This window comes from Oncorhynchus kisutch, linkage group LG30 (genome assembly GCF_002021735.2).
Source record: "Oncorhynchus kisutch isolate 150728-3 linkage group LG30, Okis_V2, whole genome shotgun sequence".
Lineage (NCBI taxonomy): Eukaryota > Metazoa > Chordata > Actinopteri > Salmoniformes > Salmonidae > Oncorhynchus > Oncorhynchus kisutch.
This window is the reverse complement of record NC_034203.2, coordinates 22,595,406-22,656,353: the sequence shown is the minus strand read 5'-3', so window position 1 is coordinate 22,656,353 and position 60,948 is coordinate 22,595,406. Positions and strand designations below refer to the sequence as shown.

The 60,948-nt window shown below is 40.8% G+C and overlaps 2 protein-coding genes across 2 annotated transcripts; one reads left to right on the top strand and one right to left on the bottom strand.

Annotated features, from left to right (window-relative positions):
• Positions 1–3,742: 3,742 nt before the first annotated feature.
• LOC109874702 (transient receptor potential cation channel subfamily A member 1) lies at positions 3,743–26,852 on the top strand. Its single transcript, XM_031809691.1, has 27 exons — positions 3,743–3,841; positions 5,859–6,009; positions 6,203–6,378; positions 10,032–10,139; positions 10,293–10,401; positions 10,498–10,643; positions 11,159–11,295; positions 11,395–11,443; positions 11,530–11,629; positions 11,720–11,820; positions 12,244–12,413; positions 12,832–12,996; positions 14,526–14,640; positions 16,537–16,703; positions 16,854–16,944; positions 17,069–17,128; positions 17,258–17,356; positions 19,853–19,923; positions 21,476–21,644; positions 21,753–21,842; positions 22,115–22,284; positions 22,432–22,561; positions 25,399–25,590; positions 25,690–25,758; positions 25,882–25,986; positions 26,326–26,435; positions 26,637–26,852. The coding sequence occupies exons 1-27, from the start codon at positions 3,743–3,745 to the stop codon at positions 26,827–26,829; spliced, it is 3,342 nt and encodes a 1,113-aa protein (XP_031665551.1). The 3' UTR covers positions 26,830–26,852.
• On the bottom strand, positions 26,121–35,604 carry LOC109875056 (dnaJ homolog subfamily B member 6). The gene is made up of 10 exons (XM_020467203.2): positions 35,445–35,604; positions 34,439–34,527; positions 34,190–34,299; positions 33,700–33,765; positions 33,434–33,544; positions 32,285–32,428; positions 30,640–30,871; positions 30,363–30,433; positions 27,659–27,841; positions 26,121–27,299 (listed from the first exon to the last, which is right to left on the bottom strand). The coding sequence occupies exons 2-10, from the start codon at positions 34,501–34,503 to the stop codon at positions 27,199–27,201; spliced, it is 1,083 nt and encodes a 360-aa protein (XP_020322792.1). The 5' UTR covers positions 34,504–34,527; positions 35,445–35,604; the 3' UTR covers positions 26,121–27,198.
• Positions 35,605–60,948: the final 25,344 nt, after the last annotated feature.

The following is a 60,948-nucleotide window of genomic DNA, read 5'->3' as shown; positions in this document are numbered from 1 at the left end:
TCCAGACGTGAAGCTTTGCATTCAGGCCAAAGAGTAGTTCAATCTTGGTTTCATCAGACAAGAGAATCTTGTTTCTCATGGTCTGAGAGTTCTTTAAGTGCCTTTTGGCAAACTCCAAATGCGCTGCATTGTGCCTTTTACTGAGGAGTGGCTTCCGTCTGGCAAATTCTACAATAAAGGTCTGATTGGTGGAGTGCTGCAGAGATGGTTGTCCTTCTGGAAGGTTCTCCCATCTCCACAGAGGAACTCTGGAGCTCTGTCAGAGTGACCATTGAGTTCTTAGTCACCTCCCTGATAAGGACCCGTCTCCCCTGATTGCTCAGTTTGGCCTGGCAGCCAGCTCTAGGAAGAGTCTTGGTGGTTCAAATCTTCTTCCATTTAAGAAATGATGGAGGCCACTGTGTTCTTGTGGACCTTCAATGCTGCAGAAATGTTTTGGTACCCTTCCCCAGATCTGTGCCTCGACACAATCCTGGTCTCGGAGCTCTACAGACAATTCCTTCGATCTCGTGGCTTGGTTTTTGCTCTGACATGCACTGTCAACAACACCTTACAGGTGTGTGCCTTTCCAAATCATGTCCAATCATTTGAATTTACCACAGGCGGACTCCAATCAAGTTGTAGAAACATCTCAAGGATGATCAATGGAAACAAGATGCACCTGAGCTCAATTTCTAGTCTCATAGCAAAGGGTCTGAATACTTATGTAAATAAGTTCTTTCTGTTTTTTATTTTTAATACATTTGCCAATAAAACCTTTTTTTGCTTTGTCATTATGTGGTATTGTTTGTAGATTGATGAGGAAAATTGTTTATTTAATCCATTGTAGAATAAGGCTGTAACGTAACAAAATGTGGAAAAAGTCAAGGTGTCTGAATACTTTCCGAATGCACTGTATATTGGAAATCAATCAAACATATTAACATACAGGGCCTTCAGAAGGTATTCACACCACTTTCATTTTCTCACATTTTGTTGTGTTACAGCCTTAATAAAAAGACAGCGTTACATTGAGATTTAGTGTCTACACACAGTACCCCATAATGTCCATGTGGAATTTGGTTTGTAAACCATTTTTGTTCATTAATAAAAAATGTAAAAGCTGAAATAAGTCCATAAGTATTCAACCCCTTTGTAAAGACAAGCCTAAATAAGTTCAGGAGTAAAAATGTGCGTAACAAAAATCAAATGATAATTTGCATGGACTCATTCCGTGTTCAATAATAGTGGTTAACAAGATTTTTCAATGACTACCCCATCTTTGTACCCCATAAGTATAATTATCTGTAAGGTCCCTCAATCTAGAAGGGAATTTCAACCACAGAGACCAGGGAGGTTTTTTAATGCCTCGCAAAGAAGGGCACCGATTTGTAAAAATACAAAAATCAGACACTGAATATCCCTTTGAGCATGGTGAAGTTATTAATTACATTTTAGATGGTGTATCAACACACCCAGTCACTTCAAAGACACAGTCTTCCTTCCTAACTCAGTTGCTGGAGAGGAAGGAAACCGCTCAGGGATTTCATCATGATTTTAAAACAGTTGCAGAGTTTAATGGTTGTAATATGAGAAAGCTGAGGATGGACCAACAACATTGTAGTTACAGTTATTGTAGTTACATTGTAGTTACTTCCCCAATACTAACCCAAATGACAGTGAAAGAAGGAAGCCTATACAGAGTATAAATATTCCAAAACATGCAGCCTGTTTGCAACAATACAACAAGACATTTATGTAATACTGCAAAAAATTTCACAAAGAAATACACTTTTTGTCCTGAATACAAAACCTGCAAATCCAACACAACACATCACTGAGTACCACTCTTCATATTTTCAAGCATGGTGATGGCTGCATGATGTTATGGGTATGCTTGTCATCGGCAAGGACTAGGGAATTTTTTTATGATAAAAAGAAACGGAATACAGCTATAAGCACAGGCAAAATCCTAGTGGAAAACCTGGTTCAGTCTGCTTTCAAACCGACACTGGGAGACTAATTCTCCTTTTAGCAGGACAATAACCCAAAACTCTGGAGTTTCTTACCAAGATGACATTGAATGCTCCTGAGTGGCCAAGTTACAGTTTTTACTTAAATCGGGCTTAAAAATCTATGGCAAAACTTGAAAATAGCTGCCTAGCAATGATCAACAATCAACTTGACAGAGCTTGAAGAATTGTATAAAACAAAAATGATGGGCAAATATTGTTCAATCCCGATGTAAAGTGCTTAGAGACTTACCCAAAAAGACTCACAGCTGTAATCACTGCCAAAGGTGCTTTTACAAAGTATTGACTCAGGGGTGTGACTACTTATGTAAATTATATATTCTGTATTTAATTTTCAATAAATTAGCAGAACATTCTAAAAACATGTTTTTACTTTGTTGTTATGGGGCTTTGTGTGTAGACGGGTGAGAAAATAAATCTATGTAATCCATGTTTTATTCAGGCTGTAGCACAACGAAATGTGTAATAAGTCAAGGGGTATGAACACTATACTTTAATTCAAAATACAACAATAAACCAGATGCTTATCAGATGATGGCAAGGGAGCATTATGAAATATAACACCATGTTTGCCCCTCTAATGCTAACCAAACAAATATTGGCTCTGGTTCAACTCAACAATGGAGGTCCCTATCTTTATTGAAAATATTCTTGAACATATAAATGGTTCATTGCTCAGGCTCCTACAGAGCATTGTTATCAACAGAAAACCTGAATGCCTTGTGAAAGTCGACTCATAAAATAATAGAATAAAAGGGCTGAACGCTTTAGTCAATAAATGACAAAAGATTTGTGCATAAAGGAGGTGTATTTTTTTAACAGAGGAGAGTGAGCATTGTGAATGTGGTATTTTCCTCTAAATGTAAAGTTTTGGAACAACTACGATCACAGAGTTTAATTGGCAAATTTAAGACAAAGCATGTAAATTGAATATCAGCCATGACAGAAATAATGTCATTTCCTGGTTTTAATAATTGTTTATTGTAATGGGATGTTTTATAAGATGATTGGAAATGATCCTCAGCTGTATGTTACATAAGTGAATAGGTCCATTCCGTTGTGGTCATTACATAATTCAGAACAAAGAGAGAATTATTGATTTTAGTTTACTACTGGAAAATCATAGAACCATAGTGCAGTAATGAGCCTGTGAATCTCATAGGTTTACTCTAAACCACAAAGTTACCCCTCAGTTTCAGCTAATGTTGTTTTTCAGGAAGGACTGTTTGTCCAATTAACTTTTCTGGTCTTTGGCAATGGACCCGATGCATTTACATTAGGATATTAAGCCTCTCCACTGTCAGTCCAAAGTCTGACCAACCAAGATGCAATGTAATTCGATCTGTTTGGCAAATGGCAAATCTCTATATAACCCCCCTCTCTCGCTAACACCAGAAGACACTAGAAAGCTCATCTCACACCCAACAACATTAAGGTAAGATGATGTATTACATCTTACTAGTTAGACTCATTGGTTGACATTATAATATTTTACAGCCGGTTATGCAGCCTACTGGATGTCTTTGTTTTCAATACTGTATGTTTTTTATGTACACTTAGTGATTATACATTGACAGCTGTTTAATATAGATATTAATGTATGTTGAAATGTAACTTCTCTGCTCTTACCTATTGTAGAACATACTACTAATCTACACATTCGGTCACAAACCAAACCACATGAAACTTTTAAGTCCTTGTGGAAATGTCGACATGAACAGAAAAGCCTGATGACCTCTTCAAAGACCGACCTGATGCAGAACAAGACATACCACCTGTCTATGATTCATGGAGATAATGCTACAGAGATTTCAGCCAAAATATTTGAGGTAAGTCATGTGGAAAACAGATCTTGCAGATATTCAATTCCTTTTTTAATGTTATTATTGCATATACAGTTTTTTACTTCTCAATCCTTACTTATTATTAGCAAATATGATAAACTATTTTAATATGATTTTGTGATTAGTAAAAAATACATTGGTCACAAGCGCCGAATACAACCGTGAAATTCTTGCTCACGAGTCCTTCCCAATGATGGAGAGTTGAAAAATAATAATGCAAGTAAAAATAGCAACACAAGAGGAATAAAATCAAATACACAAAAATGGAGCTACAGTGCCTTCAGAAAGTATTCATACCCCTTGACTTATTCCTCAATTGTTGTGTTACAGCCTGAATTCAAAATGGTTCAAATATAAAAAAATGTATGTCTTGTCTTATCATCAGGTGAATGATAATAACAAGTAGAAGTAATCAACATTTGAAAATGAATAGATTTTGTAGACAGTTTTATTATATTGACCTCCCCAGAGTTCATTGGAAGAGGAAATCTTAACTCTAACATAGTCTATTAGCTAGAAAGATATCTTGGCAGCGTATAGAAAATGTTGCTGTTGTAAAGCAAATTTTCTTAAATTCTACTTATTTTTCCATTGAGTTGAGAGAATTTTGCAGTTTTGAAGCCAATTTCCAGCAATTGTACATGTTTTGTCATGGAGCTGAGAGACAATTTGGCAGTATTAAAGCTAATTTCCTGCAATTCTATTAATTTTGCCATGGCTAATGTTGTCTTCCTCTGCTCAAACATTAAAATGAAATGAATGGGCATGTGCCCTGGATGCCCATACATTGTTTTAGTTTTTTATGTAACTGTAACTAGGCCACTCAGGACCAGTCACTGTCTTCTTGGTAAGCAACTCCAGTGTAGATTTGGCCTTGTGTTTTTGGTTATTGTCCTGCTCAAAGGTGAATTAATCTCCCAGTGTCTGGTGGAAAGCAGACTGAACCAGGTTTTCCTCTAGGATTTTGCCTATGCTTAGCTTCATCCCGTTTCTTTTCATCTTGAAAAACTCCCCAGTCCTTAACAATTAGAAGCATACACATAACATGATGCAGCCACCACTACGCTTGAAAATCTAGAGAGTGGTACTCAATAATGTGTTTGCATGTTTTGCATTTGCACCAAACATAACACTGTATTCAGGACAAAAAGTAAATTGCTTTGACACATTATTTGCAGTATTACTTTAGTGCCTTGTTGCAAACAGGATTCATGTTTGGCAAATTTCTACTAATGAACTTATTTAGGCTTGCCATAACAGAGTGGTTGAATACATTTCAGCTTTTCATTTTGAATTCATTTGTAAAAAATTTGGAGAACATAAGTCCGCTTTGACATTATGGGGTATTGTGTGTGGGCCAGTGACAACAAAACAATCTCAATGAAGGCAGGTAAAGTGACTAGGCATCAGAATAGATAATAATAAGTCAAATAAAGAACTGAGTATCAGCAGCAAATGATGAGTGTAAAAGTGTGTGTGTATGTGTGCTTGTGTGTGTAATGGGTATGTATGTGTGTTTGTGTGGTGTCGATATCCGTGTGTGTGTTATGTGTGTGTGTGCCTATGTAGTGTATGTGAATGTGTGAGCGTTATGTGTTGGAGTGTCAATGTAGGGTGTGTATGGTGTGTATACATGTATATAGTCTAGTGAGGGTGCGTAGGGTCCGTGCAAATAGTTTGAGTACCATTCATTTACTATTTAGCAGTCTGGCTATTTAACAGTCTTATGGCTTGGGGGTAGAAGCTGTCTCGGAGCCTGTTGGTCCGAGAGCCGATGCTCCGGTAGCGTTTGCCGGACGGTAGCAGAGTGAACAGTCTATGGCTTGGGTGGTTGGAGTCTTTACCAATTATTTCTCTGGTTTTAGTTAAGATGTTTTACTTAACTGTCAACTGAACAGTAACAGAATCCAGTATGTATAATAATAGTATTTTGAACAGATGTGTTACTGTAAACCAGAACATAATGCAGGATTGATATGGTCTTTCCACACTGTGATAATAGTGGGCTCTGCAAGGTGACTCTGTAGCGTTGGGAGAGCACTCAGCCCTGCTGGGAGTCCGTGACCAAGCCAATGCCAGCCCTCTGCATTACGCCACCTCACACGGGCACATCAGCACCATACAGCTCATTGTGCAGTTGACTGGTCCAGATGGTAAGACGTATTTACTTAGGTATTTATTTACTGTATACTGTGGTATATATCTTCCTTGAAACATCGTTATTGTTTGCCATTTTATATTGTCGCCAAAATCATATTTTTGTTTGTTTTATCAGTCATGTGATATTGATGTATATATTTAAATGTATTGAGAAAACAAAAATCTCTATCTGTGACCTTTGTGAAGAACTGAATGTCCGTGATGAGGAGGGCAACACTCCATTGCACTGGGCTGTGCAGAGGACCCAGAGAGAGAGCTGTGCTTGCCTGCTGGACCTGGGGGCAGACTCGAACATCCTCAACCTCCGCCTCATGTCTCCCCTACACCTGGCTGTCAGCCTCGGACACAACCCTCTCGTTGAGGTCCGTCCCCTACCTGACCCCCCATTCAGCTCTACTCTAGTACAGGGGTTTTCACATGTTTCTTGCCCAAGGACCCCTGCCCCATCATAGGTTAACAAACAAAAAAGTAATGTCTTGTCTTATCATCAGGTGAATGATAATAGCAAGTACAAGTAATCAACATTTGAAATGGACAGTTTAATTATATAGACCTCCCAACAGTTCATTGAAAGAGGAAGTGTACACTGTAACATAGTCAATTAGCTAGAAAGGTATATTGGTGTCATAGAGAAAATGTTGCTGTTGTAAAGCAAATATTCTGCCATTTTGAGCTGAGAGAATTCTAAAATTTTGAAGCTAATTTCCAGCAATTGTACATATTTTGGCACAGAGCTGAGAGACAATTTTGAAGTTTTCAAGCTAATTTCCTGCATTTCTATGCATTTTGCAGAGGTAATGCTCTGTTTCTCTGCTCAAACATTTTAATAATATCAATGGGCATGTGCCCTGAATGTCCATATTCTAGAATTTACCACAATAATTTTCTATACAGAAAGAAACTGTAATTAGCTCCAATGACTTGAATTTCCTCTACCTAAATTGAGACATTTTAGCAATGAAGCTATGTATCTACTTTCCCAGAGTCTGATGAACAGGAACAGCTAGCATGGTAATTGTTCTTGTAGACTTCGAGTCATTGTACTAACGCCAGCGAGCTTTGGCTCGTGAAACTACCTCTAACTTCATACTGGATGCAGACATAAAAATGGTATCCATGATGGTATTCTGTTGCAACTAGAGGTTTTCACTGATCTTGTAGACTGGCAGGGCCTTAAGTCCTATGGGGCTCCGCTCCACTCATTGAAGTTACAACTCTGGTAACTATATCGTGGAGCTCCGCCCCATAGGGGAGCTCCTAGTGGTTTAAGGCAGAGCCTAACACATCCCACTTAATGAAAAGGCCAGGCTCAGCCATGGCTGCGACCAAATCCTGCAGTACTGTAACACACTGTGTCACAGTATACTAGGTCCTCGGTCCAATCCACCCTACTCAGTCTAGAGGCATCGCCAATGACTATTGGGCAGATAAAACAGAATATGAGCCATACTAATCTGTACAACCAGATAGATTATACTTCAATATTCTGTCAATATTAAAAGATTAGTCTGATAGTACTGTAATACCAGTTACAGAAGCTATTTCCCTCATCCTTCCACCCAAACACAGTCATAGACTTGTGGGCAGGTTAGAATACATGACTCTAATGTATTCTAATGTACCCTCATGCCATATAGTCATTCTAATAGGAAAAAGCGGACCTGATGGGACCCCGTCCATTGGTCCTGCATTTTTCCCCTTAGTTCTAGTCCTCCCCCGGGGGGGGGGGGGGGGGGGTTCAACCCCAGTCTATGGAGTGGATCGTTGCGGAGAAAAAATCACAAACTTCCCAATATCCTCGTCTTCACTAGAGGTGGCATCATTATATGACGCCTCAGAACCTTGAGGCTTGCACAGACATGGCGTCTGCTAGAGGGATCTCCTCCCTGAAAAATGCCCACCGCTGCTTCCTCGCCTTTAATGACAGGAGGGCGCAGCTAGGTCATTCCGGGGATCTGTGAGGCCTCCCCTAGTGTGCTGTGATCCTAAGCACACGAAACATAGGTTATGTGAGTCCACGCCATGGTGGAGCAGCGACACTGAGCTCTTAAAAGAGCTTTTGGATTGGGTGGAAAAAACGTGCTCATTTTATAAGGACAACGTCGAGACTTGGAGATCGACAGCGGGTTCGTCCTGAGACTTATCTTCTCTCTTCTCTACTTGTCCAGTCCAGTCACTGAAGATAATGGGAGACTGATTTAGGGGAAGAATCCCCTTCTTTAGGGACACCTGTACTCCCATTGGCTGCAGGTGTGTGCATATTTTTCTCTCAGGCTATTCGCTGCCTAGGTAGCGGGGTAAACCACTAGGAGCAGAGCTCCATGATAAAGAACCTAGCTATGGCAGCTATTAGTTTGCTATAGTGCGAGATGGTTTGGTTGGTTGCGGTCTCTCGTCTCTCTCTCGCAAAACATGCACCCAGGACTAAGTTTGAGAAACCCTGGTCTAATACACCTATATTATACTTCTACACTTCTAGCTAGTGCACCTCCATGTACTATTATTCATTCAGTCTAATAACATAAACTCCGCAAAAAAAGAAACGTCCTCTCACTGTCAACTCCGTTTATTTTCAGTAAACTTATTAACATGCGTAAATATTTGTATGAACATAAGATTCAACAACTGAGACATAAACTGAACAAGTTCCAAATGCATGTGACTAACAGAAATGGAATAATGTGTCCCTGAACAAAGGGGGGGGGGGGTCAAAATCCAAAGTAACAGTCAGTATCTGGAACTGCAGTGCATCTCCTCCTCAATGACTGCACCAGTTATTGCTGTGAGATGTCATCCCACTCTTCCACCAAGGCACCTGCAAGTTCCCGGACATTTCTGGGGGGAATGGCCCTAGTCCTCACCCTCTTATCCAACAGGTCCCAGACGTGTTCAATGGGATTGAGATCCGGGCTCTTCGCTGGCCATGGCAGAACACTGACATTCCTGTCTTGCAGGAAATCACACACAGAATGAGCAGTATGGCTGGTGGCATTGTCATGCTGGAGGGTCATGTCAGGGTGAGCCTGCAGGACGGGTACCACATGAGGGAGGAGGATGTCTTCCCTATAACGCACAGTGTTGAGATTGCCTGCAATGACAACAAGCTCAGTCCGATGATGCTATGACACACCGTCCCAGACCATGGCGGACCCTCCACCTCCAAATCGATCCCGCTCCAGAGTACAGGCCTCGGTGTAACGCTCATTCCTTAGACGATAAACTGGTCCAGCGATGACGGGTTTGTGCCCATAGACGACGTTGGTGCCGGTGATATCTGGTGAGGAACTGCCTTATAACAGGCTTACAAGCCCTCAGCCCAGCCTCTCTCAGCCTATTGCGGACAGTCTGAGCACTGATGGAGGGATTGTGCGTTCCTGGTGTAACTCGGGCAGTTGTTGTTGCCATCCTGTACCTGTCCCGCAGGTGTGATGTTCGGATGTGCCAATCCTGTTCATGTGTTGTTACACGTGGTCTGCCACTGCGAGGACGATCAGCTGTCCGCCCTGTCTACCTGTAGCGCTGTCTTAGGCATCTCACAGTAAGGACATTGCAATTTATTTCCCTGGCACATCTGCAGTCCTCATGCCTCCTTGCAGCATGCCTGAGGCACATTCACGCAGATGTGCAGGAACCCTGGGCATCTTTTTTTTTTTGTGTTTTCAGAGTCAGTAAAAAGGCCTCTTTAGTGTCCTAAGTTTTCATAACTGTGACCTTAATTGCATACCATCTGTAAGCTGTTAGTGTCTTAACGACCGTTCCACGGGTATATGTTCATTCATTGTTTAAGGTTCATTGAACAAGCATGGAAAACGGTGTTTAAACCCTTTACAATGAAAATCTGTGAAGTTATTTGGCTTTTTACAAATGATCTTTGAAAGACAGGGTCCTGAAAAAGTGACGTTTCTTTTTTTTGCTGAGTTTATATTATATGATATACTACGATATTATATGATATAATAAGATATGATATCATTCAGTATGATATGATATTATAAATAATTATGTTTTTCCACAGCTGTTACTGTCTCACAGCAACACGGATGCCAACCTGATGGGAGGGCAGGGGAACACACCTCTAATGTTGGCCTGCTCGGTTGATAACCATGAAGCTGTTCGTCTACTTGTGTGTGAATATTAATTATATGGCCACTGTATAATTGTCAAATTGTGTGTTCTTGATGTTTGAACAAGGAGACGTGTGTGATTCATTGATCGTTAGTGATGTCCTATGAGGTTTTTGTAATGTAACTACACTCATTTCACCTGCTGTTCTCAGTTTAAATACAGAGCCAGACTATGTCAACAGAACAAGCTGGGGCATTATCCAATTCACGCAGCAGCGTTTGCGGGGGCTAAAAAATCAATGCTGGTGGTTCTTCAGAAAGGTAAGTAAATAAGAAACATTTGCTTTCCTATTACAGTAATCAAATACTAATTTTGGTACTCAAACAATTCTTACTCACTAATTTTCTCTGCTGAAGGTGAGGAGATGGGTTTCTCAACTGAAATGCACATCAACTACGTGGACAAATCATTCAGCACTCCTCTTCATCTGGCCGTCCATGGAGGAAACCTGGAGGCGATCAAACTCTGCATAGAACAGGGAGCAAAAATTGACCAAAAACAGGTATGTCAGCTGGTGATGATGACGCTTAGAAGCTTTTTCTGTGGATATGTAAATAATCATTCAAACTGCACCTACAAATATCATATACCGTATATTCACATATATGGATTTCAAAATCTAACACAAAAATAACTTTGATTCTTTCTCAGAACCATAGACAAAAGCACATATATTTAGAAGGCTTCTGAGTAATAGGAAAGACCAATTATGAACCTTAATTATCCTTTTCTTGTAATATAAAACAGTTCCCGTTACAGGCATTCATTTGAAAGGTTCTTAGAACTGAGGTTTTTACAATGTGTTACAGTAAGCAACAATGAGTTATTATGCATCCACTCATAATGGGTACATTGTCAGTTCATGTTACACCCAAGAGACATCGGAAGACATCGGAAGAACCAAATCCACTCTAAATCTAATCAAGGGGAACGGACCAGTGTCTGTAATATCCTGACATCATTTCAAACTGGTCTGTCATTGTGACCTCTGTCATGTCTTTGTGCTTCTCTTTACAGTGTGACAAATCCACAGCCCTCCACTTTGCCTGCACCCAGGGAGCATCCGAGGCCGTCAAACTCATGCTATCGGCATATGATAGAGTCTGTGATGTCATCAATATCCCAGATGGAGCTAGCCAAACTCCACTGCATAAGTAGTACACTGTTTACTGTATGCATTTTCATTGGACAAGACATTTAGGTAAAAATGATATCCTACTCTCTTACCCTTTTATCATATTTTTCACCAACAGAGCAACAATATTTGACCATGTTGGATTGGCTGAGTACCTCATTTCAAAGGTGAACACGAAACAAGAAACAAGAGAAAAATATGAATATTTCCAGTGTTTCACGATCTTATCATATTCATATTTATTCTTTGACAGGGTGCAGACATTAATTCCATTGACTGTAAGGGTCATACGCCACTGCTTCTGGCAACAAGCTGTCGTGCATGGAAAACAGTGGGCCTTCTTCTTACACATGGTAAGTTTCTCAAAGAGAAGCATATGTCTCACATGTAGTTTACACTATTGTATGGTTTGTCATGATCCTGTTCATCCTCTCCTATTTTAGGGGCTAATTTGAAAATAAAAGACAAATATGACTGCAATTTCCTTCACCTTGCCATCTTGCAGCCTAAAGGTCTGAAAAACCTTCCTCCAGAAGCCTTACAGGTAATATTCTATAATGAACGTACCTGCTAGAAGGTTCAATAGCAATGATGAAGCTTCCAAAATTACGCTGAGATCCATGTTAAAATTTTAAGACAACGTCATAAGTTCTAAATATTGCAATGAGCTCATACAGTATGTTTTAATGAGCTCTAGTGGGGGATCTTGTAAGAACGAACACGTAGTGCATTACTGCCACCTAGCGTTGAGAACTTGAAGTAAATCCAACACACGAAGAAGAAGTAGAATCCCAGGATCATAAGTGTTAGCCTTTGTATTAAACAAGGTTCATTATTAAACCCATATATCTTCTTGTGACTGTCTCAGTAGGATTGACATGTGCAATCATTTTGAATAAAGTTTGCAGTAAACACTTAGTTTGACTCTTGAGACCCCAATGTTATCATATTGTCTCTTGCCACACAGTGCAGCAATGTGAGAGAGCTCCTGGGTGCGGAGGACAATGAGGGTTGTACTCCCTTGCATTACGCCTGCAGACTGGGAATCCCAGAGTCAGTGACGGACATGCTCGGACTCAACGTCTCACTAGATCAGAAGTCTAAGCAGAAGAAATCTGCACTGCATTTCGCAGCCGAGTGAGTAACTTAAGGAGTAAGACGTGGTATATGGCCAATATACCACGGCTAAGGGCTGTTCTTAGGCATGACGCAATGCGGACACAGCCCGTAGCCGTGGTATATTGGCCATATATCAATTACCCCCGAGGTGCCTTATTGCTATTATAAACTGCTTACCAATGTAATTAGTGCAGTAAAAGTTGTGTGAATAAGGTCTGATATACCACGGCTGTCAGCCAATCAGCATTCAGGGCTCGACCCACCCAGTTTATAATTCTGAATAAATCTCTACATTATTGACACATTGAGTTGTCAGTAGACTCATTATACCCCATAAATATTAACAATTTCACTGTTTGCTATTTTGGCTGGTTTTCAGTTTAGCATTAGTTGTATTTGATAACTTACTTTTTATGATCAATCTTTTCTATTCCAGGTATGGGAGGATAAACACCTGCCACAGACTCCTGGAGTGGATGACCTGCACCAGGCTGCTGAACGAGGGAGATGAGAGTGGGATGACTCCCCTCCACCTGGCATCCCGAGGCGGCCATATTAAAGTGCTGGAGCTACTGCTGCGGAAAGGAGCTCTGTTCCACAGGTACAGTACTCAGTGGTGGAAAAAGTACCCACATGTTCATATTTGAGTAAAAGTAAAGATATCTTAATAGAAAATGACTCAAGTAAAAGTGACAGTCACCCAGTAAAATACTTGTAAAGGCGTCTGTGTGTAGCTGGTGAGATGAGTCAGGCGCAGGACAGCAGATATTAGTAATAAAATACTTTACTCAAAAATTCAAACATAACACGTAATATACACACACAATACAACAAACAATCACTCACAAATACAACATGTAGAACAGGGGGTTAAATAACAAGCAAGTGATTGATGAAGTAAAGCCAGGTGCGATAAGACAAAGACAGAACAAATGGAAAATGAAAAGTGGATCTGTGGTGGCTAGAAAGCCGGTGACGTCGACCGCCGAACGCCGCCCGAACAAGGAGAGGGACAAGAAGAGGGACCGACTTCGGCGGAAGTCGTGACAATACTACTTGAGTAAAAGTCCAAAAGTATTTGGTTTTAAATAACATTAAGTATTAAGCGGTAGCTCACAGATTACTGCACCTGTACATAGCCCACCTATAATTTAGCCCAAACAACTACCTCTTTCCCTACTGTATTTTATTTATTTATTTAGCTCCTTTGCACCCAATTATTTTTATTTCTACTTTGCACATTCTTCCACTGCAAATCTACCATTCCAGTGTTTTACTTGCTATATTGTAATTACTTTGCCACCATGGCCTTTTTTTGCCTTTACCTCCCTTATCTCACCTCATTTGCTCACATTGTATATAGACTTGTTTATACTGTATTATTGACTGTATGTTTGTTTTACTCCATGTGTAAATCTGTGTCGTTGTATGTGTCGAACTGCTTTGCTTTATCTTGGCCAGGTCGCAATTGTAAATGAGAACTTGTTCTCAACTTGTCTACCTGGTTAAATAAAGGTTAAATTAAAAAATTTAAAAAATTAAAGGAAAATGTAATTGCTAAAATATACTTAATTATAACAAGTAAAAGTATACATAATTTTTTATTCCTTATATAAAGCAAACCAGATGGCATCATTTTCTTTCTTTCTTTTTTTACGGATAGACATAGGCATGCTCCAACACTCAGACATAATTTACATTCAAAGCATGTGTTTAGTGAGTCTGCCAGATCAGAGGCAGTAGGGATGTTCTCTTGATAAGTGTGTGAATTAGACACATTTCCTGTATTGCTAAGTATTCAAAATGTAACGAGTACTTTTGGGTGTCAGGGAAAATGTATGGAGTAAAAAGTACATCATTTTCTTTAGGAATGTACTGAAGCAAAAGTAAAAGTACAGATACCCAAAAACACTACTTAAGTAGTACTTTCAAGTATTTTTACTTAATTACTTTACACCACTGACAGTATTTCAGACCTGCTACGCACACACTCACTCAAACTCGATGTTAACCCAAGTGAGGTGAACCATTATTGCCCAAACCAGTGAAAAACAATGTCTATATTTTTACTAGATTTTCCATTTTGAATCAGCTGCAGTACTAATGAATGTTTACTATATGCCATTGCAGTGATTCTAAAGGTTGGACCTGTCTACATCACGCTGCAGCAGAGGGATATACCCAGACCATGATCATACTTCTGCAATCAAATATCAAACTGCTGGACAAAACAGATGAAGACATGGTTTGGGTCCTCTCTTTTTCCACAATTCCTTACCCTGAGGTGGGCTCATCTTCACATTCCCTTACCCTCAGGTGGGCTCATCTTCACATTCCCTTACCCTCAGGTGGGCTCATCTTCACATTCCCTTACCCTGAGGTGGGCTCATCTTCACATTCCCTTACCCTCAGGTGGGCTCATCTTCACATTACCTTACCCTGAGGTGGGCTCATCTTCACATTCCCTTACCCTGAGGTGGGCTCATCTTCACATTCCCTTACCCTGAGGTGGGCTCATCTTCACATTCCCTTACCCTGAGGTGGGCTCATCTTCACATTCCTTTACCCTGAGGTGGGCTCATCTTCACATTCCCTTACCCTCAGGTGGGCTCATCTTCACATTCCCTTACCCTGAGGTGGGCTCATCTTCACATTCCTTTACCCTGAGGTGGGCTCGTCTTCACATTCCCTTACCCTGAGGTGGGCTCTTCTTCACATTCCCTTACCCTGAGGTGGGCTCGTCTTCACATTCCCTTACCTTGAGGTGGGCTCATCTTCACATTCCTTTACCCTGAGGTGGGCTCGTCTTCACATTCCCTTACCCTGAGGTGGGCTCTTCTTCACATTCCCTTACCCTGAGGTGGGCTTGTCTTCACATTCCCTTACCCTGAGGTGGGCCCATCCTCACATTCCTTTACCCTCAGGTGGGCTCATTTTCACATTCCCTTACCCTGAGGTGGGCTCATCTTCACATTCCTTTACCCTGAGGTGGGTTCGTCTTCACATTCCCTTACCCTCAGGTGGGCTCATCTTCACATTTCCTTAACCTGAGGTGGGCTCATCTTCACATTCTCTTACCCTTGAGGTGGGCTCATCTTCACATTCCCTTATCCTGAGGTGGGCTCATCTTCACATTTCCTTAACCTGAGGTGGGCTCATCTTCACATTCTCTTACCCTTGAGGTGGGCTCATCTTCACATTCCCTTACCCTGAGGTGGGCTCATCTTCGCATTCCCTTACCCTCAGGTGGGCTCATCTTCACATTACCTTACTCTAAGGTGGGCTCATATTCACATTCCCTTACCCTCAGGTGGGCTCATCTTCACATTTCCTTAACCTGAGGTGGGCTCATCTTCACATTCCCTTACCCTGAGGTGGGCTCATCTTCACATTCCCTTACCCTGAGGTGGGCTCTTCTTCACATTCCCTTACCCTGAGGTGGGCTCGTCTTCACATTCCCTTACCCTGAGGTGGGCTCATCTTCACATTCCCTTACCCTGAGGTGGGCTCATCTTCACATTTCCTTACCCTCAGGGGGGCTCATCTTCACATTCCTTTACCCTCGGGTGGGCTCATCTTCACATTCCCTTACCCTGAGGTGGGCTCATCTTCACATTCCCTTACCCTCAGGTGGGCTCATCTTCACATTCCCTTACCCTGAGGTGGGCTCATCTTCACATTCCCTTACCCTGAGGTGGGCTCTTCTTCACATTCCCTTACCCTGGGGTGGGCTCATCTTCACATTCCCTTACCCTGAGGTGGGCTCATCTTCACATTTCCTTACCCTGAGGTGGGCTCATCTTCACAATTCCTTAACCTGAGGTGGGCTCATCTTCACATTCCCTTACCCTGAGGTGGGCTCATCTTCACATTCCCTTACCCTGAGGTGGGCTCATCTTCACATTCCCTTACCCTGAGGTGGGCTCATCTTCACATTCCCTTACCCTGAGGTGGGCTCATCTTATCTGTTTCCTTTCTGTTTAGCTTGAGGGAGTAAGATGTCTATGTTGAAATACTGAGAAAGTCTTCCACAAATAGATATCATTCCTCTTTCTGAAAAAGGAAATCCAAAGGTTATTGTTGCTGTTATATACAATCCTCTGTTCTAATTTCGAAGTGCTATGTTTTACTTTTGGTCCAGAACACAGCGTTACATCTGGCTGCCAGGGAGGGCCATGCGGCTGCAGTGACACTGCTCCTGGGCAGAGGGGCCCAGATGACGCTCAACAAGAGTGATGCCTCCTTCCTCCACGAAGCTGTTCTCAACGGCAGGAAAGACGTTGCCTTCGCTGTTATCCACAATGAGAGGTTGGGCCACTGTTGCAAGATACAGTGGATACTTTATCTATGTGCTGTTACGATGCTTTGACAGTACAGTGATGTGTTTGATTATTGGTATTCAGTTGGAGTGCATGACAATGCCATATTGACATGTACAATATAACCTGTTTGTTTCAGATGTGCTGAGGCTATGCTATTGTTCAAAGTGAAGTCAACTAAGCGATGTGTTGTCATGGACATGATAGAGTTCCTGCCTGAGTCATTCAAAGTTAGTTTTTTAAAGTTTTTTTTAACTATGCATAAAGGTAACTATCATAAAGGAAATGGATACAAATCTCCCATTTCTCAGTCAGCATATTAGAAAACATTAATGGTGCAGTGTTTCTCCACAGCATCTTTTGGACACTTGTGTGGAGGAGTCAGATGATGACGTAAATAGTTACAACTACTCTGTACGTCTGTTCTCTCTATTCTGTATTTGGTATTACCTTCTTAAAACTCAGATTCATTATTGCTTAATCAAATTCACAAAAACATTCCAGTTAGCGCGTGTTGTAAACTAATATGTCTTTTATCAACAGATCGAGTACACTTTCAAATGGCTCCAAGCTCCCATTCATATCATTAAGCTTGCAAAAACAGACAAAAGCTACTACTTCCAGCCTCTCACTGCTCTAAACGTTAGTACCCACTGCAATACTGTAGAGCAGTGTTTCCCAACTCTGGTCCCCCTGTACCCCAACAGTACATATTTTTATTGTAACCCTGGACAAGCACACCTGATTCAACTTGTCAACTAATCATCAAGCCCTCAATGAGTTGAATGAGGTGTGTTTGTCCAGGGCTACAAAGAAAATGTGTACTGTTGAGGGTACTGGAGGACCAGGGTTGTGAAACACTACTGTAAACTGAACTGCACTGTTTTCAAACATGGAATTTTTCTCTAGGGTTAAGGGCCATGAAGTTTCCCCAACTAACACTTTAAAGCAAAACAGTGCAATATCAGAAACAGGTCATATACGGTGACTTCGGAATGTAATTTGACCCCTTGACTTTTCCCACATTTTGTTACATTACAACATTATTCTTAAATTGATTTTTTTTTTAACTTCCAGCAATCTACACACAATATCCCATAATGACAAATCGAAAACAGATTTTTAGACATTTCTGCAAATGTATTAAAAATAAAAACAGAAACATCAAATTTACATAAGTATTCAGACCCTTTGCTATGAGAATTGTGAGCAGTTGATGTTATTCTTTAATAACACAGACCCCAAAGCAAATCAGGGGGAGAACAATATATTTATTCAAAGAGAACAAATCATAGTTGTTATGCTGGAAAGTAGATGACAGATGTTCATTCTACCCTGTCCTCAATGATTTCTCCACTGAACAAAGAGACAGGATGTAGTTTATACCCCAACCCTAGCCTGCGGTTGACCAATTAGAATTCCTTGCAGCAAAATTGGACCAATGGTCAAATAACAAGTATCCCGTTTCAGGCTCAATGTATAGACAATTTGAACCAATGAGAACTTGCCACATGTAGCTATGAGTCCTGGACTGAAATTCCTCCCGTGTCCCTAAACCATTAATCTTCAGTTCCCCTCTTGACCTTTAGTCCTCTGCGTTGTGTATTTACCTTTGAATATTCTTACATAATCAAAATTGAGCTCAGGTGCATCCTGTTTCCATTGATAATCCTTGAGATGTTTCTACAACTTGATTGGAGTCCACCTGTGGTAAATTCAATTGATTGGACATGATTGGAAAGGCACACGCCTGTATAGATAAGGTCCCACAGTTGACGGTGTATGTCAGAGTAAAAATAAAGCCATGAGGTCGAAGGAATTGTCCGTAGAGCTCCGAGACAAGATTGTGTCGAGGCACAGATCTGGGGAAGGGTACCAAACAATGTCTGCAGCATTGAAGTTCCCCAAAAACACAGTGGCTTCCATCATTCTTAAATGGAAGAAGTTTGGAACCACCAAGACCACCAAACTGAGTAATCTGAGCAATCACTCTGACAGAGCTCCAGAGTTCCTCTGTGGAGATGGGAGAACCTTCCAAAAGAACAACCATCTCTGCAGCACTCCACCAATAAGGCCCTTATGGTAGAGTGGCCAGACGGAAGCTACCCCTCAGTAAAAGGCACATGACGGCCTACTTGGAGTTTGCCAAAAGGCACCTAAAGACTCTCAGACTATGAGAAACAAGATTCTCTGGTCTGATGAAACCAAGATTGATCTCTTTGGCCAGAATTCCCTAGTGTCACGTCTGGAGAAAACCTGGCACCATCCCTACGGTGAAGCATGGTGGTGGCAGCATCATGCTGTGGGGATGTTTTTCAGAGGCAGGGACTGGTAGACTAGTCAGGATTGAGGGAAAGATGAACGGAGCAAAGTATAGAGAGATCCTTGATGAAAACCTGCTCCAGAGAGCTCAGGACCTCAGACTGGGGTGAAAGTTCACCTAAACCTAAACCTAAACACACAGCCAAGACAACACAGGAGTGGCTCCCGGACAAGTCTCTGAATGTCCTTGAGTGGCCCAGCCAGAGCCCGGACTTGAACCCAATCGAACATCTCAAATCAAATCAAATCAAATGTTATTCTCTGCAGCACTCCACCAATAAGGCCCTTATGGTAGAGTGGACCATAAGGGCAGCATTCTCTGGAGAGACCTGAAAATAGCTGTGCATCGACGCTCCCCATCCAAACTGACAGAGCTTGAGAGGATCTGCAGAGAAGAATGGGAGAAACTCCCCAAATACAGGTGTGCCAAGCTTGTAGCATCATACCCAAGAAGACATAAGGCTGTAATCGCTGCCAAAGGTGCTTCAACAATGTATTGCTTAAAGTGTCTGAATATTTATGCAAATGTGATATTTCATTTTTTTTTTGTAAATTAGCAAACATTTCTAAAAACCTATTTTTGCTTTGTAATTATGGAGTATTTTGTGTACATTGACAAGGGGAAAACAATATTTAATTCATTTCAGAATGAAGCTGTAACGTAACAAAATGTGGAAAAAATCAAGAGGTCGGAATACTTTCTGAAGGCACTGCATGTATTTGTCATTCCCACAACACAACATTGTTGGATAGTGAAAAGGAAAACATAATTATCTGATATGTATTCAAAGAGTTTATATTGTTATTTTTTACTAGTCCATGGTGCAATTTAATTGCATAGAGCTTCTGACCCATCCTGTCTGCAAGAAGTATCTAGAAATGAAATGGTGAGTGACACTGCATGACCTTTATCATAATACGTTATCGTCATACTACTGTCTCCAACACTGTAAATATTAACATCATACAACTGTCTCCAACACTGTAAATATTAACATGATACTACTGTCTCCAACACTGTAAATATTAACATGACACTACTGTCTCCAACACTGTAAATATTAACATGACACTACTGTCTCCAACACTGTAAATATTAACATCATACAACTGTCTCCAACACTGTAAATATTAACATGATACTACTGTCTCCAACACTGTAAATATTAACATCATACAACTGTCTCCAACACTGTAAATATTAACATGATACTACTGTCTCCAACACTGTAAATATTAACATGATACTACTGTCTCCAACACTGTAAATATTAACATGATACTACTGTCTCCAACACTGTAAATATCAACATCATACTACTGTCTCCAACACTGTAAATATCAACATCATACTACCGTCTCCAACCCTGTAAATATCAACATCATACTACCGTCTCCAACCCTCTAAATATCAACATCATACTACTGTCTCCAACACTGTAAATATTAACATGATACTACTGTCTCCAACACTGTAAATATCAACATCATACTACTGTCTCCAACACTGTAAATATCAACATCATACTACCGTCTCCAACCCTGTAAATATCAACATCATACTACCGTCTCCAACCCTCTAAATATCAACATCATACTACTGTCTCCAACACTGTAAATATTAACATGATACTACTGTCTCCAACACTGTAAATATTAACATGATACTACTGTCTCCAACACTGTAAATATTAACATGACACTACTGTCTCCAACACTGTAAATATTAACATGACACTACTGTCTCCAACACTGTAAATATTAACATGACACTACTGTCTCCAACACTGTAAATATTAACATCATACAACTGTCTCCAACACTGTAAATATTAACATGACACTACTGTCTCCAACACTGTAAATATTAACATTATACAACTGTCTCCAACACTGTAAATATTAATATCATACTACTGTCTCCAACACTGTAAATATTAACATGATACTACTGTCTCCAACACTGTAAATATTAACATGACACTACTGTCTCCAACACTGTAAATATTAACATGATACTACTGTCTCCAACACTGTAAATATTAACATGACACTACTGTCTCCAACACTGTAAATATTAACATGACACTACTGTCTCCAACACTGTAAATATTAACATGACACTACTGTCTCCAACACTGTAAATATTAACATCATACTACTGTCTCCAACACTGTAAATATTAACATGACACTACTGTCTCCAACACTGTAAATATTAACATGACACTACTGTCTCCAACACTGTAAATATTAACATCATACTACTGTCTCCAACACTGTAAATATTAACATGACACTACTGTCTCCAACACTGTAAATATTGACAACATCAAATGAAAAGTCATGCCAAGCTACAGTATATAGTAAGCTATATACAAAATATATTAGTGAACAGTCACCTGCGAATACTCACCAAATGGTTTCTTATATCTATTTAGGAACGCCTATGGCATCAAAGTGCATCTGCTCAATCTGGCTGTCTACTCACTTGGTCTGGGGCCTCTGACACACATCATTCATACTCTGAAGCCCATCCTCAACACCAATGTCACCCAAACTACATCACCATCATCATCAGTAAGCATGGTGACCACCTCCCTTGACAAGGTGCCGTATGAGATCCGATTACATCCACAGCAAGACTTTAGACTTCTTTCCTAGTGTATTTGTTTGTCTCAGAAACCCAATTCAATAACAACTCCTCCATCTTCACAGCAATGCTATCTTATCACCACCTGCATGTTCCTGATTCTTGCCATGAATCTGTACACAGTTGGCAAGGAGCTGGTGCAGATAGTTCAGCAGGTAATCATGGAAATGTACATCTGTTCTAAATACTGTAGCCTCAATCCATGGTATGTGATTTATCTGGTTGTGTGATTTGATCATTTTAAATATATTGTAGCGAAATTAACCCAACACCTAGCAACCTTGTCAAAGAGTTTGGATAACTTGGTATAACGTTTAAGGTGGTGGGTTGACAGTCGCTGAACCCGGGTTCGAGACCCATTCAGGGCTACCTCCCGAATTCGTTACAATTTTGAAATAGATGTTAATTTGATGTGTTTCTATTCAAGGGTTCAAAGTACTTCCGTGATGTGACCAATGCATTGGACTGGGGTGCCGCCGTCACGTCTCTGTTGTTTGTGATCCCTTTACTGATGGACTTCAAGGAGACATGGCATTGGGAGGCTGGGGTAGTGGCAGTTCTTCTATCCTGGATCAACTTTCTCCTCTATTTCCAACGGTATGGAGACTGAATGTATTTTGTACATAAAATAGTGCAGGTTTACTGAGATTCATCTTTGAAGAAACAGTTATTTATATTAACTGATCAAATGTATTTTTATCAACAAAAGCCATTTTAAGAAATGACATCACTATTGGTCCACAGGTTTGAACGTGTTGGGATCTACGTGGTGATGTTTTTAGAGATTGCAAAAACTCTTTTAAGCATCATTGTACTGTTCTTCTTCTTGCTGCTTGCATTTGCATTGGCTTTCTATGCCCTGATACAAGACCAGGTATGTTTACAGGACCATAGAGATTTAACAATGTTTTATCTCTATGTGAAGAACATTGTATTGTGTAATGTATGTAGCTGAATGTTTTGTCTGTGAACATCTGTTAGAAATGACCAATAACTTGTACCTGTATTTGTATAATGCATTTCCACAGTTACAGTGAGCTCCGAAAGCATTGGTGAGAGGGACACATTTGTTGTTCTTTTGGCTTTGTACTCCAGCGCTTTGGATTTTAAATGATGCAATGACTATGAGGTTAAAGTGCAGACTGTCAGCTTTAATCTGAGGGTATTTTCATTCATATGGGGTGAACCGTTTAGAAATTACAGCACTTTTTGTACATACTGTAGTCCTCCCATTTTACTAATGTATTTTAAAGTAGTCAAAAGTTAAGTATTTGGTCCCATATTCATAGCACGCAATGACTACAGCAAGCTTGTGACTCTATAAATATGATGGATGCATTTTTGGTGGTTTCAGATTATTTTGTGCTCATTAGAAAATAATGGTAAAAAATGTATTGTGTCATTTTGGAGTCTCTTTAATTGAAAATAAAAATATAATATCTTTCTAACACTACTACATTAATGAGGATGCTATCATGATTACGGAAAATCCTGAATGAATCATGAATAATGATGAAAGTTACAAAACACACAAATATCATACCCCCAAGACATGCTAACCTCTCACCATTACAATAATAGGAGAGGATATTTGTGTGTGTGGGGGGGGGGATATTTGTGTGTCTAACTTTCACAATCACCATAATTCACAATTTATTCAGGCTTATCCATAGAAACAGTGACTCCAAAATGACACAACACATTATTTACCATTCATTTCTATTGGGTACAAAATAATCTGAAACGTAAACCAAAACGAACAGCAAATGCATCCAACAAATTTGTAGAGTCACAAACTGGATGTAATCATTGCGTGCTAGGAATATGGAACCAAATACTTAACTTTTGACTTATTTAATACACATATACAGTTGAAGTCAGAAGTTTACATACACTTAGTTTGGAGTCATTCAAACTCGTTTTTCAACCCCTCCACAATCTCTTGTAACCAAACTATAGTTTGGCAAGACGGTTAGGACATCTACTTTGTGCATGACACAAGTCATTTTTCCAACAATTGTTGACAGACAGATTATTTCACTTATAATTCACTGTATCACAATTCCAGTGGGGCAGAAGTTTACATTCACTAAGTTGACTGTACCTTTAAACAGCTTGGAAAATTCCAGAAAATGATGTCATGGCTTTAGAAGCTTCTGATAGGCAAATTGACATAATTTAAGTCAATTGGAGGTGTACCTGTGGATGTATTTCAAGGCCTACCTTCAAACTCAGTGCCTCTTTGCTTGACATCATGGGAAAATCTAAATAAAACAGACAAGACCTCAGAAAAAATATTGTAGACCTCCACATGTCTGGTTCATCCTTGGGAGCAATTTCCAAACTCTTGAAGGTACCACATTCATCTGTATAAACAATAGTACGCAAGAATAAACACCATGGGACCACGCAGCCGTCATACCGCTCAGGAAGGAGACGCGTTCTGTCTCCTAGAGATGAACGTACTTTGTTGCGAAAAGTGCAAATCAATCCCAGAACAACAGCAAAGGACCTTGTGAAGATGCTGGAGGAAACAGGTACAAAAGTATCTATATTCACAGTAAAACGAGTCCTATATCGACATAACCTGCAAGGAAGAAGCCACTGCTCCAAAACCGCCGTCTTGCAACTGCACATGGGGACAAAGATCATACTTTTTGGAGAAATGTCCTCTGGTCTGATGAACAAAAATAGAACTGTTTGACCATTATGACCATCGTTATGTTTGGAGGAAAAAGGGGAGGCTTGCAAGCCGAAGAACACCATCCCAACCATGAAGCATGGGGGTGGCAGGATCATGTTGTGGGGATGCTTTGCTGCAGGAGTGACTGGTGCTCTTCACCAAATAGATGGCATCATGAGGCAGGAAAATTATGTGGATATATTGAAGCAACGTCTCAAGACATCACTCAGGAAGTTAAAGCTTGGTCGCAAATGGGTCTTCCAAATGGACAATGACCCCAAGCATACTTCCAAAGTTGCTGCAAAATGGCTTAAGGACAACAAAGTCAAGGTGTTGGAGTGACCATCACAAAGCCCTGACCTCAATCCCATAGAAAATGTGTGGGTAGAACTGAAAAAGAGTGTGCGAGCAAAGAGGCCTACAAACCTGACTGAGTTACACCAGCTCTGTCAGGAGGAATGGGCCAAAACCACCCAACTTATTGTGGGAAGCTTGTGGAACGCTTCCCGAAACGTTTGACCCAAGTTAAATCATGTAAAGGCAATGCTACCAAATACTAATTGAGTGTATGTAAACATCTGACTCACTGGGAATGTGATGAAATAAATAAAAGCTGAAATAAATCATTCTCTCTACTATTATTCTGACATTTCACATTCTTTAAATAAAGTGGTGATTCTAACTGACCTAAGACAGGGCATTTTTACAAGGATTAAATGTCAGGAATTGTGAAAAACTGAGTTGAAATGTATTTTGCTAAGTTGTATGTAAACTTCCGACTTCAACTGTAAGTGAATTTGTTGCAATACTTTTGGTTCCCTAAAATGGGGGGATTATGCACATAAAGTGCTGTAATTTCTTAATGGTTCACCCGATATGGATGAAAATACCCTCAAATTAAAGCTGACCGTCTGCACTTCAAATCCAAAGTGCTGGAGTACAGAGCCAAAGCAACAACAAACTAATGTGTCACTGTCCCAACACTTTTGGAGTTCACTGTATATGACTTCATGCATCTTTGTTCCCAGAACGTTGTTGACAGTGGATCTAGCATGCTGCTAGCAATCATGCAAGTATTTGTCATGATGGTTGGAGAACTCAACTACCAAGAAAATATCCTGAAGCCATTTCTGAACGGGATTCTGCCATTCCCTTCTTTGACCTATGCCATTTTTGTTATGTTCACCTTCGCTGTGCCCATTCTCCTCATGAACCTAATGGTAAGTCCTAAAATCCTACAGGAAGCCATTTTCTTATACTCCCATTATCAACTACGAATGCTTCATTGCATATACATGACTACCTTTTGTGTGACATAGATTGGCTTGGCTGTTGGTGACATAGCAGAAGTACAGGCGAATGCTGTGCTGAAGCAAATGGGAATGCAGGTGTGTTTTGATTTCATTGTCATGCTTTTTCAAACTCATAAATAATTTTCTAACTCTTTACTAGTGTTTGACGGCCAGGATAAAAAAAAAAATCTGCATGTATTATAAACCATTATTATACAGATTGAGCTTCACACTAGTCTAGAGGAGAAGATGCCGTACTGGTTAATGAAGAGGGTTGACCAGGCCTCTCTCACTGAGTACCCTAACAGAGCCTATGGCAGAAAGGTGTGTACTTTCTACAAGTGGTTGTATTTAAAATAATATGTTAACTGCCCTTTGAATGTTTGCGTAAAATGGAAGGGCTTTCAAATTGAAAAACAGAACAAATATTTTGAGTTCCTTTCAAAGGCGTTTAATTAAGTACTTTCTTCAGTTTATCTATTGATCTATACAAATTGAGAATCAGTTAGTTTAAAGGATTGTTTAATCAACTAATACTCTGCATGGAAATACTTATGTAGAGACATGGAGGGTGTCCAAGCCCACCACAGGACACTGTTAGTTTTTGGTATAGATGTTTGGTAAACAACAGTAATAATGAATAGTCTGAATCTCCTTTAACAGATAGAAATGTTCTATGCAATGCTGGGTATGGGGCATGAGAGAACCCGTCTCAGCCCCACTTCCCCTCCATCTACACCTATGGAACAGGAAATCAGTAAACAGAAGTACAGGTGAGGACTTAGCTCACACCAGTGGTTTGTTTGACCTTATTCAAATACAACAGCAGAGCAATGCACAAGTATTAACATTATATTGTTTATCAGTATTTAGTTTATCAGTATTTAAAGTGCATTCTATCAATTTTGTTTTAAGCGCTTCAATACTACACACATTTTTAGACTATTAAAATAGATGATCTATTATTTACCCAGGCTGAAGGAGATGTCTAATGTTATCGAGAAGCAGCACAACCTGCTGAAGCTGATCGTTCAGAAGATGGAGATCAGTTCGGAGGTGGAGGAGGAGCATGATGGTCCTCAGCTGTTCCAGGGCTACAGGGACAAGTCCCTCCCCTCCCAGAGCAAATGGAACCCTCTGCTGAGGGCACTGGGAGCTAGGAAGTAACATCCATCACATATATTATAATGGACTGACAAGTCAACCCCTGCACATCACCCATTCAATATTTCAGCTAAACGAATCGACAGTGTTCCTTTAGTAATGTATATTACTGGATGTAAGGGAAGACAAGGGTCATGATTTAAACTCATTTCAATTGTATTTTGCATGGTTTTCTGAATCATTTAGTCGGATGCACCCCACATTTTCCTATGGGCGTAAGATAGGATATATAATAGAAAACGAGTCAGGATTATATATTTACAGTATCTGTGCATTCTTGCTAAAGCGCTTTGAGGACCCCATATTTAAGTGTCCTTTAAAACAATATTCATTGTTAAAGGTGTATCAATAACATATTGTTTCCGTAGCTGACTAGGAGGACAAGGATCTGTGTGTACTGGATCCTGTTTTTCTCTTTTTGGCATCCTCTGTGGGCTCAGGCATGGGTTTCTTCCTCTTGTTTTCACTGTGTACTGGAGAGAGATGCATAAGAAAAAGACAGCTTATTTGATTGTGGATCCAATGAGTCCAGGGCCCATATTCACATTGCGTCTCAGAGCAGGAAACCTGATCTAGGACGAGATCTCTCCTTGTCTTATTCATTATGATTTAAAAGGCTAAATTGATACTAGATCACAACTCCTACTCTTTTGATAGGCCCAAAACTACAGTATGAAAACAAAAAACACATTATTCCACTTTGATTGAGAATTTAATCCCTGCACACCTTCTCCATGATGTTTCCAAGTACCTTATAAAAAAGTTTAAAAAAATATTGCCCACTGTACTATTATGGGAATGTTAGGGATCCTGTATTGAAAGTGGTTCTAACCTGAAGCTGGGCTCCTTCCCTCCTCTCTGTCTGGAGTGGGCCTGTGGGGGGAAGTCTTTACATGATGACAAGGAGCACGGGGAACAGAGGACCGGGAGGCATGTGCACTGGAAGAGTGTGCAGTAACAGTTTGTCTGCACTCCTCCTGTTGGACTGCTTGAACAGTGGCAATAGGCTTTACCCCTGGGGAGAGGAATGCGGTGTTGTAAGAAGAGAGGGGTGACACCAGTTACCCCTTACAATACATACGGTCTTCAATAGGAAACGCTCCATTGGATTTCCATGCATGGATCAGAACAGACGTACAGTAGGTAAATGACTGAACCTAAACAGGTGTAACCATCAGATGGATCATGTTGAACTGACCAGTTAATTGCTAAATACATAAAAGGGACAAAGGAAAAATGCTGTGAAATCTCAAAAATGCCATATTATGAGTGAAAGTTGATGCTTTTTCAGTAGGGTGTATTATTTTGGGTCATATAAACAAAGGAGTGAGACAGTGTGTGTGAGAGAGAACACAGTCTGTTCTATACCACATCTTTCTATCTGCAATAACTCTAAACATTTTCCAGTAAATAGGAGGCGTGGAGTGAAACATAGAAAATGAGGATTTAATCATCTCACATACAGTGCATTCGGAAAGTATTCAAGCCCCTTGACTTTTTCCACATTTTGATATACAACCTTACTCTAAAATTTATTAAATGATTTTCTTCCCTCATCCATCAGAAATACCATATTTACATTAGTATTCAGACCCATTGCTATGAGACTTCGAAATTGAGCTCAGGTGCATCCTGTTTCCATTGATCATCCTTGAGATGTTTCTATAAGATTCTCTGGTCTGATGAAACCAAGATTCTTTGACCTGAATGCCAAGCGTAACGTCTGGAGGAAACCTGGCACCATCCCTACGGTGATGGATTGTGGTGGCAGCATCATAAGGATGTGGGGATTTTTTTCAGGGACTGGGAGACTAGTCAGGATTAAGGGAAAGAGGAACAGAGCAAAGTAGAGAGAACCTTGATAAAAACCTGCTCGAGCACTCAGGACCTCAGACTGGGGCGAAGGTTAAACTTCCAACAGGACAACGACCTTAAACAGACAGTTGCTTCGGGAGAAGTCTCTGAATGTCCTAGAGTGGCCAAGCCAGAGGCCGGACTAGAACCCAATCGAACATGTCTGCAGCGGTGCTCCCCATCCAACCTGACAGAAGCTTGAGAAGATCTGCATAGAAGAATGGGAGAAACTCCCCAAATACAGGTGTGCCAAGCTTGTAGCGTCATGCCCAAGAAGACTCAAGGCTGTAATCGCTGCCAAAGGTGCTTTAACAATGTACTGAGTAAAATGGTCTGAATACCTATGTAAATGATATGTAAAAAAAAATATATATATATAAAAAAAATGTGGGGGGGGGGGGGGTTGTCATTATGGGGTATTGTGTGTAGATTGATGGGGGGGAACAATTTAATACATTTTTGAATTATGGCTGTAATGTAACAAAATGTGGGGGGGGAATCAAGTGGTCTGAATACTTTCCAAATACACTGTAGATGAGCAGAGTTAAATGTGAATGAGGCTAATCAAGATGCATGCAACTTTGTCAAGTCAACTATACCTAACACTACAATAAAGTGATTCTTATGGTAAAAGTAGCTCCCATGCTACTTTATTATGGACTCAGCTGACCAGTTGACATCATGTACATGGCAAGAATATCCTCCATTGATTATGCTTTCACACCATGAAAACACAGTAAATGACAAGACAGAAATGTCATGCAAAATAGGACAATAGAAAGATATCTAGGAGATAGAAAGCCTGTTCGTGCAGTTAGTACAGTAGCATGCACTCACACAAAGGGATCAATCCTCTGTAAGCAAAGCAGCAGTTTAGAACGATGAACTGCTTGTTCTGCTAGAAGAAACAGCACACCACGCCACTCAAGACTGTCCGTCCAATCCCCAAAAAAGGATGAAATTCATATTTATTGATTTTAAATTGTTTTACAAAGTACACAAAATTCCTTGTATATTCATGTATCATTTATATAATGAATCGTTAATTTGTGCATGGTTATGCAATCATAACATTAAGACTGAACAACATTTATTGGCATACATGCTGAAATGAACAAAACAACTAAAAACACTTGTATTAGAACAAATAAAATAGCATATTAACACTTTCTACCAGCATTTATAAAATAAATGTTACTAACAAAGGTTAGATAAGCAATCAGGTCGTAAACAGGGTTTTAAAGCCAGGGTTACGTTTTCCAGTTAACACTCATATTAATATCCAGATGAAAAAGCAAAGTCATGCTTTATCCAAATGCACAAAGTGTTCCTTGTCCAAAACACTATCAGAGAGAGACTGCAATAGAGCGAAGTGCATACAGAAAGACAGTACAAACAGAAGTTCTCTGATCCTAACTTACTTACACCATGGTCCCAAACGCAAATATAACACTCCATCCTGAGCCAAATTGTTGACAGCTCAAATTCATAAATACATTAACAAAATGCATAGAAAATTGAATTTACTCAATGGACACTGACCTACAAACTCTAACAAGGGAAAACCAAACATAAGTACAAACATCCAAACAATGACATAACATTGTTTTTTTGAGCTCAAGTTTGTGCTGGTAATGCTCCAGGAGATTACTTGTTATCCAGTCGCAGTAGTTGTTCCTTACCATTGACGGTTAGTGATCTTAACTGTCCGTCTTCTTCCACCTCTACGCGTTCCTGTCCATTCTCCACAATTCTAAAGTATGGAGGGGGATTCAAATCATTTTCTAAATCAATGCACTTCAATAAGTACCAATGTTAAAGGATACACTATCATCAGAGGCTATCTGGCCTAATAGAAAAGTAGTTAACTAGTTGCATTTTCCGCTTGACAGCATAACAATTAAAGACTAAACAAAACGATATCAACTTCACTGTGTGGTTAGAGAGCTACTAATCTACCTTTTTGTTGTGATTTTCCTGCCGTTGATGAATTTCGTGGAGGTTGATACGGAGCGGAAGTTGCCCATCCCGCCTCCTCCACCTCCACCCCCGCCACCAAAAGAGGTGGAGGAGAAGGCAGTGAAGCCACCATGGCCTCCTCCTCCTCCTCCTCCCAGATGACCCATGTGACTCATATGGCCCATAGGACTCATATGGCCCATGTGACCCATGTGTCCGAAAGAGGTAAAGCCTGTCAGGGAACAGAGATGACATTCACTTATAGATCCATAACAATCCCATCTCTAAACGCATCAACAAATACATTCTCTAACTGCTTTAAGGAAAAGTGATTCTGGATTGATAGCTTTACACTTTATTTGACAGTACAGACAGGACCAGGTGTTTCCTAAGAAATTAGAAGGTGAACTGATAAATAACATACATGTTTGTTTCTTTGGGATAATGTTTTGATTAAATATGAACAGTACCAGTCAAATGTTTGGACACACCTACTCAATCAAGGGTTTTCTTTATTTTTTACATTGTACATTACTTTAAGACACGAAGGTCAGTCAATGCGGAACATTTCAAGAACTTTGAAAGTTTATTCAAGTGCCGTTGCAAAAACCATCAAGCGCTATGATGAAAATGTCTCTCATGAGGACCCCCACAGGAAAGGAAGACCCATAGTTACCTATGCTGCAGAGGATAAGGTCATTAAAGTTAACTGCACCTCAGAAATTGCAGCCCAAATGAATGCTTCACAGAGTTCAAGTAACAGACACATCTCAACATCAACTGTTCAGAGGAGACCACGTAATCAGGCCTTCATGGTTGAATTGCTGCAAAGAAACCACTACTAAAAGGACACCAGTAAGAAGAAGAGACTTGCTTGGGCCAAGAAACACATGAAATGGACATTAGACTGGTGGAAATCTGTTCTTTGGTCTGATGAGTCCAAATTTGAGATTTTTGGTTCCAACCGCAGTGTCTTTGTGAGACACAGATTAGGTGAATGGATGATCTCTGTGGTTCTCACCGTGAAGCATGGAGGAGGGATGGTGCTTTGCTGGTGACACTGTAGGTGGTTTATCTAGAATTCAAGGCACACTTAAACAGAATGGCTACCACAGCAATATGCAGCGATACACCATCCCATCTGGTATGCACTTAGTGGGACTATCACTTGTTTTTCAACAGGACAATTACCCAAAACACACCTACAGGCCATGTAAGGGCTATTTGACCAAGGAGAGTGATGGAGTGCTGCATCAGATGACCTGGTCTCCACAATCACCAGACAACCCAATTGAGATGGTTTGGGATGAGTTGGACCGCAGAGTGAAGGAAAAGCAGCCAATATGCTCAGCATATGTGGGAATTCTTTCAAGACTGCTGGAAAAGCATTCCAGGTGAAGATGGTTGAGAGAATGCCAAGAGTGTGCAAACCTGCCATTAAGGCAAAGGGTGGCTATTTTGAAGAACCTGAAATATAAAATCTATTTTTGGTGACATGATTCCATATGTGTTATTTCATTGTTTTGATGTATTCCCTATAATTCTACAACGTAGAAAATAGTAAAAATAAAGAAAAAGCCTTGAATGAGTAGGTGTGTCCTAACTTTTGACTGGTACTGTATATCTGGGACCTGTGTTTCCTGACCTGGGTCAAACGCTGTGAAGCCTGCACCAAACGGTGGGAAGCCACCAAATCCCCCGAAGAAGGGTCCCCCGGTTCGACTCCTGCTCACTCCCCTGTGGTGCCTCCTCCCTCCACCGAAGAACTCATCCCCAAACGGATCCCCTCCTGCAGGAGAAGAGAAGAAACAGTGTGAAGAGAAGAGAGACTGTGTTCAATTTCTGGGTGACAGCTAAAGTTATAAACAACGAGAAATAGCCTGCATGCTTTCAGATAAATAGACCTACACCACCTACGCACAGAAAGTGAATGTAATGCAATTTACTGACTGTAAATCTCCAATCTAGTAGATGCTATGAACTAAATGATTTATATTATTCGTTTCTGGGATAAGCATACTGAGTCTATTGTAACCAACCCAACATGATCCTCATAAAGGACGACTGGGCTCCCTCATTCATCACTGACTTTCCTTCTCTGGTTGCCCATTTCATCTCTGCCTGCCTCATCTCTGTGCTCTATCTCCTACTGATTGTCCCCCTCTTCCGTCTGCAGCGCTCTCTGTAAAAGCTTTAAAATATATATATTGTTGACAATGTATTACTAATAGTCAAAAACCAATGCTCGTAGAAAGAGGAGGAAAGGAAGTGCTACTAAGGTACACAATAGTACATTTTGGTAGACAGAAGGTGCTCTTTGGTAAACGGGGTGAATAAGTCATCAAAAAGAAAGGAGGACCAAGGCACTCTTCATATAATTAATTAAAATGCCTTTATTTCTATGTTCAGTAGAAACAACGTTTTTTTTTTTACTGACGCATTTCGGCTGCATGGCCTTCGTCAGGGAGTACAAAGCCATAATACAATGTCCTCTTTTAAAACAGCTTTTCCAATTAGCCCTAATTTAAAGAGGGAGTGGTTACAAAATTGATTGGACACACCTAGTAAGCAATACTATACACACAAAGTGAAATACTGTAGCTATGTTGTCAAAAATGTAAACTCCAAGCTAGAAGTATCAGAATGCCTAGAACTGTAGTTCTAACCTTAAATATGACTGGGAGAAGTGTCAAGAACAAGAAGGCAATATATTCCATAGTACACTAGAACACAGCAAACATGAACAACAACAGTCTAAACATAGCTGAGGGCAATTGAGCTAAAAAATGCTCACCAAAGAAATCCGCAAAAGGATCTCGACCGCCAAAGAACTCTCTGAAGACATCTTCAGGATTGCGGAACGTGAACCCTTCGTTGAAGTGATCACCATTGTGGTAATGTCCAACTAAATGAAAACAAAAATTATGAATATGGTTAGTGGAAATAATAATAAGTGTTATGATTGTTAATTACAGATGAATAGAGTAACTAACAATTAAACCGTCCACAAAATAATTGTATACATTTCTGACATCTGCCAAGAGCCTAATAAAGACTTACCACCTCCTCCACTGTTTGTTGTTAGGCCTGCTTTACCATAGCGATCATACATGTTCCTCTTGTTGGCTACAACAGAATAGAAAAACGTAAACTCACATCAAAACAAACAGTAAAATTATTAAAAGGATGATAACAAGTGAGATACACTGGATGCTTGTCAAGGGTTCAGAGGGACATGACACTGGGTAAGTACATACAGATCAGCATATACAGCCTTTATGGGATTATTAAGGCGAATTTCAGAAGGAATCAAATATAATCTTTCGCAACCTCAACTACTCACATCGCATTAACACACCATTTAACAATTGCATAACAGTTGTGGATGCAGGTATTGTATGTGAACAAACAGCTTCCTTGAAAATAACTTATTTTGGTTAGATGTATTTTACGTGTCATGGATGCAGATATCAGTGCATTATTTATTGTTCATCTATTATAAATACTGTGTTCTCTTGGCTTCAAACGCCTTTCAAAATGTATGACTTACCATCTGACAGAACCTCATAGGCCTCAGAAAGTTCTTTGAACTTTTTCTCTGCTTCTTCCTTATTTTCTGGGTTTTTGTCAGGATGCCATTTTAGTGCCAATTTTCTGTACCTGAAAGCAGAGAAATGCATTAAACAGTATTATTATCTCAGTATATCAACCATTTAAAACTTCTGAAAATCCATTCATCTACATCTAGTGCCAGTCTATCTATTGGAATACATACGCTAAACTTGACAAGACTACTTACGCTTTTTTTATGTCTTCTTGAGATGCATTTCTTAGGACTCCTAAAATGTGATAATATTCCACCATGGTTTTGTATAAACTTTTTCCAACCTGTGTGAATAGGAAACAGCAATGTAAAATTTGCAGGAGTGCACATCTTATGCAAACTATTGTGTAAATGAGCAATTATTTCCCAGGCCTCAGGGAACAAAAAAATGCAAGTACAGCAGTACCTTGAATATGGGATAATCTATGTCTTAAATTACTTTATCCTCCCCAGACTGGACTGGCAGTTGCCTGGTAACTAATTGGCATGCATGAGTGACATCTGGAGGATGGGGGCTTACGTCCCATAAAGGTCAACGCTTTATCGTCCAAAGAGGTCACATTCTGGCTCAGTGTAGAACATACCCCCTGGTGCAATTTCACAATAACCAGGCCTGATTGACAACCCTGGGTCAACCACAGGGGCAATGCCACAATTGTCCGTATGTTGAAGCTCCTGATCTAGGTAACTAACATGTACTAGTGGGGACATTAATCCTTGTGCTGCGGCTGCAGCAGGTATACAACGTTAGCTAGCTACTGTTTAACTATCGATTTTATCAGTTGGAAATAATTGTATACAATTTCGCAGAGTCTCATCTTTTTCTCTTTCCGCCATATCTTTGAAATGTCACTCTGTATTCTACTAGCTAATGCGTGTATAATGCTCACTGTGTTAACGTTAGCTAGAAGATTGCTAACTCAATAGCATATCCAGTTTTGTTCGCCGTCCTGTGCCTCCTAGCATTACACATCACCTAGCAACTCAAAACGAATCATACCAAAGCTAAAGACCATACTGAGTGTTCTAGCCAACATCAACATTTTGCAGTAACTTGCGTTGCTGTCAAAATTATCATTCTGGCTAGCTAACTAATGCCAACCAACAGGCTAGCAAGCTAACTAGCTAGCTAATGTTTTTGTGATGAAGCCCAGCATCAAAGGAATGTGTCACTGGTAAAACAAAGACTTGGTCAAATTACCTAGCTCTTCAGCCGTCCCAGTTTTCTTCTATAGCCTGATAAGTTTCCAGTAGTGATTTATTATCGTTTTCCAGTTATGGTTATTCAAGAAAATGCTGCTTTGCCACAGACAATTCAACAGCCTTGGGTTGTTTGTAGTTTTACGTAACATCCGGTTAGCTAATTCTCTTCTTCTTTGGTGTTTTTTGACGACGACCAGACTATCAGTCGGCACAACATCGCCCCCTATTTTTTTAAGTAAACTGGGGGTATAACCAATGTAAAAACGGCAAATTCTGTGAAATAACTGTGTAAAATAACAGAAGATGAAAGCGTATTTGTTCATTCTTAACTTCAATATAAATTATTTGCACAACCTTAATTTGCCTTATTTTTATTTACATGTATTTATTTGTCTACCATGTCTGATTAACAGAAGTGAACAGGAAGGGGGGGGGGGGGGGGGGGGGGATATTTTGCCACGAGAAAACCGTTTAGGCCAAATACATCCTTGCTCTCTGGCAAATGATCATTGCTTCTCAACAATATTTACTGTCTCTATAACTCTCCTTGTTACCCACACTCAGCATAATTTTCTTCTTGAAGACCAATTATAGATGAACCAAGCAAATTATAACCCTCTCCAACCTTCAAAAGTGTATCCCTTCCTTCCTTCCCTCCCTCAGCTCCTCAAGTAAGGTTCTATCTCTATTTATATCTCTAGTCATTAAATAACAGCTCACAAGTATGTAGAGTCAGAGTCAGTCTGAATAATTGTTTCTGCCATCCTCAGTCGCTTGCAGTCCTATAAATAGAGCCAGGCCTGGTGCTGCATTAGTAGGAGAGGGACTGATTAGAATGAATTTGCTGTGTGAATAAGGTTCTTAGACCTTCTGTAAAAATAACTACTCCTGATTACCTTGGTTTGCTAAAACACTGGGCTGCATGCAACTAAACAAAGACTTACACATTACCTGTCTGATGATTACACCTTGGAAATAGTTCAGAGGAAAGAACCCCTCTATGACTCTAAAGAGATATAAGTAACTCAGCAACACACTTATCTGAAAATATTGTCTAGGCCTGTATCTTACATAGACCAAGTGAAAATGGTAGGTTTATTATAAAACAAATTATTTGTCAGTGTTTTTCCCATTCAACAATTTGTGAATGAAGGTTTGTGTTAACTAATTCATAATTCCTTACTCATTCAGTGGTTTGGGAAGAGAGAGAGAGGGCATGAAGGAGAAGATGAGACTGGAGTGAGAGTCATAGGCTTTTTAAAGACAATGCCTTGAATTAATTTCATCCAATGAGCAATGGAGTCAGATTAGAGTCTTGTGACAGTACTTCCAATTAAGCCTGACAGACTGCACTGGGGAAAGCAAATGTGATTCAACTGAATTTCACATTGTGACACTGCATTGTATTACACTGCAGGCCATGTAGAAAGAGTTTAGCCCACTAGCACACATAGTTATATTCCAGATATAGGATGGTGAAGCATGGTGATCATAAGCGTGAACATTGTATCAGCGACTTCATGAATAACCCGAACCAAATTGATGCACATTGTCAGTCTCTTAAGCTGGTGCTGGCATTGTAATTTTGGGTAAGAACTAGGTGATTCGCTTTCAACTTATTTGGGAGAGGGGAGGAGCTGCTGCTAATGCTGTTGGTGGTGGCATGGCGCTTTAGGCCTAGCTAGTATTGATTGACTCCCTTCATATTGTACCTTTGGGAGATTGCGAGAGGTACAGAGGCACTTAGGATATTAAACAAGATGCAAACTTTAGTGGGCTAAACCTTTTAGTGATGCCATTAATTAAACTGGCATTGTGTACATGGGCACTGTCTGGCAGCTGAGGCAGACAGCGTGGGCATGCAGGGTAGCCTGGCAGGTTCACTTTCAGAGAAAATCTAGTGCCAATGAATGATGCAATGGCATTAACATTATATTCCCATAGGAGCAAACTTGTCATGAGAGTTTTTCTCAAAATACTCCATTACTGTTGACCTTGACAGTATTTTCAATAGCATGAGGTCCAATTAAATCAAATCAAATCAAATGTTATTTGTCACATACACATGGTTAGCAGATGTTAATGCGAGTGTAGCGAAATGCTTGTGCTTCTTGTTCCGACAATGCAGTAATAACCAACAAGTAATCTAACTAACAATTCCAAAACTACTGTCTTATACACAGTGTAAGGGCATAAAGAATATGTACATAAGGATATATGAATGAGTGATGGTACAGAGCAGCATAGGCAAGATACAGTAGATGATATCGAGTACAGTATATACATATGAGATGAGTATGTAAACAAAGTGGCATAGTTAAAGTGGCTAGTGATACATGTATTACATAAGGATGCAGTCGATGATATAGAGTACAGTATATATGTATGCATATGAGATGAATAATGTAGGGTAAGTAACATTATATAAGGTAGCATTGTTTAAAGTGGCTAGTGATATATTTACATCATTTCCTATCAATTCCCATTATTAAAGTGGCTGGAGTTGAGTCAGTGTCATTGTCAGTGTGTTGGCAGCAGCCACTCAATGTTAGTGGTGGCTGTTTAACAGTCTGATGGCCTTGAGATAGAAGCTGTTTTTCAGTCTCTCGGTCCCAGCTTTGATGCACCTGTACTGACCTCGCCTTCTGGATGATAGCGGGGTGAACAGGCAGTGGCTCGGGTGGTTGATGTCCTTGATGATCTTTATGGCCTTCCTGTAACATCGGGTGGTGTAGGTGTCCTGGAGGGCAGGTAGTTTGCCCCCGGTGATGCGTTGTGCAGACCTCACTACCCTCTGGAGAGCCTTACGGTTGAGGGCGGAGCAGTTGCCGTACCAGGCGGTGATACAGCCCGACAGGATGCTCTCGATTGTGCATCTGTAGAAGTTTGTGAGTGCTTTTGGTGACAAGCCGAATTTCTTCAGCCTCCTGAGGTTGAAGAGGCGCTGTTGCGCCTTCTTCACGATGCTGTCTGTGTGAGTGGACCAATTCAGTTTGTCTGTGATGTGTATGCCGAGGAACTTAAAACTTGCTACCCTCTCCACTACTGTTCCATCGATGTGGATAGGGGGGTGTTCCCTCTGCTGTTTCCTGAAGTCCACAATCATCTCCTTAGTTTTGTTGACGTTGAGTGTGAGGTTATTTTCCTGACACCACACTCCGAGGGCCCTCACCTCCTCCCTGTAGGCCGTCTCGTCATTGTTGGTAATCAAGCCTACCACTGTTGTGTCGTCCGCAAACTTGATGATTGAGTTGGAGGCGTGCGTGGCCACGCAGTCGTGGGTGAACAGGGAGTACAGGAGAGGGCTCAGAACGCACCCTTGTGTGGCCCCAGTGTTGAGGATCAGCGGGGAGGAGATGTTGTTGCCTACCCTCACCACCTGGGGGCGGCCCGTCAGGAAGTCCAGTACCCAGTTGCACAGGGCGGGGTCGAGACCCAGGGTCTCGAGCTTGATGACGAGCTTGGAGGGTACTATGGTGTTGAATGCCGAGCTGTAGTCGATGAACAGCATTCTCACATAGGTATTCCTCTTGTCCAGATGGGTTAGGGCAGTGTGCAGTGTGGTTGAGATTGCATCGTCTGTGGACCTATTTGGGCGGTAAGCAAATTGGAGTGGGTCTAGGGTGTCAGGTAGGGTGGAGGTGATATGGTCCTTGACTAGTCTCTCAAAGCACTTCATGATGACGGATGTGAGTGCTACGGGGCGGTAGTCGTTTAGCTCAGTTACCTTAGCTTTCTTGGGAACAGGAACAATGGTGGCCCTCTTGAAGCATGTGGGAACAGCAGACTGGTATAGGGATTGATTGAATATATCCGTAAACACACCGGCCAGCTGGTCTGCGCATGCTCTGAGGGCTCGGCTGGGGATGCCGTCTGGGCCTGCAGCCTTGCGAGGGTTAACACGTTTAAATGTATTACTCACCTCGGCTGCAGTGAAGGAGAGACCGCATGTTTTCGTTGCAGGCCGTGTCAGTGGCACTGTATTGTCCTCAAAGCGGGCAAAAAAGTTATTTAGTCTGCCTGGGAGTAAGACATCCTGGTCCGTGACTGGGCTGGATTTCTTCCTGTAGTCCGTGATTGACTGTAGACCCTGCCACATGCCTCTTGTGTCTGAGCCGTTGAATTGAGATTCTACTTTGTCTTTGTACTGACGCTTAGCTTGTTTGATAGCCTTGCGGAGGGAATAGCTGCACTGTTTGTATTCGGTCATGTTACCAGACACCTTGCCCTGATTAAAAGCAGTGAGCATTGAGGTCCAGCCGTATTCATCGACCTGACCAAGGCTTTCGACTTTGTCAATCACTGCATTCTTAACGACAGACTCAAAAGCCATGGTTTCTCAAATGACTGCCTCGCCTGGTTCACCAACTACTTCTCAGATGGAGTTCAGTTTTTCAAATCGGAGGGCCTGTTGTCCGGATCTCTGGCAGTCTCTATGGGGGTGCCGCAGTGTTCAGTTCTTGGGCCAACTCTTTTCTCTGTATACATCAATGATGTTGCTCTTGCTGCTGGTGATTCTCTGATCCACCTCTACGCAGACGATACCATTCTGTATACTTCTAGCCCTTCTTTGGACTCTGTGTTAACAAACCTCCAGACGCGCTTCAATGCCATACAACACACCTTCCATGGCCTCCAACTGCTCTTAAACGCAAGCAAAACTAAATGCATGCTCTTCAACCGATCGCTACCAGCACCTGCCCGCCCATCCAGCATCACTACTCTGGACGGTTCTGACTTAGAATATGTGGCTATCTACAAATACTTAGGTGTCTGGTTAGACTGTAAACTCTCCTTCCAGACTCACAATAAGCATCTTCAATCCAAATTAAATCTAGAATTGGCTTCCTATTTTGCAACAAAGCATCCTTCACTCATGCTGCCAAACATACCATCGTAAAACGGACTATCCTACCGATCCTTGATGTCATTTACAAAATCGCCTCCAACACTCTACTCAGCAAATTGGATGCAGTCTATCACAGTGCCATCCGTTTTGTCACCAAAGCCCTATATACTACTCACCACAACTGTATACTCTCCTTGGCTGGCCCTCGCTTCATATTCGTCGCCAAACCCACTGGCTCCAGGTCATCTATAAGTCTTTTCTAGGTAAAGCCCCACCTTATCTCAGCTCACTGGTTACCATAGCAGCACCCACCCGAAAGCACGCGCTCCAGCAGGTATATTTCACTGGTCACCCCCAAAGCCAACTCCTCTGGCCACCTTTCCTTCCAGTTCTCTGCTGCCAATGACTGGAAGAAATTGCAAAAATCACTGAAGCTGGAGTCTTATATCTCCCTCACTAACTTTAAGCATCAGCTGTCAGAGCAGCTCACCGATCTTTGCACCTACATAGCCCATCTGTTAATAGCCCATCTAACTACCTCATCCCCATATTGTTATTTATTTATTTGCTCCTTTGCACCCCAGTATCTCTACTTGCATATTCATCTTCTGCACATCTATCACTCCAGTGTTTATTTGCTAAATTGTAATTATTTTGCCACTGTGGCCTATTTTTTGCCTTACCTCCCTAATCTTACTACATTTGCACACACTTTATATAGATTTTTCTATTGTGTTAGTGACTGTACGTTTGTTTATCCCATGTGTAACTCTGTGTTGTTTGCGTCGCACTGCTTTGTTCTATCTTGGCCAGGTCGCAGTTGTAAGTGAGAACTTGTTCTCAACTGGCCTACCTGGTTAAATAAAGGTGAAATGAAAAATAAATAAATGTTTAGAGAATTGAGTATTCATTCTACTGGAGTACACAAACAAAGTTTTCACATTTGGCCATAAACTTTCACCAGCTCATGAATACGCTGGGAAATCTATACATCACTTCCTTCCCAAAGACTTTTCCTGCCTTTGAGCTCCATAGCAAAAGCCACTCCGGAATCACACTAACATACTGTATTTGACATCAAATGTAGGCATAGATATTGCCTGGGGGTATCATGTTAAAATGATAATTATCCCTATTCGGCTTGAAGGACATGAAAAGAACGTGTTGTGTGGCATACCAACCAGAATGTTTACCAACATTTTTACTGAGTGTAGTAATATAAATAAAATGTTGAATTTATGATCATTTCCCTCAAAGCAATAGAAACTGGAACCTGTTCCTTCTCCAAGACAATGAACAATCAATATAGCTCCAAGGAACATGGTATCTGAGACATTCAATCATAGTTTCTGCCATTACAGCAGCCAATAGCTACCGTATTTGTCTAATCCTATGAAAAAATAAATATAGTTTCTGCCATTGAAAAGAAGAAAGAATTTATTTGAAAACACGAAATGCTTAGAACCAAACATGTTTTATGTGCTATTAATGGCTGTTTCAAAATCTATTAACACCCATCCACGGGAGGTTAACTTGTCATAAAACCTAGATCAATATTTTACAATTAAATAAGGTTGTTTGTCACTGTATCATTTTATAATGGATTTTCCATATATTTTCCTCCATGTTAGCGAAATATATTTCTGACATTGGAGAATGTGAGGTACTATATTCCTGATGTATGACGAATGACTAAAATCCCTGTATGAACCTGAAGCATTTGTTTTTAATTCTGTACAGTGGACTCAATTACCCGGTTTACTCCAATGGCTTCATGGGCACACTTGCACACTTCCTTACGTATCTTCTTACCTTGTGCCTACATGATTTTCTCACGTTGTGCCTACATGATCTTCTCACGTTGTGCCTACATGATCTTCTCATGTTGTGCCTACATTATCTTCTCGCGTTGTGTCTACAGTACCACCCTGTCAGGCTTTCACACTTCACATACTTGTTGTTTGCCAGTGTGTTTCAGCTCATTGTCAATAGTAAATCAAGCAAGGTAATCTGGAAAAACCTGAAATGCTGAAAAGCTCCAATTGTCAAGATAAGGATTATAGCATCTCCTTTTCAACATGTCTCAATTGAATAGTACAAGTATCTTGGTGCAGTACTGGGAACATAGTCTACTGGCACATGTCAGATTTATAGTCACTCTTAAAACTACTATTTTTCCTACGAGTTCATTTGGATTACCTGTCATATAGCAAGGTGACTGTTGAGCGACCCTCTGTCTCAGACCAGCTAATTGCAGAGAGACATACACGGTTGTGCGAGTTTGATGGTCGACTATGGGTAACGTTATGAGGTACTTCACATGAAAGATAGATCACGTCAGTTGTCTGTGATGTCCTTGAGCTGCTTTTGGTGGGTAATCATTACCACCCATAAAAAGGAAATAGGATGTCTTAATGGACATTCTATGTCTGGTTCTCTCTTGCAATTAAAATGAAAGAAACATCAAGAAAAACCATAGGTCCATTCATACTTTAAGGTGTAGCTTGCTGCTCTCTATTCCAAGTGGTCTTTTTTGTTGTAAAAAATGTCACGGTATGTATATTTAAATAATTGCTGACCTTAGCTTCTTAGTCTACCAAGGACACCAAGGGCTCCTAAGAGAAAGAGTTTTACAATTGAGGAAAAGTGATTCACAAAACGTTATCACAATATTGTACGATTTTGTTGTAATACCCATGTTTCCTAAAAGGAAACCATATCAAAACATACATGATTATTTACCTGTAGTTGTAATAGATGGCTATTGTCTGTAGGAAAATCAATGTCATATAAGAGCCCTCAGTTCTACGCTGTATTCCCTACAGGCTGTATGTAGTTATTGCTTATCACAATTTCTGTACACCTCAGCAGATTTATCATTAGTGCAGTCAGTGTATTCTAACAGAGAGACTTGGGCCTTCAGTGCCAATCACTTATTTGATTATAAAGCAGTCAAGTTGAGTCAGCTGCTTTGTTCCATTCGATGGGGTCTTATAATGTAATGGATATAACTTCAAAGTATTATCCTTTGCTTTTTGTTTCACCAGTAATAAGAAGGTATATGTTTTCATACTTCTCAGATTTTTCAATATTATTGCGCTCTTATGTTTTATCACACACAAGTCACAGCCTCCCATGGTGCCACATTCAGTCTGCAAAGTAAACAAACAAAGCAAAAGTGATTACCAGTAAAAGATTGGATCTCGATCTTAATGTTAAACTGAATTAGATCATTTGGTTCAGTGAGAAGATCTAAAGTGCCCTTCATTAATTCTTGGAGATGATGTTGCCATGTTTTTTTGTTTTTTTTATCTCAAGAGGAACATAGCTAGAGAAAAAAAACAGAATTAAATACAAATCCTACATTTAGGTTTTACTTAATTTACTAAGTGCTACGTTATGTCAAACTCTCATCTTAAAGATGGATTTTCAATAAATCTGTATGTGGTTAAGATGACAGAAAGCTCCACATATCACAATATGTGGCAGAGCTTATTACAGCCTGAGGAGTTATCGATCTGCCATTTTGTTTGATATTTCACAGTTCCTTATGGCACTCATGCCCTGAAAGATGCCCAATACAAGCCTGGCTGATGCGGCCCATGTGATCACAGCGCAGGGATAGCTGTGACAAACTGGTCTGGAAAGGAGGCCATTTGTTAACGCAGAATTTGCTCAGAAATTGTGCAATAGGTTTGATTGGTTCTCTCAAATGTTCGTTTTTTTCCTCCTCGGGGGTTGAGATTTTAAAATCCAACCTTTGTAAAGGAAGGGGGCTCGGGTGCTGTGTGTAGCTGTGGGTGTTTGAGTGAGAAAGATACAGAGGATAGCCAAAAGCAAAAACCCCATCATTATCAACGCAATTGTGCCGACAACATCACAGAGCCATTCCAGACTAGTTAGGTGTTAGCCAGACTAGCCAAATACTACTTTCAAACCAAACAATCATTATGCACATGTCTAGTGAGGCATGTTTGCTGCTGAAGTGTAGCAAAGGCACCTCACACCACATATCCTTACTTGTAACACACACAAGAATCCACTTACGATTGACAAAAGCATGTCAATCTATACAAATATGATTGAATTGTCAATTTGTTGGTAGAACTGATCGATTTAACACTGGTTGATGAATGTTTGATGATGTCAACGTGAAAGGTTATGAGGTTCATAAGCTGATCCTTTGAGTGGTGGCTGGGAAAAAGATTAGTGGCAAGAATTATTGCTAATTCCTGTACACATTTCCCATAAAATCCTCTTTTGTTAGTTGTTCAGTGCTGACACTCCATATTGTTCTCTCTAATGGGCCATTTAAAGGGCCCTAAATTCCCCCGATGAGAGAGTGGTTTTGACCGAAACAGGATTACATCATTTATTTGAATGTTTGTAAAATTGCGCTATTTTTGTTTTTTTTGTAATGACATTGTCTAGTAGTTGCTTGCATTGTAAAAGAGGATGAGAGTCATTTTATCCTGCAGCTCCATGTTAGAAAACTCCACACAAACACAATTTCAACCACATTTCTAGTGATATCCAATTTCCAACAGTTAACTCAGATGTTTCCTTAATGTTAGCATCTAGACTAAATAGATCAACAACTTATGTGGTTGTTGGGCTGGGTTATCACATTTACCAGTAAAGACAAATATTTTTTTTAAATGAAAATACACTGATTATCCAACAAACCTTGTTGTGGATTTGCAAAATTATTGCCTCGGGTTGCCTTGTAACTGTTGCAAAAGGCTTATCGAGAACAATCTGGAACCTATGGTGACCTTTTTTCCCCTTCAGCACTAGAGAATGTGACTGACTCAACTAGATATCTACAGTAAAGGGGAAATAAAAAATTACCCCATGAATGAGCTTTGTGTGGAGGATTTATTTATTATAACAATCTTCACTTTCCTCCTATTTCTATTCTTCCTAAAATACAAGGATCCCGAGCATAATACATCTCTTGTTAAAGAGAACCGCAACAGTAAAGTCGTTAGCACAATATGTTTTCTCATACAATACATATACCATTACATCATGGAAGGGCCATGACCACAGGTGTCAGTCAGAAAGGAGAAAAGGTTTGCTGAAAGGTTTTTTCTGTCTAAATTGTTTTACTTTGGTGGAAGCGTTATATTTCCTGCTCTAGAACATGAGACAAGACTCAACAGAGGAATGAGGTGTGGAATACTTGCTATACTATAGCTGAGTAAAAATCCTGTGGTTGTGAGTTTTGGGTGTGTGAGTGTGAGGAACTTGTGTCAACGTTGACACATTTGAATAGGTTGCTCATCATTATGGTTCTTGTCAAGCTTACTAGCGTCATTTAAATGATTTTGTATACTTTTGGATGGGGGTGGAAGTAGGTCTAAGTGGTGGTAAATCTGAACTATTGATATTTTTGTGTTGACAGTGAAAACACTGAACACATTTCATACATTTGTATAGCGTGATTGCACGAGAAGTCGATATAACATCGAACAAGCTCAATATGCATCACATCAAAATTATTATTATTACATTATTTATTTAGCACTTTTAACAACAACGATTGTCACAGAGTGCTTTACAACAACTCGGCCCAGACCCCAACGAGCAAGCAGCAGTTATGTGGCAAGGTGAAGATGGAAGGAACCTTCTTTAGGTGTACAGAGTAGGAGGTTGGAGTGACAAACTGAGTATAAAGTTGATATCGGAAGTTTACATACACTTAGGTTAGAGTCATTAAAACTAGTTTTTCAACTACTCCCCAAATTTCTTGTCAACAAACTATAGTTTTGGCAAGTCGGTTAGGCAATCTACTATGTGCTTGACACAAATAATTTTCCAAAAAATTGCTTACAGAAAGATTGTTTCACTTATAATTCACTGTATCATAATTCCAGTGGGTCAGAAGTGTACATACACTACGTTGACTGTGCCTTTAAACAGCTTGGAAAGTTCCAGAAAATTAGAAACTTCTGATAGGCAAATTGACATAATTTGAGTCAATTTGAGGTGTACCTGTGGATGTATTTCAAGGCTCATCGTCTATCTCAGTGCCTCTTTGCTTGACATCATGGGAAAATCAAAAGAAATCAGCCAAGATTGTAGACCTCCGCAAGTCTGGTACATCCTTGGGAGCAATTTCCAAATGCTTGAAGGTACCATGTTCATCTGTACAAACAATAGTACGCAAGTATAAACACCATGGGACCACGCAGCCGTCATACCGCTCAGGAAGGAGACGCGTTCTGTCCCCTAGAGATGAATGTACTTTGGTGCGAAAAGTGCAAATCAATCCCAGAACAACAACAAAGCACCTTGTGAAGATGCTGAAGGAAACAGGTACCAAAGTATCTATATTCACAGTAAAACGAGTCCTATATCGACATAACCTGAAAGGCCGCTCAGCAAAGAAGAAGCCACTTCTCCAAAACCGCCATAAAAAGCCAGACTACAGTTTGCAACTGCACATGAGGACAAAGATCATACTTTTTGGAGAAATGTCCTCTGTTCTGATTAAACAAAAATAGACTGTTTGGCTATAATGACCATCGTTATGTTTGGAGGAAAAGGGGGGAGTCTTGTAAGCCAAGGAATACCATCCCAACCGTGAAGCACGGTGTGGCAGCATCATGTTGTGGGGTTGCTTTGCTGCAGGAAGGACTGGTGCACTTCACAAAATAGATGGCATAATGAGGGAGGAAAAGTATATGGACATGTTGAAGCAAGATCTCAAGACATCAGTCAGGAAGTTAAAGATTGGTCGCAAATGGGTTGTCCAAATGGACAATGACCCCAAGCATACTTCCAAAGTTGTGGCAAAATGGCTTAAGGACAACAAAGTCAAGGTATTGGAGAGGCCATCACAAAGCCCTGACCTCAATCCCATAGAAAATGTGTGGGCAGAACTGAAAAAGCATGTGCGAGCAAGGAGGCCTACAAACCTGACTTAGTTACATCAGCTCTGTCAGGAGGAATGGGCCAAAATTCACCCAACTTATTGTGGGAAGCTTGTGGAAGGCTCCCCGAAACATTTGACCCAAGTTAAACAATTTAAAGGCAATGCTACCAAATGTTAATTGAGAGTATGTAAACTTCTGACCCACTGGGAATGTGATGAAATAAATAAAAGCTGAAATAAATCGTTCTCTCTACTAGACCCTGCTAGGTAAAGTCCCCACTTATCTCAGCTCGCTGGTCACCATAGCAGCACCCACCTGTAGCACGCGCTCCATCAGGTACAGTATATCTCTCTGGTCACCCCCAAAACCAATTCTTCCTTTGGCCGCCTCTCCTTACAGTTCTCTGCTGCCAATGACTGGAACGAACTACAAAAATCTCTGAAACTGGAAACACTTATCTCCCTCACTAGCTTTAAGCACCAGCTGTCAGAGCAGCTCACAGATTACTGCACCTGTACATAGCCCATCTGTAATTTAACCCAAATAACTACCTCTTCCCCTACTGTATTTATTTATTTATTTTGCTCATTTGCACCCCATTATTTTTATTTCTACTTTGCACATTCTTCCACTGCAAATCTACCATTTTTGCTATATTGTATTTACTTTGCCACCATGTTATTTTTTTTGCCTTTACCTCCCTTATCTCACCTCATTTGCTCACATTGTATATAGACTTATTTTTCTACTGTATTATTGACTGTATGTTTGTTTTACTCCATGTGTAACTCTGTGTTGTTGTATGTGTCAAACTGCTTTGCTTTATCTTGGCCAGGTCGCAATTGTAAATGAGAACTTGTTCTCAACTTGCCTACCTGGTTAAATAAAGGTGAAATAAAAATAAATTAAATAAAAATAATTCTGACATTTCACATTCTTAAAATAAAGTGCTGATCCTAACTGAATTTTTACTAGGATTAAATGTCAGGAAATGTGAAAAAACTGAGTTTAAATGTATTTGGCTAAGGTGTATGTAAACTTCCGACTTCAACTGTATTCAATCGGATCTCAAGATCTTCAAGAGAGTGTCACCATGTATACTACCAAAAGCCTTGAAGTCTATGAAGTGAGAATTGGGAAGTTCAGAATCCTGCTTGCTCCTTCTTTAGTTTGGTGTCAATGGCTGACTCCGTACATTTTTGGTGATGTAGAATAAAACATGGTTTATTCAAAAATGGTTGATGGCATTACCCCCAAATTGAGATTCACTTTCCAGCATTAGATTCACTTTCCAACAATATAATATTTAAAAAACATTATATTGTGTACATTGTCAGAAACAACGATTTAATTGGATTTCTTAATCTATGGCTTACCCTCGTTCACCATTATATAATAATTTGAACTTTATGATGTTGTGCTTGGCACCATTGTAATCCTTGACCATCAAAACATAGCCATAGACATGACCTTTTCTGTGTTATCGTGCTTGGTTCAGCAGATATGAACACAAGAACATGTGTTGTCTGGCTTTGGGCAGGGGGCGTTTTGGAGATTCGTCACTAGTTACCACAGCCACAAAGTCATAAACTATGCTTATTTCTTAAATTATTCATCATATAATGTGATTTTAAACCTAACCTTAACCCTAACCACTCTGCTAACCTTATACCTAACCTGAACCTTTGATTGAGACCAAAAATGAAGATTGTTGGTGCACAGGCAAGAAGTGAGGCTGGAGGTGAGGTCTTTGCCAGAGCTCCATTGATGGGCACAGCAGCGTAGATCAGCTCCTGGCCCCTCATCAAAAATACTTGTCAGTCACACACACGCACAGACACACAGACACACACACACACACACACACACACACACACACACACACACACACACACACACACACACACACACACACACACACACACACACACACACACACACACACACACATATTATCAATGGTGGCTATGATTAGCCTGGGGGAACCAACCTGATCACTGCGTTAGTTTGATACGTTTGATACCCAATTGTGAAACATCATTTTTGTAAACCGACCTTATGTGCTGGTTATTTTCTACTTCTTAGATGCATATACTGTCCAAGACATAACCTAGCCTGGTAGAACCAGCCTGATGGCTGTGTTCACCATTCTATTTCACTTCAGATATCCTTAAATGTGAAGTGAAATAGAATGGTGAACTGTCTTTTTTTAATTTAACCTTTATTTAACCAGGCAAGTCAGTCTAACAGAACAAAAAGGGTGTTATTTAATGGAAGCCTCTCCAACATAATCCAGGTAGAATCAGGAATTCCCCATGGCAGCAGTCTAGGCCACTTTACTAACAACATACCACTGACTTTGAGTAAAGCCAGTATGTCTATGTATGTGGATGACTCAACACCATACACGTCAGCTACTACAGCGACTGAAATGACTGCAACACTTAACAAAGAGCTGCAGTTAGTTTCAGAGTGGGTGGCAAGGAATAAGTTAGTCCAAAATATTTCAAAACTAAAAGCACTGTATTTGGGACAAATCATTCACTAAACCCTAAACTTCAACTAAGATGGGGAGAAGTCTGTCCATAATAAAGCGCTGCTCTACCTTAACAGCACTATCAACAAGGCAGGTCCTACCGGCCCTAGTTTTGTCGCACCTGGACTACTATTCAGTCGTGTGGTCAGGTGCCACAAAAAGGGACTTGGGAAAATGGCAATTGGCTCAGAACAGGGCAGCCCGGCTGGCCCTTGGATGTGCACAGAGAAGAGAGCTAACATTAATAATATGCATGTCATTCTCTCCTGGCTCAAAGTGGAGAAGGGATTGACTTCATCACTACGTGTATTTATATCAACAACTGTAATATCTTATGTTTCACGACATGGATAAAATACAACTGCCTCCGGTAAGTCAAGGGAGGCTGTCTGTGTATATTTGTAAACAACAGCTGGTGCACGAAATCTAATATTAAGGAAGTCTCAAGGTTTTGCTCACCTGTGGTAGAGTATCTCATGATAAGCTGTAGACCACACTATTACCAAGAGAGTTTTCATCTATATTTTTCATAAATGTCTATTTACCACCACAAACCAATGCAGGCACTAAGTCAGCACTCAATGAGCTGTATAAGGCCATAAGCAAACAGGAAAAAGCTCATCCAAAGGTGGCGCTCCTAGTGGCCGGGGACTTTAATGCAGGGAAACTTAAATCTGTCTTACCTCATTTCTACCAGCATGTTAAATGCGCAACCAAGAGGGAACAATCTCTAGACCACCTTTACTCTACACACAGAGAAATTTAAAAAGCTCTCCCTCGCCTTCCATTTGACAAATCTGACCACAATTCTATCCTCCTGATTCCTGCTTACAAGCAAACACTAAAGCAGGAAGCACCCGTGAGTCTATTAATAAAGAAGTGGTCAGATGACGCAGATACTAAGCTACATGACTGTTTTGCTAGCACAGACTGGAATATGCTCTGGGATTCTTCCGATGGCATTGAGGAGTACATCACATCAGTCTCTGGCTTCATCAATAAGTGCATCGATGACGTCATGCCCACAGTGAACATATGTACATACCCCAACCAGAAGCCATGGATTACACGCAACATCCGCACTGAGCTAAAGGGTAGAGCTGCCGCTTTCAAGGAGTAGGACTCTAACCTGGCCGCTTAAAATAAATCTCATTATGCCCTCAGACGAACCATCAAACAGGCAAAGCCTCATTACAGGACTAAGATTGAATCGTATTACACCGGCTCAGATGCTAGTTGGATGTGGCAGGGCTTGCAAACTATTAAAGACTACAAAGGCAAGCATAGCCGCAAGCTGCCCAGTGACACGAGCCTACCAGATGAGCTAAATTACTTCAAGCAACACTGAAGCAGGCATGAGAGCATCAGCTGTTCTGGATGACTGTGTAATCACGCTCTCCGTAGCCGATGTGAGTAAGACCTTTAAACAGGTCAACATTCACAAGGTTGCAGGGCCAGACGGATTACCAGGACGTGTACTCCGAGCATGCGCTGACCAACTTTACTGACATTTTTACTCTTTACTGACATTTTCAACCTCTCCCTAACTGAGTCTATAATACCAACATGTTTCAAGCAGACCACCATAGCCCAAGAACACAAAGGTAACCTGCCTAAATGACTTCCGACCCGTAGCACGCACGTCTGTGGCCAGGAAGTTCTTTGAATGCCTGGTCATGGCTCACATCCACACCATTATCTCAGAAACCCTAGACCCACTCCAATTTGCATACCGCCCCAACAGATCCACAGATGATGCAATCTCTATTGCACTCCACACTGTCCTTTCCCACCTGGACAAAAGGAACACCTATGTGAGAATGCTATCCATTGACTACAACTCAGAGTTCAACAACATAGTGCCCTCCAAGCTCATCACTTAGCTATGGAGCCTCCCTCTGCAACTGGATCCTGGACTTCCTGACGGGCCGCCCCCAGGTGGTATGGGTAGGTAACAACACATCTACCACGTTGAACCTCAAAAAGGGGAGCCCATCAGGGGTGCATGCTCAGTACTCCTGCTTACTCAGTACTCCTGTACTCCCTGTTCACCCATGACAGCACTGCCAGGCAAGACTCCAACATCATCATTAAGTTGGCAGATGACACAACAGTGGTAGGCCTGATCACTGACAACGATGAGACAGCCTATAGGGAGGCGGTCAGAGACCTGGCCGTGTGGTGCCAGTATAACAACCTTTCCCTCAACATGATCAAGACAAATGAGATGATAGTGGACTACAGGAAAAGGAGGACCGAGCACGCCCTCATTCTGATCGACGGGTCTGTAGTGGAGCAGGTTGAGAGCTTCAAGTTCCGACCGCAAGGCATTACAGAGGGTAGTGGGTACGGCCCAGTACATCACTTGGGCCAAGCTTCCTGGCATCCTGGACCTCTATACCAGGCGATGTCAAGGAAGGTCCTAAAAATTGTCAAAGACTCCAGCCACCCTAGTCATAGACTGTTCTCTCTGCTACCTCACAGCAAGCGGTACCGGAGCGCCAAGTCTAGGTCCAGAAGGCTTCTTAACAGCTTCTAACCCCAAGGCATAAGACTCCTGAACAGCTAATCAATTGGCTATCCAGACTATTTGCATTATCCCCCCCTCCCCCTCATCTCACCCCCTCTTTTATGCTGCTGCTACTCTCTGGCTATTATCTATGCATAGTCACTTTAACTCTACCTACATGTACATATTACCTCAATTACCTCGACTAACCTGTGCCCCCACACATTGACTCTGTACCGGTACCCCCTGTATGTAGCCTTGCTACTGTTATTTTACTGCTGCTTTAACTATTTGTTACATGGAACTCTATTCCACATCAAGTAACTTATGCAAGTAATACATTAGATTATTAAACAAATAAAAATACACCTTATGGAACTGCGGGGACCTTAAAGCAACACAATCATAAGCATAGACACATGCATACACACACACGATAACATGGGTTTTGTATTGTATGAGTTAGTGGTGGTGTAGGGGCCTGAGAGCACACAATGTGTTGTGAAATCTGTGAATGTATTATAATGTTTTTAAAATTGTATAACTGCCTTAATGTTTCTAGACCCAGGAAGAGTAGCTGCTGCCTTAGCTAATGTGGATCCATAATAAATACAAATACAAAAATGCAGCAGGCCATCTTATGAGGTGGTGTTTTCTAGGAGGGCCTTTGATAGGGTGAAATTATAGACAACCAAATGGTAAATTCCCATTTGGTTCAAAAGGAAGCACAAAGCTTTTGGCTAATGCACTTCACAACCAAAATGACCGTACTAGATGTATCTGCTTGGAACATTTCACATAACATACATTACCTGCCGTTGTTGATTAACCTGTCTGTGTCATCAGGGCAGTAACTCGGGTAAAGATCAGAGGTGTCATGATTTTATTGTAATTTCAAATTTTATTTAACCTTTATTTAACCAGGTAGGCCAGTTGAGAAGTTCTCATTTACAACTGCGACCTGGCCAAGATAAAGCAAAGCAGTGCAACAAAAGCAACAAGACAGAGTTACACATGGGATAAACAAACATACAGTCACTAACACAATAGAAACATCTATATACATTGTGTGCAAATGTAGTAAGATTAGGGAGGTAAGGCAATAAATAGGCCATAGTGGTGAAATAATTTAGCAATTAAACACTGGAGTGATAGATGTGCAGAGGATGATGTGCAAGTAGAGACACTGGGGTGCAAAAGAGCAAAAATAAATGACAATATGGGGATGAGGTAGTTAGGTGGGCTATTAACAGATGGGCTGTGTACAGGTGCAGTGATCGGTAAGTTGCTCTGACAGCTGATGCTAAAAGTTAGTGAGGGAGATATAAGTCTCCAGCATCAGTGATTTTTGCAATTCGTTCCAGTCATTGGCAGCAGACAACTGGAAGGAAAGGCAGCAAAAGAAGGAGTGTGCTCCTGCTGGAGCACATGCTACGGGTGGGTGTTGCTATGGTGACCAGTGAGCTAAGATAATGCGGGGCTTTACCTAGCAAAGACTTATAGATGACCTGGAGTCAGTAGGTTTGGCGACGAATATGAAGCGAGGGCCAGCCAACGAAAGCATACAGTTTGCAATGGTGAGTAGGATATGGGGCTTTGGTGACAAAACGGATGGGACTGTGATAGACTACATCCAATTTGCTGAGTAGAGTGTTGGAGGCTATTTTGTAAACGACATCACCGAAGTCAGGGATCGGTAAGATAGTCAGTTTTACGGGGGTAGGTTTGGCAGCGTGAGTAAAAAAAGGCTTTGTTGCAAAATAGGAAGCCGATTCTAGATTTAATTTTGGATTGGAGATGCTTATTGTGAGTCTGGAAGGAGAGTTTAAAGTCTAACCAGACACCTAGGTATTTGTATTTGTCCTCATATTTTAAGTCAGAACCGTCCAAAGTAGTGATGCTAGTCGGGCGTGTGGGTGGGTGCGGGCAGCGGTCGGTTGAAAAGCATGCATTTAGTTTTACTCGCATTTAAGAGCAGTTGGAGGACACAGAAGGATTGTTGTATGGCATTGAAGCTCGTCTGGAGGTACGGAGAAGGTACGGTGGGATTCGAGATGGTCAGTGATCTGTTTGTTAACTTGGCTCTCGAAGACCTTAGATGGGCAGGGCAGGATTGATATAGGTCTGTAACAGTTTGGGTCCAGGGTGTCTCCCCCTTTGAAGAGGGGGATGACTGCGGCAGCTTTCCAATCCTTGGAGATCTCAGACGATATGAAAGAGAGGTTGAACAGGCTGGTAATAGGGGTTGCGACAATGGCGGCGGATAGTTTCAGAAATAGAGGGTCCAGATTGTCAAGCCCAGCTGATTTGTACAGATCCAGGTTTTGCAGCTCTTTCAGAACATCTGCTATCTGGATTTGGGTAAAGGAGAAGCTGGGGAGGCTTGGGCGAGTAGCTGGAGGGGGGGGGGGCGGAGCTGTTGGCCGAGGTTGGAGTAGCCAGGAGGAAGGCATTATCGATTATTTTCGGGTTGGGAACATAGAATAAAAGTAGAAGATTTCTGGGCATGGCAGAATAGATTCAGGGCATAATGTACAGACAATAGTATGGTAGGATGTGAGTACAGTGGAGGTAAACCTAGGCATTGAGTGACAATGAGAGAGGTTTCGTCTCTGGTGGGAACAGTTAAGCCAGGTGAGGTCTCCACATGTGTCGGGGGTGGAACAAAAGAGCTATCTAAGGCATGTTGAGCGGGACTGAGGGCTCTACAGTGAAATAAAACAATAAGGACATGCCGAGACAGCAGCAGACAAGGCATATTGACATTAGAGAGAGTCATAAAGCAGTCACAGGTGTTGATCGGGAGAGCTAAGACAACAACGGGTAAATGGTGATGAATGGGCAGAGCGGGTCAGTTAGGTACATACAGGACCTGAATTCAAGGCTGGGAACGACAGATAAGCTAAATGAGGTACCGTGTTATTGAAACAGTCCAGGGGGCATCAGCTGTGTAGCCGAGTGATCATAGGGTCCAAAGAACAGCAATAGGTGAGTCAGGGAGCCATTCAGTAGTCAGTATTACGCTAGGCAAGTGGGAGACACGGCGCTTAGAAAGGTAGCGGGCCGGGGCAAGAAGATGGGTCTTCGGTGACATCGCAACGGAGAAGCCCGTTGAGACCATATCGGGCAACAACGTCGGCAGACCAGTCGTGATGGATCGGCGGTTCTCCGTATTGACAACAAAGGGTCCAGAATTAGCTGTTATATGGGCCTAGCTCGTGGTTAGCTCAAGGATAACTGGTGCCAGTCTCCCTCGACTCCTATGATGGTATGTCCTTTTATAGGAGTCGAGGGAGACTGGCAACAACAGAGGAGGTTTCACAACTGTACTTGTGTCGCATGACACTTTTATTCTGAGGTCTTGTCTGACAAGCTGTGAAAATAGCAAGTGAACAGTGAACAAAATTATTTTTGGAGGTCACTAAACCATTGCAATCTCATTTCTGGACATGTTATGTTGCCCACCTTTGCTCCTTCTGGTAGTTCCCGGCATCCCTTCATGATCAGTGGATCAGTCTGGCACCCAACTGTGCACTTGGTCGAACAGAAAAACAGGGTCAACAATTGTCATCGTCCCTCAATTATTAACATAGCTCGAGAAATAAGGTAATCTCATTTGGAAGTTAATTCTAGGCTTTACAGATGTAGACTGACTGGCTCCAGATTGGATTATATTCAGGCCGATGACACCGTTACACTATGCAACCAACTGTGACGTGTTTCTCTGTGACCCTGGGTTGGTTTGTACGGAGGTCCAGACGGACATATGAATAAATAAATCAATTCCCTTGTTATGTTGAGATCACAACTTATTTATCTCATGATCACTGCATAACAAAAGTTATTTTGTCGAGATCCCAAGATCATTTTCTCGTGATCATGACATTATAAAAGTTGTTTTATCGAGATCACAAGATAATCAAAAGTTCCACACATTTCATTAATTTGTTCAGCTGCACAATAACCACCTCATTAAGGAGCCCTGTGGCTGCGTTGATTGCAATGTACTCTTGGGCATATAAGCCCTGAACGAAGCCCGAGAGGCAACCCTGTCTCCCAGGCTGCCCCCAAGACCACAGCCAATCACATGCAAGGAACAACGCAGCTAACTTGGCTAGTCTTGTGAGCTAGCTAGGTAGCTCGGTAGTCTTGTTAGCTTGCATAACTTAAATGTGTATAGTTATAAGGGACACCATGTTTTGTAGATAATATTTACATTTACTGTGGGTGAGCTCCATTACTGACAGGCTGATCAGATTCAATTTCAGCCTCAGTTGCTGATAAATCAGGGTGCTCCCTTGTAGGCTGTTTTATAGGTAAGGCTCCTTGTAGGCAGATTAGCTGTCAACGTGCTTTATAGGCAGATGCATATCTGATCCTTTATTCCTGGCAGGCTGATCAGATCCAGTAACAGCCAGATGCTTAGAAATCAGGATTATGCCTTGTACAGTAGGCTGTCTGCAAGGAGCCTTACATATGAAACAGCCTACATGTCAGCATCCTAATATTTCAGAAAGTATTCACACCCCTTGACTTTTTCCACATTTTGTTGTGTTACAGCCTGAATTTAAAATGGATTCAATTTAGATTTTGTGTATACAATACCCTATAATGTCAAAGTGGAATTATGTTTTTAGGAATGGTTACAAATTAATAAAAAATTTAAAGCAATTAGTATTCAGCCCTTTTGTTACGGCAAGCCTAAATAAGTTCAGAGTAAAAATGTGCTTAACAAGTCACATAATAAATTGCATGGACTCACTATGTGTGCAATAACAGTGTTTAACATGATTTTTAAATGACTACCTCATCTCTGTTCCCCACACATACAATTTTCTGTAAGGTCAGCTTAGTCAGCAGTGAATTTCAAGCACAGCTTCAACCACAAAGACCAGGGAGGTTTTCCAATGGTTGGCAAAGAAAGGCATGTTGGTAGAAAAAAGCAGACATTGAATATCCCTTTGAGCATGGTGCAGTTATTAATTACACTTTGGATGATGTATCAATACACCCAGTCACCACAAAGATACAGGCGCCCTTTACTTCCTAACTCACTTTGCCTGAAGAGAAAGAAAACCACGCAGGGATTCCACCATGAGAACAATGGTGATTTTAAAACCATTACAGAGTTTAATGGCTGTAATAGGAGATAACTGAGGATGGATCAACAACATTTTAGTTACTCCACAATACTAATGTAAATGACAGAGTGAAAATACAGAAGCCTGTACAGAACAAAAATATTCCAAAACGTGCATCCTGTTTGCAATTAAGCCAATAAAATAAAACTGAAAAAAATGTGACAAAGAAATTAACTTTTCGTCCTGAATACAAGGCATTTTGTTTGGGGCAAATCCAACACAACACATCACTGAGTACCACTCAGTACCACATATTTTCAAGCATGGTGGTGGCTGCATCACGTTATGGGTATTCTTGTTATCGGCAAGGACCAAGGAGTTTTTTGGGATAAAAGGAATAAAGCTAAGCACAGGCAAAATCCTAGATGAAACTTGGCTCAGTCTGCTTTCCAACAGACACTGGGAGGCAAATTCACCTTTCAGCATGACAATTACTTAAAATACATGGTAGAATATAGACTGGAGTGGCTTACCAAGACGACAATGAATGTTCCTAAGTGCCCTAGTTACAGTTTTGACTTATATCGGTTTGAAAATCTATGGCATGACTTGAAAATGACTGTCTAGCAATGATCAATAACCAACAGAGCTTTAATATTTTTTAAAGAATAATGGCCAAAAATTGTACAATACCGGTGTGCAAAGCTCTTAGAGACTCGGTGCCAAAGATGATTCTAACATGTATTGACTCAGGGAGTTGAATACTTATCTAATCAAGATATATTAGTGTTTTATTTTCCCTTTTTAAATATTTATGTTTTTGTCCCACTTTGACATTACACTCTGACTACTTTGTGTCAATTTTGACATTAAAATAAGTGTTTCTGACTCTCATCGATGTCACATAGGCCGTTTTCAAAGAGATTAGTTGTTTTAATAGGCTCTTTGGCATAATTTTCACATATCACCTAGATCAGTAGTTCCCAATCTTTTCGGTTACTGTACCACCAACTGAATTTCGCTCTTCCCGGAGCACCTTTGAAGTACCCCATCATGTGCATTTTACCAGGAGGTGTGTTGTCTCATGAGTCTTCTGAAGTACCCCCTATGAATAGGTCAAGTACCCCTAGATGTCCTAGTACCCCGGTTGGGAACAACTTACCTAGACTAAAGGCCAACTGAACATACACTTTCTATTTGCCTTATCTGTGGTTCAGGTGGAGACATCTCTCAGAGGAAGGCTGAAGTCACAGTTAATCTTCATTATCCTTTGCCTTATTGATTCTGTCTATCCTACCCACCTCACAATGGTCTTTTCCTTCACCTTGCGGAATTGCCTGCCACTTTCCTCCATGGCAAAGAGTGGTTGCTATAGCAATAGACTGTTCGATCTAACCACAGACCCAAGTTCTGATTGATGAAAATAGTACTTCAATGTCTCCTCTCTTAATTGCAGTTGGCTTAGATGAATGGTTCTGAACATTAATTTGCTTGGAAAAGGACAACATGAGGATGAAATGAGAAAGGAACAGCCAGAAAGGGTATCGAAGCATTTGATATGCATCCAGAACAACTCAGGACTATTGCCACTGGGCACACACTGGTTGAACTAACATTGTTTCCACGTAATTTCAATGAAATTAAGTTGAACCAACGTGGAATAGATGTTGAATCTGTGCCCAGTAGGTTGAGACCTGAGTGAGAAGGATTTCTTTACAAATACTACAATACAAAGAAATGTTCAAATGAACCACCTATAAGTCAAAAAGGCCTAAAAAAAAAAGCACAATGCTGTGTCACTCAAAGAGGTTACCATTCATTTGGAACAATTCTTATTATCCTGCTAATGAGTAATGAGATTATAAAATAATGGACAAGAGAAGGATGTTTTTCCACCAAGGGCCACATGTGACCCGGGTTGCATCCCAAATGGCACCCTATTCCCTTTATAGTGCACTACTGGGGAATAAGGTGCCATTTTGGACTCACCCCCAGGACAGATGTAGACTGACCTCAGGAAGACCATTCACTCACATGTTGTTCTGCTAATTGAAAAGAACGACTCGGATTTCCTGGTGACACAAATGGTCTTTAAGCCTTTTTTACTGCCTAACAAAAAGACTACATGTTTGCAGCAGCTTAACCTTTCTCTCTCCCAGTGGGCAATTTAGCACTGAAGTGAAAATTGGAGATATTAGTCAACTAGATAGGGAGAAATTGTTAATTAGATGTTCGAAGCTGGAGATGCTAGTGTCAATCTACCAATGCAGAAGAATGTATTTTGGTTATTGAGCATATTCAAGCACTTGCACTTTCATTTGGATACAGGATTATGGTGAAGGAAGGAAAAAACAACATGGAAACAGCTTAACATTTTTGACCTGTTAATAAGGGTTACAGACACTGTGGAATTCTACACTTAACTAAAAGAAAGGATGAAGTAGTTTCAAAACATGATCGGTTGATTACTGATAAATTGCCAGGATATTTTAAGGATACTTTTGTAATTTCACAGTTTGCTGTGGCTGTTAAACATCATTGTTCTGTTGGTGGTGTTGCATGGTGTGCACTCATTCTGTTAAAATGGATGTGTTCATTTTCATCCTGGTCCATGATGGATACATGTGACCAGTAGCAATGGAAAGGAGCGCTGCATATTCCGCGTTGATGCTTTTTAAAGGACTGGACTATTATATAAGGTTGTAGGATCTTAATTTGATCACCTTGTTGCAGGAGAACTTTATTGCAATGCAGTAACTTATTTGAGTTTTAAAAAGCATTCTGATGTTGTACTTTTCACTTTGATATTTCAGACTTGATTTTCCCTTACGAAAAATGTATCAACCCTACAAAATGTCCATGAATTATTATCCACATCATATTTCACATTTTGTGTTGCTGCAGGATTATTTTCCTGCTGTATCAAACTGGCTCAATTTAAAATCCGACATCTGTAGTAGTTCCATTTGGGTTGTAGTCTGTTCCTAAATTGTATTTTCACCCAGTTGGAGCAGCTTTGGAGAACCCACATCTAAGTGGGTCTTGTATGTCTCATCTGCCAACAAACCAACTACGATACAGACCAACCTACTGTAGTAGACTTACAGTTTGACAATCCCAGTCTTTCAAATTTCAATTTTTGGGCCCATGGTTACATTTAAATGCAATCCAGTCTTTAGAGCAATGTACATAAGGGATTATACACTGAGTGTACAAAACATTATGAACACCTGCTCTCTCCATGACCTAAACTCCAGGTGAATCCAGGTGAAAGCTATGATCCCTTATTGATGTCACTTGTTAAATCCACTTCAATCAGTTTGGATTATGGGGAGGAGACGAGTTAAAGAAGGATTTTTAAGTCTTGAGACATTTGAGACATGGATTGTGTATGTGTGCCCTTTAGAGGATGAATGGGTAAGACAAAATATTGAAGTGCCTTTGACCAGGATATGGTACAGTTTCCTGTGTGTATCAAGAATGGTCCACCACCTAAAGGACATCCAGCCAATTTGACACAACCATGGGAATCATTGGAGTCAACATGGGCCAGTATCCCTGTGGACTGCTTTCGACACCGTGTAGAGTCCATGCTCCGACAACTTGAGGCTGTCCTCTTTAATCTTTTATCGAGATTGATTTCATC

Excerpts from the sequence above, each read along its gene's own strand:
- LOC109874702 (XM_031809691.1), top strand. The coding sequence starts at position 3,743 with ATGACCTCTTCAAAGACCGACCTGATGCAGAACAAGACATACCACCTG. Across the intron at positions 25,759-25,881 it reads TGAAGCAAATGGGAATGCAG|ATTGAGCTTCACACTAGTCT; the intron begins GTGTGTTTTGAT and ends ATTATTATACAG. Across the intron at positions 26,436-26,636 it reads ATCAGTAAACAGAAGTACAG|GCTGAAGGAGATGTCTAATG; the intron begins GTGAGGACTTAG and ends TTATTTACCCAG.
- LOC109875056 (XM_020467203.2), bottom strand. The coding sequence starts at position 34,503 with ATGGTGGAATATTATCACATTTTAGGAGTCCTAAGAAATGCATCTCAA. Across the intron at positions 30,872-32,284 it reads CTTCACAGCGTTTGACCCAG|GCTTTACCTCTTTCGGACAC; the intron begins GTCAGGAAACAC and ends GTTCCCTGACAG. Across the intron at positions 27,300-27,658 it reads GGGAAGGAGCCCAGCTTCAG|TACACAGTGAAAACAAGAGG; the intron begins GTTAGAACCACT and ends ATCTCTCTCCAG.